A 72089-nucleotide genomic window follows, 5' to 3' on the forward strand; every position below is an offset into this window, starting at 1 on the left:
CTTCTCTTGATAAGAAGATAGCAATCCTAATAACCAACACAAGGTGTTGGGGTTTTATTTTAGAATTACTGGTGACCCTCATCGAAGGCCGGGGGAGGAGCATCGTTGTTGTTGTAGTGAGCGACGACGAGCATGTCGAAGCACAACACCGTCATCTGAACTATGCTTTTTCATGAATACAGAGAAAACCCATAAATCTAAAATTGTATCTAAAGCTAAGAGAAAGAGAGAGACAGAGAGAGACAGAGAGACAGAGAGAGAGAGAGAGAGAGACAGAGAGAGACAGAGACAGAGAGAGGGGGAGAGAGAGAGAGAGCCTGAGCGTGGGTGGGGATGACCTTTTTGGTTGAAAGGGAGTAGAAGACGGCCACATGGGTGGGGATGACCTTTCTCTCCATCTCTATATATTGATCAGCTAGCTGGAGTTATGTGCTTGTCTTTTGGGAGGAGATGTAGCTTGAAGCTGAAAAGGGTTTGGTCCTCGGTGGGTTGTAAGTTAGACAGAAAAGGAATTCATGGAGAAAACTAAATAGAGTTTGGTATTTGTTATAGAGCCTTAGCCTGTCAAGAGGTGGTCTCTTTTCCTTGGAAGGGTATTTGGCATGTTAAGGCTCCGAAGAGGGTGGTGTTTTTTGTGTGGACAGCGGCTTTAGGAAAGATTTTGACACATGACAACTTGTGTAGGCATGATATAGTGGTGGTAGAATGGTGTTGTATGTGTAAGAAGAATGGGGAATCCATTTATCACCTCCTACTTCATTGTGACGTGGTACGGGTTGTTTGGAGCTATTTCTATAGTTTGTTCGGGGTGGAGTGGGTCATGCCAAGAAGCGTGCTAGATTTGTTAAGTGGTTGAAGCACTTTGCTGGGGCGTGGTCATGTTACGCGACGTTAGAAGCAAGTTCCTTTGTGTGTTATGTGGGGTCTTTGGCGCGAGAGGAATGCAAGGCTTTTTGAAGATGTGGAATTACCGGTTGTGGACTTGTGTCAAAATGTGTTTAATATGTTATATGTTTGGGTCTCGGTCCATAGCCTGAGTTGTATTATGTTCGCTGATTTTTTACATTTATGCTCTTTTGTTTCCTCTTATGAGGGACACTTTTGTATACTTCCTGTGTACTAGGGATGCGCCCCTCCGCACTTTTTATTGGATTTTATTACTTATAAGAAAAAAAGAGTTTGGTATTGGTTGGGACAGACTGCATGTGCATTTGTGTGAGTGAGAGTATGGAAAAACTTGGTGCACTAGGGGTGGTGTGTATGGTTTTGCTGGAAACATATAAAAGGGGCATACACAAATGTCATAAGGGATTAGGTGAGTGTTTGAAACTGCCCTAAATTTGTGCTTTCCTTTTCCCTTTTTCAGGCCATTTAATGAGATGTGAATTACTCATACGTTATAGTGATGGAGCAAAGATCCATCCAATCACTCCCTTGATTGGTCATCTATAACACATACAATGTGAAATGTCTGCTATGGTGGAACCCCACTCAATTGGTTTGTCACACTCAAACGTCGTACGAATCTTAGTCTAGTCACCATAAAGGTGTCCTAACTTGAGTTTCTTAGCACAGTCGCTTGTTGAGTGCCTGTCTAAGATCTCACATTCAACTTTATTTAGGCTTCATGAAGTTGTAAAAAACTTCATGTGCGCCGCCTATAATTCTCATCTTAACCAAGCTAAGACAACATTCTAAGAATTTCTCTTACATGATCCTAAAGTGTAACACCCCCATGAATTAACTAACATGTAGTTAACTCGGCGTGCCCCCAAGACATATTTACCACGTAAATAACTCAAGAAGGATCTATCTACCTGTTAACTCTGTATAAAATGAACAACATAAATAATTGAAACTTAATATATCTAAAATAATTCCATAAATTAATAAATATTCTGAGCAATACTAAGTGTCCCAAAAGTGAATAACTAAAAACCAAAGCGTTACAATTCTCAAAATAACCTCAAATCATTGATAAGTAAAGAAAACTCCAAACATAACAAACATCCCTAATTACATCAAGATCAAGATCTAGTCTTAAAAAGATAAATCAAATAGAGAATCTTGATCATCTCCCTACGCGTATGTCCATCGCTATCCCACATGCTCTGTAACCACTTTGAGTCTAGCTCCTCAAAGATGATACTGACTATATCATCCACAAGTACATACCGTCTCAAAGGACTCACCATCTAGCTACTGACTAACTATAAAACACAAGTGTGTTTTACATGTGGAAAGGAAATCAAGTGTAAGTCCACGACTTAGTGAGATAAAATCAAATGAAAGAATTTTGAACTCATAGTTTTTTAAGAAAAAGTTTTCTCACATTAAGATATATCATCGTATAAGGCAGTTGATATCAATAAGAAGAATGCACATGATAAATTCTTATCATAATATCATCGTTCAACTCGATATGTTTTATTTAGACCCTTACTATGGAAGCTCATAATTTGGGGAAGAGTTGAGAACAAGAAAGAGAGATACACAATTAAGGTGGTTCGGCCTATAGCTTACATCTACACGTCAAAGCCTTTTCTTAGCTACATCTTTCTTTGATGATTTGATTGTAGACAAGCTCTATTTATAGAGAAAGAGTCTAAACATTACACATCACTTCAACTTCAACATTAACAACAATAAATTTAATTTACACAAACCACCTTATAACTTTTGTCTATTGAGTTCTTGTAACTCTTGTCTCAAGCCCAATGATAAATCACGTACGTTGAGCTTGGTTCTTGAATAGGCTGAAAAAAAAATGGCTACTATGGCCTAAATGGGAACATCAGTTGTTATTACCGGAATTTAGACTTTGACGACTGTTTGGCCAGTATCGGCTACTATGGTTGGAACATCGACTTTGGCTAATTTTTGGCTGGCCTCGACTTGAAAAGAGCTTCATTAGCCTTTTTGGCCGACAGCCTAATATGTTGTCAAAGGCTCAACATGATGCAAAAGATTATCTTGAAACTGTAGAGTAGGTTGGAGAAATAGAGCTGTCAGAAAGAGATCATTCTGGGAAAGAAATTGAAGCTAATGAATCTGATGAAGAAAGTGATGGTGATGATGTGAATGGTTTGGAATATTCAGATCAATATGAAGTAATCTAGAAAGATGCAATGATAAAATGCAAGGGTAGTGGTTCTGAAGAAGAGAATGCCTATGTATTAAAGCAGCAATTTCCTTTTAAAGATCACTTGCAGGAACATGTTGAGTACTATGGTGGAAGATGACAGAGGTTGAGGTCTATTTGCGGCTATGATTCTGTGAGACTATGGATTTTGGTTGTGGTTGCAGATGCGGAAGGGATGAGAGAGCCCCAAAAAAAATTGGCACAGGATCGATACTCGCATGAGTTTTTAGAGCTTTGATACCATATAGAAGCTCATAATTTTGGGAAGAGTTGAGAACAAGAGAGAGAGAAACACAATTAAGGTGGTTCGACCTATGGCATACTTCTACACGTCAAAGCCTTTGCTTAACTACACGTCAAGCCTTTGCTTGACGATTTGATTGTATACAAGGCTACTCTATTTATAAAGAAAAGAGTCTGAACATTATACGTCACTTCAACTTATACGTTAACAACAATAAATTTAATTTACACATACCATCTTATACATCTTGTTTCTTGAGTTCTTGTAACTCTTGTCTCAATACTTACCCCTTCCTGATAGGTTTTGCGTGTTCTCGAAAGAACCTCTAGTGCAACACCGGTGCCCCGATATGCACAAACTGGCGACCGGGTCTGACCCCGGGTAGCCCACACTGGTAACAATGTCGTATGGTCGTGACCACTGTGTACATAGCTGCGCTGGTCAGCACAAATCTAAGAGGGGCTTTAGCCTAAATTGCTCCGCTTATGTGGGAAGTGGCTTGGTAACTTTGAGGCTAAAAGTGCCCGCATGAGTTGGGCTTTGGTATATTGAGACTTAAGTTTGAGCATTTCTCATCACCTCTAATATTGCATCCTTTATTAGTGTAATTTTTCCTCTCTTTTTTTTTTCCCTTGTGGAAGTAGATTTTTATCCTGAACTACGTAAATAATTTCTTTTGAGTGTGGTTAATTTATTTCTTTTCCCTCTTCTCTACTAGGTGGTAGTCCAAAATTTTATTTTGTTATAATAAACTAGTACCAAAACTTTTTGCTGTCACAATAGTTACTATTATTCTTGAGCAGGCACTCATCTACCACCTTACAATTTTGAACTTCAACAAAATTAAATTCACATAAAATGTGAGCAATTTCAAAACAATATTGAAGTGCAATCCTTCCATTTGATAATCCACTTTTTGGTTTTAAATAGCCTTGAAAAGTTCAATAAAATTATGTTGTTTTGTTGTGCTAAGATCTTATCTGTTATTCATGTCGATTTCATAGATGTTACCCCTCCTATTGCTTGGTCCAGTTATTTCTTTTTTGGACATAGTTGTTATGTGCTTGGTCTATATATCTTTTGCAACTTTGATAAATTAGGAAAAGGCATTTAAGGTTAAATTGTTGCTTCAATGGACCATTAGAGTGATTTAGCCAGGAGACTCCATATATAGAGAATGGAGTCTCCTGGCTAAAGGATATCTTTTTCAAATTTTTTTATCAAACATTTGTGTGTGTGTGTATACGCATGTTTCTGTGTTTGCTGGAGTTGAAAGTAAAATGGGAATATAAAGGGGAAGTTTCTTGTGTGTTTTATCTTTATAAATATCAAACCAAAATTCAAATTATTCAATCACTGTGCTGAAATTGAATAATGCAAAATGGAATTATAGGCATATAGGCATTATATTATCTTATTATTATTTCATTGGTAATTCTAGGCCACCTTCTGCTCTCTTAAATGGAATTTTCAACTCACGCATGGATAATGAGGGCGAAGTTGAATAATCTAAGTACACACATTCCAAATGACAACGATTCAACCGACGAAGATGGATCTGAATTTGGTTAGGCTTTTAACTTTTGTATTATTTATCTGAACTCTGTATTATTGATTTGATTTTTTTTTTGTATGTGATTTATAGTTGGATGATAAGGACAATGAGCCACAATACAAGATGATAGATGTGAATGGTAAAGTTGAAGAACCTAAGGAATTAATGATGTTTGATTTGTTGGAAGAAGTTGAAGGGTATTATAGGAGGTATGGTCAGCAAGTTGGTTTTGATGTGGTAAAAAGAACCGGAAAAAAGGGGACCATTGTCGTCCGAACGGTCACACGTCCGCTGCAAGTAATTTCCATATAAGGCTTTCACGCATCCGGACCATGGGGAATGAGCGTCCGGACGGCTAATCTTCAACACGCAATTTCCATATCTGCTATGCGCGCGTTTGGACCATGATAGGTAGTTGTCCAGACGGTTGAAGTCGAATTGGCAATTTCCTTAACTAATGAACGCGCGTCTGGACCAAGGCTGACTATCATCCGAATGGTGATATTTGAATTGCGATTCTTGCCTTATGTAGGAGCGTGTCCGGACGGGAATTCACGTCGTCCAGACGGTTGAAGCAATCTTCCCTTAAATTGAACTTGGAAAGAATCTGAAGCTGATCGATCACTGAGAGGCGTCCGGACGGGCTGCTGAAATGTTCGGACGGATGCAAGCTGGAACAGTTGCTTCTCGAAACAGTGAAGGTCCGAACGGGAAAGTACATCGTCCGGACAGATGATGCTTGATCTGTCGGGGTGTCCGGACGGTATGGCACGTCGTCCAGACAGATGGCAAGTCGTCCGGATGGCTGACAGGGAACCGAAAATTCTAACTTGTAAGTAGTGCAGAATCTTCTGACATCACTCTGAATAGTGGAATCCCTGATAAAAGCATCTATACATACAAGTGATTTTGTCAACCAGAATGTAGCCAATCAAAACCTAACAAACTCCCCCTTTGGCCATTCTGGGACAACAATCACTTGACTGATTAAAAATACAATCCCGGTCCAAATCATCAATTACTCCCCCTTTTTGTCACAAAGGGACAAAGGGTAAAACAGAGTAATAATATCCACAGACCAAAACTTTCTAAACTCCAAAATAAGAAAATAGAGACAAGTCTGCAAGTGGCCCAAAAGAGAGGAACATAAATCCTCCAAGTACCAAATCCTGCTGATCCACTGAAATCAAGTAACGGAGAGAAATCCGTAAAAGCTGGATTTGTACTACTTCGGCTTTTAGCTCCGGAAGCCGGGAATCATGGACTGAAAAATCTTCAATCTCTTGATTTTGCAAAGCCTGAAACTGGTTATCCGCAAATTGACATCCTCTAAGCAACTGGTCTGCACGATAACTGAGGAGATTCACCACTGAACCTCTGACTGATGCAGATCTGAGGGAATGCTACGGAAGGCTTTGCATGAGCTGGGGAAAAAGCTCATCTCAAATCCTGAGATCCTTGGAAATTTTGAACAAATAACTTGAACAACAATCTTGTTTTCCAAAAGATCCATCTGTCAGTTATTGTGCTGGGAGTTGCTGGACAACATATTCCTGAAAGGATTTAACAGAAATCTATCCAAAAATAACACCACATAGAAATATTAGATCTTGTTAGTCCAAAAAAAAAAGTGATATTATGACAGCTGTCAATTGGATGCCCAAAAATTATAAAAACAAATATCGCAATCCAAATGACCCAGATATACCAATATCAACCCAACACACAGACAAAATAGGATTTTCATGCACACTATCTCAAGAAAATATCCCAACAAATATTCCAATATTCTAAAAGCACAAAAACTTAAAATAATAACGGAAGACACAATGAAGATCATGGGATGAGAAGAGATGTGCAAAAAATGCCAAAATCTCGGGAGAAATCCACGAGAAAAACACACAACATGCCATGATAAATTAATAAAAAATGCAAATATGTGTGTATGGCAGAGAAAGGAACGCAAGTCTTAAACCTGTAGAGATCCTATCCGAACGTGTCACTAAACCATCCGGACGGCTACTGCTAGAACAATGTATGGCAAGACTGCGCTCGTCCGGACATAAGAATAGGTCTATCCGGACGCTTCACACTGAACATCTGAAACTGGAGAAAAATATGCAGAAAAGTATTTTTCCCTAAAGTTAGCTTCAGAACACGCATGTATAATCAACTTATAAAACAGTCAAATAGCATTGCAAAAATATGCAACGATATAAATGAGAGTTAAGTATTCAATAAGCTCAAATTTTCCTACAGATAGAAATTTTAAATAGATTACTCAACTCATGCAATGTGTGTGTGTGTGTGTGAAGACTTTTCCCAAAAGGTATGAATTTAACTGATATGACAAAAAGCAACTAGATTTTCTAGACAAGAGAGAAAATCAATGAAAGATCAGTCAAAAGTCAAACCTTATAACTTACTAGGGCCTAGCCACCCTCATCTAATACACTCCCCCTATGATGCAGCACATAATTGTTTTACTTGTACCATGAAGGACAAGGTAAATTTTACTTGCACATATAGGGCAAGGCATATTGCAAATTCAGCACATAAGTAGTGAATATACAATTAAAGAGCATAATTCATATGTTTTACTGCTTGATTCTTATGGTGCTGCGACCTAGAGAGAATGCCAGAGTTTTTAGGTTCTAGGTTCAACTAGCATTTGGTCAATTTGGCCATCTTATCAAAAACCTCTTCTCTTATCTAGAATTTCTAGAAGTAAAAAGTCAAAGAAGGAAAAGATGTACCTTAGGGGAGTCTTAGATAGTACACATTTTTCATCGCATGAGGAAAGTAACTATCTATCATTAAGATGCCACAGGAAACTTAGCAGATATCATGCATAAACTCTCAATCATATATAAGCATATTTAATTAATGCAAAATGAACTGAGATATCAGGCAAAAACACATACAATATCTGAAAAGCTATGAAAAGAAAAAATAAAATTCTGCATCTTCTCCCCAGTTTTTTTATTTTTTATTTTTTTTTTATTATTATAAAAAAAATGTGTTAGTATTTTGGCCTTATTCTGTGTTTGGACAAAATCACTTATGTGTAATGATGCGGTTAATAGGGATTCCACTTTCAGAGTGATGTCAGAAGATTCTGCCTGCAAGTCAGAAGAATTTCAAGTTCCCTGTCAGCCGTCCGGACGATGTGTTATCCCGTCCGGACGCCCATCTGTCTACTGTTCCATCCGTCCGGACGACGTGTCATTTCATCCAGACATCAGACAGACAAGCATCATCTGTTCGGACGACGTGTTTTCTCCGTCCGGACACCTACATCGTATCGAGAAGCTTCTGTGCAAACTTGCTCCGTCCGGACGTTTCAGCAGCACGTCCGGACGCCTATCAGTTCTCGAATGGTTCACTGATTCTTTCCAAGTTCAAGAAAGGGAAGATCAATCAACTGTCCGGACGATGTGGTATCCCATCCGGACAAGTATCTCCGTAAGGCAAGAATCGCAGTTCAAAATGAACCGTCCGGACATCTGACAGCTGTGGTTCGAACGCTGGTGCATCGTATATGGAAACTGCCAATTCGACTTCAACCGTCCAGACGTCTCCCTCTCATGGTCCGGACGCACGCACATCAGATATGAAAATTGCGTGTTGAAGTTTAGCTGTCCGAACGCTCCTGCCCCATGTTCCGAACGCGCGAAGCCTATTATGGAAATTACTTGTAGCAGACGTGCGTCCGTCCGGACGATGTTCTTATACAAGAAAGATTTCTCCGCGAAAATTTCAGAAAATCCTGTCGCACAGTTGTCCGTCCCGACGGCCATGGTCCACCATCCGGACGGCTCCCATTCTGACCCCTAACCTATAAATAAGGGTCCTTGGGCACTTAGAGCTGCAAGAATTCGGTGTGAATTCCATTAGAGCTCAGAGACATGATATCTCCTTTGAAGCCATTTTTCAAGTGTGATGTGCTGTAAACCAAAGTCTATCTTAGAGGTCAGCTCTAAGGTAAGGAGTTCCATTGAAGACCCCTTCAGGTAGGTGAACCTAGTTGGGAAGCGTTCGTGTTGGGTTACACGTCGTAAATCAAGGTACGACCACTGCATCAGTACATGTGAGTGTTATTGTCTTGTATCTAGCTTTGTCTTCTGAATAGTGGAATTCCTGGGTTTGGTTGCCCCGGAGTGGTTTTTCTCTTAACTGAGTTTCTACTTCGTCAACAAAAATCTCTGTGTCATTTACTCTCCGCTATGCTTTAATTTTTGTTGACACTTATGCACTCACTTTACTTTTAGAAGTCAATTCAATTTTTCAATTGGTATCAGAGCTTGGTACACTCTGAGAAGATTAATTTCTTGAGTGTTTTTATATTTGACTTCTATCTTTATTATGTCTCAAACTCTTAATTCTGTTCCTGCCTTTGATGGCTCGAACTATTGCTATTGGAAGGCACGTATGCGTTTCTTTTTGAAATCTATTGACTGTTGGGTATTGTCATTTGAAAGACGAGCGTCCCTCAAAAGAACGCTCGTCTTTCAAATGACAAAGCCCTCCATGCTCTATGCCAAGCACTTTCTCCATCTGAATTCGCCAAAATTTCAAATTGCGAATCAGGCAAAGCAGCATGGCAAATTTTGGAAACAACATATGAAGGCACAAAACTTGTAAAATCTGCCAAACTTCAGATGTTGATTTCAAAATTTGAAGAAATTAAGATGTTAGAGGAAAAGACATTTGGAGAGTTTTACTCCAAAATAAGTGACCTGAGGAACTCCATGGTGAGTCTTGGGAAACCTATCTCGGATGTAAAACTCATCCGAAAAATTCTCAGATCTTTGCCCGAGCGTTTCAGGATTAAGGTAACGACTATTGAGGAAAGCAAGGATCTTGAAGAAATGAAGAAATGAAGATTGAAGAGCTGGTTGGATCTCTTCAAACATACGAGCTGTCTCTACCCCCGGTCAAGAAATTAAAGACCATTGCTCTTAAGGTTTCCAAGAAGAAGGTAGAAGCCTCCTCTGAGGATGATCGGTTCAAGAAGAAGTTTTCTGAAAAAGCCAAGAAACCTCTCAGAGAACCTGAACCAGAGGATGAAGAGAAGAAAGATCCCAGAGGACCCCGATGTTTTGAATGCTCAGGCTATGGGCATATCCGGGCCGATTGCGGGAATCTCAAGAAGAGCAAGGGGAAGGCTTACAATGTGACTCTCAGTGATGAGTCCGAAAAAGATGCTCCAAAGTCTGACAAATTTCTGGCTTTTGTGGCCCTTTATATTGAAGAAGAAGACTCATATTATTCGGAGCATAGTGAGAATGAGGTAGAGCTCAAGGAAGCATACAAAACTCTCTACAAAGAGTTTGAGAAGCTGAGGGAAGGCTGAAAGCAGCAAGTTAATGATTTGAACAGTCTGCATACTAAGAAGAGCTCACTGCTGCTCAAGATACAGGAGCTCAAGTAAAAGTTACTTGAGACACAGCTCCAGCTAGAAAGAGTTACTGATGAGAAGTTGACTCGTATGCTGTCCATCCAGAAGAGCCCATATGACAAGACTGGTCTCGGGTATGTAGCTTCCTCTTCTGATATTCCTTCTTCCTCAAAGACTGTGTTTGTGCCTCCTACAGTCCCAGAGATCCCTCCAGTTATTGAAGATAAACAGAAGGAAAAGGTCAATGATGATGTTCCAGGCACTCAGCAGCCTCATTCCATCAGAAGACCTCCTATTTGCCATCACTGCGGTCTCAGTGGGCATATACGGCCTTAGTGCTCCTTCTTGAAAGCACAAAAGGCCAAAGCCAAGAAAGAAGTGCCTAGACAAGCTTAGTATGGGACTGTACCTGCAGCTCAGCATCAAACCCTTTGGCATCAGGCATCAGGCATCCTATCAAGCACCATGGGGACAAGCACCAAGACATCAGTTCCAAGCCCCTTGGTTTCATGCTCTTCAGTGTCAGCGGCCTCAACAGCGGTTTGTACCAGCCAATCAGAGTGGCACTTACAAGAGCAAACCTAGGCAATTGAGAAGGCCTCAAGAGCAATACTCCGGTGAGCCTCCTATTTGGATGCAAAACATGATGGAGTGGATGATGCAGTCTTGTCAGCAACCACCTACTGGAAGGTAGACTTGAGCTGAGAAGGACAGTTACCCCAAAAGGGGGAACCGGCGCACCTAGTAGGAGAAGGTGTTCATGCCTAGGATTTGGTTTCTAATCCTAAGGCATCAGGTTTGATTGCTTGCACTTTCAATTGTTATATTTGTGTGCCTACTATGCAATCTAGGAACCAGTTTGTTGTGCCCCCTATTCTCTTGAGAGAGCATTGCATGTACTGTTTGGGGAAGAAAGAAAAAGCAGGTCGAGCGACTGTTTTTTTCTGTATTGGCATCATCAGGTTTGATCTTGCCATGCATATGATGTTTTCTTTCCATATTGCATTTGTTTTTAATAAAAAAAATATTGGGGAGAATTTGCAGGATATATTTTTTGGCATATCAGATATTGCATGTATTTTCTCATGATATCTCAATTATTTGGGTATTAATTTACTTTGCTTAGATATATTTGAGAGTTTTTGACTATAAGTGTTTTCCTGTATATGCAAAAGTAGGATAGCTTCTTTTCTCATGCGATGAAAAATGTGCACTATCCATGAATCCCCTAAAGGTACATCTTTCCTTCTCTGACTTTGTGTTTCTAAGAATTTTTGGATAGGAGAAGATGTTTTTGATAAGATGACCAAATTGACCACATGCTAGTTGAACCTAGAACCTAAAAACTCTGGCATTCCCTCTAGATTGTAGCACCATAAGAATTAAGTAGTTATTCATATGAATTTTGTGCTTTAAATTGTCTATTCACTGCTTTTATGCTGAATTTGCTATATGCCTTGCCCTCTACGTGCAAGTAAAAATTTACTTTGTCCTTCATGGTACAAGTAAAACAATTCGGTGCTGCATCTCAGGGGGAGTGTATCATATGAGGGTGGCTAGGCCCTAGTAAGTTATAAGGTTTGACTTTTGGCTAATCTGTCACAGATTTTCTCTCTTGTCTAGAAAATCTGGTTGCTCTTTGTCATTTCTGTGATAGTCATACCTTGTGGGTTAAGTCTTCACACACACACGCATTGCATGAGTTCAGTTGTCTATTTGAATTTCCTGTGTCCAGGAAAATGTTTGTGCTGAATGAATTCTCAACTCTCTTTTATATCTCTGCTTAGTTTTGAGATGCTCCCTGATTGTGTTATCAGTGGATTATACATGCCTGTTCTTAAACTGACTTTGGAAAAATTATTTTTCTGCAAATTTTCCTCAAGTTTCAGATTTTCAGTGTGAAGTGTGTGGACGGACTTATTCTTACATCCAAAACGAGAGCAGTCTTGCCATATGCTGACCTAGCAATTGCTCATCCGGTCAGGATCTCTATAGGTTTAAGACTTGCTTCTCTTTCTCTGCCATACACACATCTTTGCATTTTTATTGATTTATCATGGCATCTTGTGTGTTTTTCTCATGGATTTCTCCCGAGATTTTGGTATTTGTTGCACATCTCTTCTCATCCCATGATCTTCTTTGTGTCTTCCGTTATTCTTTTAAGTCTTTGTGCTTTTAGAATATTGGAATATTTTTTGGGATATTTTCTTGAGATATTGTGCATGAAAATCCTTCTCTGTCTGTGTGTTGGGCTGATCATGATATATTTATGCCTTATGAGAAGCTGCATTGCTTATATTTCTCTTTGGCATCCGTTTGACAGCCGTCTCAAATACCACATTATGTTTGGAACTAACAGGATCTAATGGTATTTTTGGAGATATTTTTGATTGGTTTTTCAGGAATACGACATCCAGCGGCTCCCAGCACAGTGATTGACAGATGCATCCTTTGGAAAACTGACTGTTGTTGAAGTCAGATGTTTAATGTCCAAAGGTCTTGGGATTTGAGATGAGCTTTTTCCCCTAGCTCGTGCATAGCCTTCCGTAGCAGTCCCTCAAATCTCCATCAGTCAGAGGTTCAGTGGTGAATCTCCTCAGTTATCTTGTAGACCAGTTGCTTAGAGGATGTCAATCTACGGATAACCTGGTTCAGGCTTTGCAAAATCAAAGCGACTGAAGGCTTTTCAGTCCATGGCTCCCGGCTTCTGGAGCTAGAAGCCGAAGTTCTACAAATCCAGCTGTTACGGATTTCTCTCCGTTACTTGATTTCAGTGGATCAGCAGGATTTGGTACTTGGAGGATTTCTGTTCCTCTCTTTTGAGCCACTTGCAGACTTTTCTCTAATTTCCTATTGTATTAGATTTTAGAACGTTTTTGTCAGTGGATATTATTACTCTGTTTTCCCGAGTCCTTCTGAGACCATTAGGAGGAGTAATTTTTATTTCAGTTGGTTGTTTTATTACTCTATTTACCCTTTGTCCGTTTGTGACAAAAAAGGGGAGTAATTTTTATTTTGGACCGGGAATGTATTTCCAAACTGGTCAAGTGATTTTTGTCCTAGAATGGCCAAAGGGGGAGTTTGTTAGTATTTTGGCCTTATTCTGTGTTTGGACAAAATCACTTATGTGTAATTATGCGGTTAATAGGGATTCCACTTTCAGAGTGATTTCAGAAGATTCTGCCTGCAAGTCAGAAGAATTTCAAGTTCCCTTTCAGCCGTCCGGACGATGTGTCATCCCGTCCGGATGCCCATCTGTCTACTGTTCCATCCGTCCAGACAACGTGTCATTTCGTCCGGACATCAGACAGACAAGCATCATCTGTCCGGACGACGTGTTTTCTCCGTCCGGACACCTACATCGTATCGAGAAGCTTCTGTGCAAACTTGCTCTGTCCGGACGTTTCAGCAGCACGTCCGGACGCCTATCAGTTCTCGAACGGTTCACTGATTCTTTACAAGTTCAAGAAAGGGAAGATCAATCAACCGTCCGGACGATGTGGTATCCCGTCCGGACGAGTATCTCCGTAAGGCAAGAATCGCAGTTAAAAATGAACCGTCCGGACATCTGACAGCTGTGGTCCGGATGCTGGTCCATCGTATATGGAAACTGCCGATTCGACTTCAACCGTCCGGACGTCTCCCTCTCATGGTCCGGACGCACGCGCATCAGATATGGAAATTGCGTGTTGAAGTTTAGCTGTCCGGACGCGCGAAGCCTGTTATGGAAATTACTTACAGCGGACGTGCGTCCGTCCGGACGATCAAGCCATCCCGTCTGGACGATGTTCTTATACAGGAAAGATTTCTCCGCGAAAATTTCAGAAAATCCTGTTGCACAGTTGTCCGTCCGGACGGCCATGGTCCACCGTCCGGACGACTCCCAGGCAAATTTTGCCTAACGCCCATTCTGACCCCCAGCCTATAAATAGGGGTCCTTGGGCACTTAGAGTTGCAAGAATTCGGTGTGAATTCCATTAGAGCTCAGAGACGTGATATCTCCTTGAAGCTGTTTTTCAAGTGTGCTGTGCTGTAAACCGAAGGCTATCTTAAAGGTCGGCTCTAAGGTAAGGAGTTCCATTGAAGACCCCTTCAGGTAGGTGAACCTGGTTGGATAGCGTTCGTGTTGGGTTACACGTCAGAGATCAAGGTACGACCACTGCATCGGTACATGTGAGTGTTACTGTCTTGTATCTAGCTTTGTCTTCTGAATAGTAGAATTCCTAGGTTTGGCTGCCCCGGAGTGGTTTTTCTCTTAACTGAGTTTCCACTTCGTCAACAAAAATCTCTGTGTCATTTACTTTCTGCTGTGCTTTAATTTTTGTTGACACTTATGCACACACTTTACTTTTAAAAGTCAATTCAATTTTTCAAAATGCAATATGGAAATGACATCATATGCAAAGCACGATCAAACCTGTGAAAGCTCGATGATGCCAATACAGAAAAACAGTTGCTCGACCTGCTTTTTCTGTCTTCCCCAACAAGTACCTGCAATGCTCTCTCACAAGAAATAGGGGGCAAAACAAACTGGTTCCTAGATTGCACAGAAAGCACACAAATATAACAAGTAAAAGTGCAAGCAATCAAACCTGATGCCTTAGGATTAGAAACCAAATCCTAGGCATGAACACCTTCTCCTGCTAAGTGCGTTCATTCCCCCTCATGGGGTGAATGGTCTCATCCTTCCTGACTCATACCTGCTAGACCCGAGGCGGTGGCTTGCAGGTCTTATCCATGTTGTCCATTCTCCTTAGCATACCATCCATTAGGCTCAGCAATCCTTCATAGCCATGGTTGCCATTGGGCTTTTGCGGCTTTCTCTTGTAGCGCCTTGATTTGTTTTTCTTTGTTTTGCCACTCTGATTAGCAGGAACAAACTTCTGCTAATGCCGTGGAGCTTGAAGAGCCGTAGGAGCTAGAGTGCTCCCTGATGTAGCTCTTGTTGGCAGCTTCTTTGGCTTTTGAGCCTGGAGCTGTGGACACTTGAGTCGAATGTGACCGGTGATGCTGCAGTGATGACAGGTGGGCAAGCTTCTTTTGCTTGAATGCTTCTTGACATTCTCTGCAAAATTATAGTTAGCATTTTTACAAATAACATTGTCCTTACCTTTTATATGTCTCCTATGCGGAGGGACATATTTTGATGAGGAAGAATCACCAACTTCACTTTTCCTCATAGCATCTTGCTTAATCCAAGGCCTGTGGGATTTCAACAAATAACAATTTGGCCTAGTATGACCAATTTTCCCACAATTATGACAAGTAGGAACAAACTTACCTTGTGTTCCTGATTCCTTGGGCTTGGGCATCACACAATTATTCAAGCAAGAATTATCCAAACAAGCAGTGTCTACTATCACAGACTTAATAATAGTAGAATCTAATTCAAAATCAAAAGCAAGTGAAGTAGAAGCACTCAAATCATCAACAATTAAACCAGGCTTGTTAGGAACATCTGAATGAATACAAAGCATGCTCTTCAAATTATCACTAGAGAATTTTTTTCAAGAGATCTTCAGATTCTTTTAATTTTTTCTCAAGTTTATCAATAATGTCAAATAGCATGGTATTCTCAGATTTCAAAGAGTCAATCAACGCATGTGATTCAGACAACTGAACAATCAAAGACTTTTTTTCTTGCTTCACCTTTTTGAACTCTTTTGGAGAAATAATTTTATCGAATTTTGCAAAAACTTTAGAGAGCTCAATATCATAATTTTCTTCAGATGACTGAGAGAAATCCATGATAAAAGGTGTAATCAAAAAAAGAAGTCACAAGAGATGGGGATCACACTCAGGAAATAAATCCTAAACAGAGTGTACCTACTCTAATACCAATTGAAAAATAAAATTGACTTCTAAAAATAAATGGCAAGTGTGTGCTTACGTGTCAACAAAAATAACAATGCGGAAAATAAATGACACAAGGATTTTTGTTAACGAAGTGGAAACTCAGTTAAGAGAAAAACCATTCTGGGGCAGCCAAACCCAAAATATCCACTACTCAGAAGACAAAGTTAGATACAAGATAGTAACACTCACATATACCCGATGCAGTGGTCGTACCTTGCTCTATAACGTGTAACCCAACACGAATGTTTCACAACCAGGTCTCCTACTTGAAGGGGTCTTCAATGGAATCCTTTACCTTAGGGCCAACCCCTAAGATAGACTTCAGATGTAGCGCAGCAACAGCACACTTGCAATGGCTTCAGAGGAAACTTGATCTGCTCAACGATCTCTCAAAATAACTTCTTTGAGCACTTGTGGAATTCAATACCGAATTCTTGCAGTTCTCAATACCCAGGGGCCTCTATTTATAGGCTGAGGTACAGAATGGGAGACTGCAGTGATATATGCGGGTGCCGTCCGGACGGACAACTGTGTGACAGATTTTTTCAAAAATTTCACTGAGAAATCTTTCCTGTTTAAGAGCCGCGTCCGGACGGTGAGACAATGTCGTCTAGACGGTCGCACGTCCGTTGCAAGTAATTTCCATATAAGGCTTTCGCGCGTCCGGACCATGGGGGATGAGCGTCCGGACGGCTAATCTTTAACACGCAATTTCCATATCTGCTATGCGCGCATCCGGACCATGATAGGCAGTCATCTGGATGGTTGAAGTCAAATCGGCAATTTCCTTAACTAATGAACGCGCGTCCGGACCAAGGCTGACTGTCGTCCGGATTGTGATATTTGAATTGCGATTCTTGCCTTATGTATGAGCGCGTCCGGACGAGATTTCACGTCGTCCGAACGGTTGAAGCAATCTTCCCTTAAATTGAACTTGGAAAGAATCTGAAGCTGATTGATCACTAAGAGGTGTCCGGACGGGTTGCTGAAATGTCCGGACGGATGCAAGCTGGAACAGTTGCTTCTCGAAACAGTGAAGGTCCGGACGGGAAAGCACGTCGTCCGAACAGATGATGCTTGATCTGTCAGGGCATCAGGACAATATGGCACGTCGTCCGGACGGATGGAATAGTGGACAGATGGGCGTCCGAACGGGATGACAAGTCGTTCGGACGGCTGACAGGGAATCGAAATCTTCTAACTTGTAAGCACTGCAGAATCTTCTTACATCACTCTGAATAGTGGAATCCCTGATAAAAGCATCTATAGATACAAGTGATTTTGCCAACCAGAATGTAGCCAATCAAAACCTAACAAATTTAAATATAAATATAACCTCACCCTTATTTCATCCCATACAATAATTCCATAAAAAATATCAATGTATTAATTAACATAAAAATTATCAATGTATTAATTTCATATGAGCTGGGGATAGGCTGTTATCAATAGATTCATGTAAGTTGTTTCCCTTGACAGCTACTTTGCTAGTTCTGGAGTTAGTGGTGAGATTCCTTCCACATTTGCTAGCTTACAAAACCTCCAAACCATGTAAGAAATTCATGTCTTTTTTTCCCAATTGAAAACTTTCTAAAATGTACATGTGGTTAAATATAAAAACAAAAGCTGCAATTGAATTGTCTGAGGAAATACTTCTTTTGGTATCAGGTGGGCATCAGACACTGAACTCACAGGCAGGATACCTGACTTCATAGGGAATTGGTCAAAGCTTTCTGTCTTGTAAGACGATATTCTTAGCCTTATCATTTTTTGTCTTTGTTTAATCATCCTTGACAAGGCTCAAGCATTCATTACACCACAATGTCAATAAGAAACATTACTGTTATAAGACTTATGATTGAGCAAATTTTGATCTTTACTTGTTTATTCTACATAAAAGATGCATTATTCACAATTTATGATTAAGTACTCCCAAATTCTATTTTAGGAGGCTTCAAGGAAACTCTTTCCAAGGTCCAATACCCTCAACGCTTTCCAATTTGACTTCTCTGACTGAGTTGTGAGTGTCTACATCTTTTAGTGAACTTTTTATTTTTTATTGTATATATATATATATATATATATATATATTTTTCCATTTTGTAGATCTTAACAATCTCATGTCTTATATTACTGTAGGAGAATAAGTGAGTTGTCTAATGGGAGCTCTTCACTAGCATTCATAAAGGATATGAAGTCTCTAAGTATCTTGTAAGGCAACATCATAGAGGCTAAGATTCAGAAATTCCTAAAGATGAATATATATGTTTTCTTCCCTTCTTTGTTGCTCTTCCTGAATATGGTATAACACTTTACTTACATGCATTGCAGAGTGCTGAGGAACAATAACATTTCTGATTCAATTCCATCCAACATTGGAGAATACCAAAAATTGACACAGCTGTAAGTAATAGCCATTGGTTGGTAACCCTTTAGATACATGCAGGGCTTGTACCATGTTAGATTGAATTTTAATTGTATCCAAAGCTATGAAAGCAGGAACCTCTCTTTTATTTGTTAGATTAGACCAACTCAACCCGAAAAAAGAAATTTGTAATGATTGCTGCACTAAAGACTGTTCAAGTTTTGACATAATTATCAGGTTATTTCTCCCAGCTGAAAAAATCTGAACTTGCCCTGTTTGTAATCGACTTAGGACCACTGCATAGTATATCAAACTCATCCAATTTCTTTCCATCTTCATTTATCTTTTCTCCGTCCTCTTCTTGTTCCTTCTATATCGTTTAGATGATGCATAAGGCTTAAATTTTATCCATTCCAGTTGCATGAAGATCATAAGTGTTAATTACTTCTTGTAGATAACTGGTTTTATATATCTCACAACCATGTGATAGTTACTGTTGTATCAATCCATGTGACATTATTATATATCTTTCCAGGGATTTGAGCTTCAACAATATAATAGGGCAGATTCCGAACTCCCTTTTCAATTTGAGTTTGTTCTCTCACTTGTAATATCCCTCATTTGCTTAGCTGCATGGTATACATCCCACCATACTCCTTTTTGTATTGAAGCATGTATTATTTCCTTCATTATCAGGTTTCTTGGAAATAATAAGTTATATGGCACACTGCCTGCAAACAAAAGTGCGAATCTTCTCAACATGTAAGTGCATAAGACATTACGTGCATTCACAAGATTATAGTGAGATATACCAATCATATTGGAGAAGGTGCTTTTACATTGGGAGATCATAAATCTAGGTGCTGCACTCAAGTTAATACAAGTTTTGATTTCCATGCAATAAATTACTGTTTACTCTAAATGATAAGTGTTTCCTTTTTCTCTTTTGGATTTTTAGTTTTTCTGAAAGAAATTATTGAGTAAATTCTGATCACAACTACATTGATTTGTATTGGCTTAATTTTAGTATTTCAAACTTTTATTATAGGAGAGAATGCAGAGTCATTTCAACTAAAAACTTGAAACTATTAATAGGATTTTCCCTATTTGGAACTCTTGTGTTTACCTATTTGAACTATCACAACTTTATCTAGATATATGGATTTAGCTAATAGCATAAACAAGTGTGGCATTATGAGGAAAAATTGAAAAATAGTGGTTTTGAATTTAAAATTGAGGGGTCAAAGTTTATTCCAATGCATTAATGTCACTTGGCTAATGCCTAATTACTACTGTTCATGGCATTGTTTACTGATTGGATGGAGCATGTACCTAACATCCTTGTAATGTTATGCTTGCAGTGATTTGTCGTACAATAATTTAGTGGGAAGCTTTCCTTCTTGGATCAGCGAACAAAATTTACAACTGTTTGTTTTTGTTTACTTGATATTGTGTCTTTTATATTATTATCTATTATCTATTTATTTTTCCAATATTTATAACCTCCTACTCTCGAATAACATTTTTTTATTAACAATCGTACAAAATCTTGAATTTTTCATATGGGCTTGCATACTCTGCTTTCACTAATGATGAAACTAACATTTAGATCATATATGCAGCAATGTAGTTTCCAACAACTTCACAATAGAAAGTTCAAACAGTGGGTAAATCTTTCCATATTATATTTTCTACTTTTAGTGGTTGAATTTTTTGCCAAGATGAATCATATTGTTGTTTCCAATCCAGGTATAAATTATATTGTTCTCATTGTAATATTGCTCTTGTAAACTACTTAAGTTGTCAATTATGGCCATGAGGGTGTTCGAAACTAATAAATCATGAGCCTCTCAACATGCTGATTTGTTGTCGCGTACATTTTCGAACAAATTTTTCATATTTTAATTTTTTCTGTGGGTCACATATCATCATGAGCTCTGTTATTCTGATTATTATGATGTTTTACTAGCATTAAATTATAAATAGAAACTAATTAGCTATTGTCTGGCATGTAAATTACTTAACATGTCCATTAAAAGGAGTGAACCACTGGGGGTTGTTATGGGAGTGGGAGCGTGACTTGGCAAGGTAAGGAAGTAACCGATGGAGAATAAGCCAAACTGGTCTATTAAGCATAGTTAAGCTTACAGATAAATAAATCACATCATCCCTAATCTTCCCCATGCCTCTCATGCTTAAGATTGTTATGCGTTTTTTTTTTCCCTTTACTTTTGTGGTATTCTTGTGTCATGGTGTAATATTATTATGTGATAGCCAAATCAATGCGCTATTAAATATGGGATAACTGAAAGGCCAGAAGAAAAAATATGTGATACCTAAATATTTGTACCTATTTCTACACATTGTTTCAAACTTAGATCTGTTGAGGGAGATTCCGTCACAAATTCCAACAGCTAACTAGTCATCAGGTACCAAAATATGCAAATTGAAGAATTCATTTTATAAATTAGAAGGGATCAAGCCAGGTTATGTCATCTTAATGAGATTTATACGGTCAAATGTCTGTCCTGCCTGAGCATCTAATCTATGTTCTTCTAATACAGGACATTGGGAACTAATCTAGAGCATTTAGGCAATTTGATACCTAGCAAGGGGGACTATCAAATCCCAATTGAGTACATGGAAAATATAGGAAATTTTACTCTGTGACATCATTTTTATCTAAAAAAAAAAACGAAAAAAAAAAGAAGAAAGAAGAAAGAAAAAAGAAAAGATAAGGTTAGATTTAACAACAAATATAAAATCAATTCTTCCTAAATATTAACATTTCTCTTCATGGAAATTTGCTGTCCTATCGAGAATCGATTTCAATATCTTAGTTACTTGTAGTGATTGCAATTACTATCTAGTCTATCTTGCATTAGACAACCAAACACAAATCCCATCAAAGAACCCTCTTTCGTCATGGGGATATCATGAGTTAGTATTATTAGGAGAGTGCTTATTTGCATATTGCCAAGGGAGCATTTCTCTTATCAGGAGTTAAACTTAATTCTAATAAGAATGTTTTGTATGAATCAGATATAGCTGCTAATAATTTGCATTTCATGTGCAACATTATATACAATATTCTTTGTCTAAGTTCATTTCCTTCTGCTTTAGTGGTTTGCCTTCAGAATTGAACTGCCTACAACGAAGCTTTCCTTGCGATCGAGGCCTTGGAAGATGTAAGTACAGTTAAAAGCATACTCTTGATTACTAGATTGGAAAGGATTAGTAGGTACTGAGGTAAACAAGGAGAAGATTCTACTCTAGGATGGTGTTTCTAAGGAGAATACAAGTGATCCATCTTCAAATTTTCACCAAACATTGATATAGATACAGTACAATCAAGAAGCATTCCTAATCTTTAAATAGTTACAAAAAATGGACTGGACATATCTTTCTAAAGGGCTAACATTGGGAATTATGCATCACAATTAATTTACCAACAAACAAAATTGAACTTAAAAGATGAGCTGAACAATTTTACACCTAACATTTTAGTTTCTTAGTAAAGGACTAGTAGACTTGAATTAGGCTTCTAACTTCAACCATATCCAGTGTTGAAATGCATACCATGGTTATGAACACATCAGGATATACATGATCCAACCTTGTACATTTAATCACCTGTTCTAAGCTTACACATTGATTAAGTGCATCTTTTGTATTGGATTTCAGATTATAACTTTAGCATTAAGTGTGGTGGTCCTCAGATTACGTCTTCTAATGGGATTGTCTATGAGAGGGATAACGAGACACTTGGTCCAGCCACGTATTATGTGACCAACACAAACAGGTGGGCTGTTAGCAATGTTGGATATTTCACTGGGAGCAATAATCCTCAGTACACAAGTACCTTGTTATCTCAATTCACAAGTATAGATTCAGAGCTGTTCCAGACAGCTCGACTCTCTGCTTCATCGTTAAGGTACTATGGCTTGGGGCTTGAGAACGGGAACTACACTGTAAGTCTCCAGTTTGTAGAAACAGCTTTTCCAGACACTTTGACTTGGCAAAGTCTTGGGAGGCGTGTCTTCGATATTTATATCCAGGTCTAGATCATATTATTGAATTGTTTTAGAATCAAAACTGTTGTCTTTTGAAATCATTTTTCATTACCTTCTAAGTTCTTTGAACCCAATAGATATTATTTTTCTTTCGATAAGCATTAATTTTTTATTTTTTATGATAAGTGATAAATACTGATATAACAAAATTGTCATCAATAGTTCAGAAAATCTATTAGTAGAATTAGGGTTGGCAATTTTTGACACGACCCGCGAACCCGACACGAATACGACACGGAAAAATAGGGTTAGGGTTTACTGTAATCGGGTTCGGGTCATAATCGGGTCAACCCGATTATGACACGATTGTGACCCGGTAAGGTTTAAAAAAAAAAAAAAAAAAAAAAAAACCTAATCTAAAAGACTAAAACACTAAGTGTCTAACTCTAACACTCTAACACTCTAACCCGACTAAACCCGAAACCAAAAGGAGAAACTGAGAAACTGAGTCTACTGAGAAGTGAGAAAGGGCCGAAACGGTGGAACCCTTGCCTAGTAGCCTGCCGCCCGCCGGCCCGCACTCCGCCTGCCCTCCCGTCGCCCGCCCGCCCACCGCACTCCGCACGCCTGACGCCAACCATCCGGCCTTTTCCCCCTCTTTGGCTCTTTCTACACCAAACTTTTCAGTTCCTCCTCAAGGTATGGGTGATTGGGTGTTGCCGTGTTGGTTTGGTTTCCTTTTGAGATTTAGGTTTGATTGGTTGGTTGAAGAAGCTCTAATCGAATGGTGTTTAAAGGAAAATATTGTGGGTAATGGGTTGTGTATTAATTTGATTTTTCTTCCCCTGTTTCGGTTGGAGAGGACCAAATTGAATTAAGGTTTTTGATTTGGGGATTTTTGGGTGTTGATTTCGGTGGTAAGGGTCGGTTATGGCTTGATCGATTGGTGTTTTGTTTTTTGAGATTTTGGTTTCTTGGTTGGTTCTGTAGCTGAAGTAGATGCTGGAACATTGTAAGTATTTGATATCTAATTAACAGTATATTATACAGTCTGCGTGTACTTCAGGGGAAATACCAGTTCTCAGTGAATTTTCAATTTTTCATGCATCTTTTGGTGTGGTGTGTGTGTGAATTAATGTCTGTTCCCTGCGCTAACCTCAAAATGCCACCTTGGTTAGTTGGGTAACCGCCCTTTGATGGCATATATATATTCAGTGTTGATATAATAATTTGGAAACAAATATGAAATCGCAATTTGTAGCTAGAGAGATTGTATTTGCATTCCAAAGCAAAATATCTTCATAATTATTGCAGTGCACATACACTAGAAAAGCAGTACTGCAGTAGTGTTGTATATTCACAATATATGAACCTTTGTGTTTGTGGTAAACAAACTGATAAACTCAAATCAGACAGTTTTTTAGTCGGGTCGTGCCGGGTAAACGGGTGACACGTTTTTTAGTCGTGTTTGTCGGGTTGTGTTCGGGTTACCAGATTATTAATCGGGTCGGGTTCGGGTTGACACGTTTATATAATCGGGCCAGTCGGGTTGACCCGACCCCGACCCGTGAACCCGAATTGCCAACCCTAAGTAGAATGCCAATTATAAGAGATCATGATGGATATTTCTCAACCAAAACAGGAAAAAAAAAAGGGAAAACTTCAATTTACCCCCATAAAGTTGTCACCGATTTGCAATTCAACCACCAATGTTTCAATTTTGTTAATTGCACCCCATTAACTTTTAAAAATTTTCAATCCACCCCATTCTGTCCAATTGAGCTGTCTAAAGAAACGAAAGTGGACCCACGTGAGTGGCACATGCGATTTTTTGTCCAAAGTTGACAAAAATACCCTTACTGAAATGATAGCGTTTTGCCAAAACACTACCGTTTTATTAAGGGCATTTTCGGTAAGTCAGGACAATTTCGTTAATTCAGACGGATCAATTGGACGGATTGGCCGAATTGAAAATTTTTGAAACTTAATGGGGTGCAATTGACGAAATTGAAACATTGGTGCTTGAATTGCAAATCGGTGACAACTTCATGGGGGTAAATTGAAGTTTTCCCAAAAAAAAATAAAAAAAATAAAGAGTCTTAACAAATTTAGTGACCGTCTTATACATCAATCAATAAATTACCTCGATTATGATGGATATTGACATCATTTGTGTTTTGTTTAAAGGTTTGACTTTGTTAATTCCAGGGGAATCGTGTTTCAAAGGATTTTGACATACGAAGGTAGGCTGGTGGAGTCTCTACGCAACCCGTTCCAAAGGTATTTCAGGTCCAGGTATTAGAAAACTACCTTGAAGTCCATCTCTTTTGGGCTGGGAATGGAACTTGCTGCATACCTCTTCAAGGTACTTATGGACCTTCTATTTTAGCCATCAGTGCTACCCCAGGTAATATAGTGCAAAAATTGTAGTTGCAATTCAGAGGATTAAGAGCTGCTTTCCTCACACACTAGTACCATTGTTATTGATGGCCTTGCTTTTGTATAGATTTTATACCCACGGTTAATAACAAACCTGCAAGCAACAAGAAGAATAGGACTGGTCTGATCGTAGGTGTCGTTGTTGGTGCTGGAGTTTTAAGCTTTCTATCTATTTTTTTGGTTTTCTATATTGCTCGAAGAAGAAAACAGCTTCCAACCAATGATGATACGGGTAAGTCAAAAATCATATTGTACGTCTTTGCTAGTTGTCGAACTTCATTCATTTTTAGTCTACATATTAGAAATATGGAACTTTTGCCTATGTGTGAGTTTATATTATATATTTATTAGTGAGGTGGCCTCTGCGTGCTGCATAGTGTTAAGTACAAAATGCAGTGTTTCATATCATGTTTATGACAACAGTTACGTCAAGGAAATTTTACCAAAACCTCTTCTAGATGTCTGCTAAATAATACAGACACACATACATATCAGCAAAGAGTAGGGAAAAATGCAAGTTACTTCGTGTTACCTACCAGATATACGAGCAAAGGATCATGAACAAGAGTCTCACTTATTATTTAGTTATTTTCTATATTTGTTATTTAGTTGTTATCTATCTATTAGAGTCTATGTTTAAGAAGCGAATAAGGGATATGGTTTATCCTAAGTGTTGGAATAGTATTAGAAGTATGTAGGAGATTAGGAGATGCCATACTTATCTCTAAGAGTTGTCTTGCAATTATGTTTCTATTTGGTCTTGCAAGTCTATATAACTAGTTGCTTGATTAATGAAAGTATGAAAAGAATTATATTAGCAAACTCACGTTTGTTCTTGAGAGGTCCAGGGTACCTCGAATCACCCTAAAATCTATCAAAACTATCCTTTTTTATTGGTTCGTCATCCCAACTTCACCGATAAAGCCCCATTCTATAGACAACTTTCTATATATGTTCTTGCTACTGAGTCTCCCATCTTCAGTCCAACAACATTTTGGACTGTTTTGGACTAAAACACATTGATGATTATTGCTTAACAAGAGGAGACATCCTTGATTTAACATGTAAAAACTATGTTGCATTTTCACTCACAAACCACTGAAGCAAATTGATAAGTAGATCAACCTGTGTTTATGTTGAAATTGCAGAGCTCTTGGGAATAGATGTTAGAACATTCACTTTCAGCTACGCTGAACTAAAGACATCTACAGAAGAATTTAGTCCTGCTAATAAGCTTGGAGAGGGAGGATTTGGACCTGTCTTTAAGGTAAGTGGTTGAACCCATGTCAGTGGACAAAAATTTAGTTGGATTTCTGATATAACTCTAGAGCTGTTATATATCTATTGCAATTTCCAAGAACCAATGAAGCACAGCTTGCAACATCACATTTTCACCATTTCTTTTCTTTTATTTATTCTTCCTTATATTTCCTGCCTTTCTTTTTTGTGAAATTGCATACACTCCTTATAATGGTATCTTGTGCTTGTGATTGGCAAGATGCTGGAAATTGCAATTGTTGTAGAAGTAAAGTGATATGAAAGTATTTAAAGATTCATAATACGATATCGGGATCCGGATTCCCTGTTATTCCTGCAATGACAGGGAGATTGTGAGAGGGGCTCCCTTGCCCAAAGAGGATAAGAGGAGGGATCCCCAATTGCAGGGGTTCCCTGTCCTATGATATCCATAAGCCCTTTTCTATTTCTTCTACTAGTTCTACTACACATGGATTTTCTATTATGGTTATCTTTTTGAAGTTGAAAGATATTCAAAGTTCTTAATAAAATGAAGAAACATATATTGTAGTTATTTTTCTGATTCACGCCATTTTCCCAAATTCAAACTTGTATAAGTTGTCATATTATAAAATCTTTACACTTTTTTTTTTTAGCTTTCCTTGGTCTGGTTTCACATTCTCAAATTTACGGTTTTTATTCCTTTTTTAGGGCTACCTTGGAATTAGGACTCTTCAATGCAACTTGTTCTTACTCAGTATACTAAAAGAAGAAAGCATTCTATGCTCAAACAAGTTACTTTACATGCCATTATAATTCAATTGGCTTGAATTTTGTATTAAAAAATTAGTGATTAACAAAAAAAGTTTATAGAGAGTGAAGGATTGCAAAAAGTTTATAAAAAGTTTTCATGCATGGTGTAAAGTTTGGGAACTTCTTTCTCGATTGTTGAAATGGAATGTTTAAGAAAAATCATATCTAGCCGATGTTTGTTAGATTTGATAATAGTGGGAATCACTAGACGAGTAATTACATTTGATGGGGGGCATAGAACTTTGAGGAATCACTGTTAACAATTAGGGGATAAATTTTCTTCATATTATTTCCATTGAATCAATACAATTAAATAGAATTACATTCATCCTATTTTTGGTCTATACACATATTATGCCTAATATCAAGCTGTAATCGCTGCATGCTCACCTCCTTCCATACTAGTAGATTTTCCCTCCTTGAATATTTACTTTCCATCTTTGCTTATTTACAGCTCACGCCAACACTCCCCCTCAAGTTGATGCATATAGATCTCTCATGCACAACTTGTCAAGTGAGCTGTAAAACTCTTTACTTGATACCGCCTTAGTGAGTATATCTGCTAGTTGGTCTTCAGACTTCACGAATGGGAAGCGGATTATTTTGTCTTCCAAATTTTCCTTGATGAAGTGTCGATCCACTTCCACATGCTTTGTACGGTCATGTTGGACTAGGTCGTGAGATATTGCAATGGCAGATTTATTGTCGTAGAAGAGCTCCAATTCTGAAGTAGGAGTAAATCCAAGTTTAGTAAGAAGTCTCCTGATCCACAGTAGTTCACACAGTCCCTTCGCCATTCCACGAAATTCAGCTTCAGCACTGGAAAGTGCTACTACCTTTTGTTTCTTGCTTCTCTAAGTGACTAGGTTTCTGCCTACAAACATAAAATAACCTAAGGTAGATCTTCTGTCTGGAATACTTCCAGCCCAATCTGCATCTGTATAGCCATTAATTTTCAAATGACTATTCTTTGAGAACATTAGTCCCTTTCCAGGTGATGCCTTCAAGTATCTTAGTATCCGGATTACAGCATCCATGTGATCTTCACTAGGATTATGCATAAATTGACTACACTCACGGCATAAGCAATGTCTGGACGAGTATGTGAGAGATATATTAGTTTCGCAACTAACCTTTGGTATCTTCCTTTGTCTGTTGGAGCTTGATTTGGGTATTCTTCAAGTCTGTGATTTTGAACAATTGGAGTATCTGCTGGCTTGCACTCTAACATCCCTACCTCTGTTAATACATCCAGTACATATTTCCTTTGGGAAAGGAATATTCCTTCCCTAGACCGGGCAACTTCAATTCCCAGAAAATACTTTAGTCCTCCCAAATTCCTAGCTTGTTGTCTCTCCGTCGTTCTCTCTTTCAGTGTTGTTGGTGGTTCTCGGGTGGTGGGTTTATTTTTTCTCATTCTGTTGGAAGGGATGTATTCCTTGTAGGGGTGTCAGTCTCGGCTTGATGGAGAGCCGGTTTTTTGTGGAGGCGAAGTCCTTCCGATTCTTGGTGGAAGCAGGATCTGCAGAGCTTCGGGTGGAGGAAAAGAGGAAAGGTTTTTCAGGTTCTGCTGTGTTCGGGTTGAGCTGCTTTGCCTGGTTGCTGTCGAGGGTGGAAGAAGTATTGGGTAATCCTGGGATTGAGGAATTTGTCAAATCTTTTAGGGAGGGGTCTAAGGTGACAATCGCTCGGAGAGGTGAAAACAAATCTGGGCGGTTCTTGGAGGTAGCTGTGTTCGACGGAGGTCGGAGAGGGCGTATTCTCTTTCCTGAAGGTCGGGACGGAAGAGGGTGGAGCCGTGTGTCCGGGGAGCTGAGCAAAATTCTGGATTTTCTGGGAACCACGGTTGGGTCGTCGTCTTCTGGCGGTCTTCCTTCCTCTGGTGGTGTTCCGTCGGGCGTTAAGCTGGGGAATGGAACAGGGCGTCTGTCGTTTGCGGAGGTGGTGAGGTCTGCAGCTTCCGTCTCAGGAACTAGGGTTGCGGTAAAGATTGATGGGGATTGGCCTTTGCCGGTTAGGTGCGACGTGGAGAAGACGAAGCTGCGGGGAATGGAGATGGGGGCGGTTCGTCAGGGGAGAGATTGCTCCGTCCCGGAGGAGCAAGCGGGTGGTCCCTCGGGGTTGGTCCATCGTGCAGATGATCTGCTCAGGTCTCGAGGTTGTGTCTGCAGATCGGCTGGCGTGTCCAGGGATCCAGATGTTGAGGGTGACGGTTCTCTGCAAAGGGATGGCGTGTTTGGAGTATTCGAGAAGGTTTTTGAAATTTTGGGGCGCTTCTCCAAGGCGTTGGTTTGGGCCTGTGGATCTTCGAATCAGTTGGGCTTTAAGTCTTTGCTTGGGTTTAAACGTAGGGTGGGTTTTGTGGCGGGCCGGGTGCTGAAGAGGGTCAAGTTAGTTGTTAAGATATTTCGGGATGGGGCTATTGTGGTTAAGCGCTATGCCAATCTGGACGCTGGTTCGGGCCTTAAGGGTCATTCAGTTTCTGGTGGGATTTCTGGGCGGAGATCGGGTCTGAGGTGTCCTCTGTGTTCGTCGGAGGTCCTTAGGAGCGCTTTTCGGCCGGTCATGTCGTCGGCGGCAAATTCTGGGGTGGATCTGGGTCTGTCTCCTTCCGAGGCTAGTCCCAGTGATCGGAAGATCGTTCCGGTGGTCGAGTCCTTCGAATCCGTCAATCCGGTTACCATACTTCCCTCTCTTCCGGCGCCGTTTTTGATTCCTCCGGTGATTCTTAGTGATCTTCTTTCTGGGGTGCGGTCTTCTTTGGCTTCGAGTTCTTCTGGTTCAGGGCCTTTCCTTCGGCAGGCAGCGGTTCTTCAGTCGGCTGGCTCTGTCTTGGTGAGGTCGGGTGTTGAGGATTTTCAGTCTGGTGAGCTTGGTGCCTCGTCTGGCAGTGCTGGGTTTGTTTTCGTCGGAGTTGATTTTGGTGTTGCTTCAGGAGCTCTCATTCGGCAGGCAGTGGTGCACTCGGTTGCCCCTGCCTTGGTTAGGAGTTTTGGTGGGGATCTTCCTTTTGGGAAGGTTGGAGGTCCTCCCGGGGTTTCGGCTTTCTTTCCCCCTCTTCAGTGGGTTTTGTTTCCTCCGTGGCCAAGACCGTTACGCTCTGTGGTTGGGTGCTCCCAGTTAAATGGGGTGTCGTCTGGGATCGTTGAGGTAGGAGAATCTTCAAAGGGGGTTGATCAGAAGGAGAGTGTTGTTGTGTACCCCAGGGTAGTGGAAGAAAGTAGGTCGTGCTTTCGCACGATGGGGGTTACGTTCGTGGGATCTGATCAGAAGGGTTTCCTTGATTTTTTGTCCTTGCTTGAAGATGAGCGCTTCAACTCTGATTCCCCTCCTAGGAAGGTTAAGGAGGCATTAAGGAAAAAGGGGAATAGAGAGGTCAAGAATCTAGAATGTTCTATTAATTTCGATGCTAAGGGAGTGGGTTCTAGCCGACTTAGGAGTAAGAAGTTGGGGGTTTGATGTAGTATTTCTTTTTGGGTTGTTCGGGTTTTTTTTTTTTTTTTTTGGTGTCCTTTTTGTATACTCCCTATATGCTTTACGCTTTTCTAATATATTCTGCCTATTACCTATCAAAAAAAAAAAATTCTTCATTTCAAAATCGATGGCCAGTTCCTCCTGTAGTCTTGATATCTCTTCCTCATCGTCACCTGTAATAATCATGTCATCCACATAGACTATTAACACAGTTACCTTCTTTCCGTTTTGCTTTATGAACGGTGTATGATCTGAGATGCTTTGCTTGAACTCATATTTTCGCATTGCCATGCTGAATCGCCCAAACCACAATCGTGGTGATTGTTTCAGACCATATAGGGCCCGTTGTAGTTTGCACACAACTTTGGCATCCGTGGAGGCCGCGTATCCCGGGGGAAGGTCCATGTAAACTTTTTCTTCAAGTTCGCCATGTAAGAAGGCATTTTTTACATCAAACTGATGTTGTGGCCAATTAAGGTTAGCTGTAAGAGATAACAAAATTCTTACAGTGCTGAGTTTTGCTACTGGTGAGAAAGTCTACTGATAGTCGACCCCATATGTTTGTGCATAGCCTTTTGTCACCAATCTTGCTTTGTATCTCTCTACTGATCCATCTGCCTTGTGTTTGATGGAGAATACCCATTTGCATACTACTGGATTCTTCCCTTCAGGTAGTGGAACTAGGGTCCATGTGTCATTCTTTAGTAATGCCTCCATTTCTTCCTTTATTGCTTGTGTCCACTTTGGATCAGACAGGGCCTCCTGAATTCCAGCTAGGACTTGAATTGAGGAAAGTATGTGCACAAATCCTCTGAGGGGTTCAGATAATCTTTTGGTTGACATATAGTTGGCAATTGGATACCTTGATCTTCGCTCTTCTTCATCAGGGGAGTATCTTTTCGGTGGCTTGCCACGGTTTGTCCTGAAAGGTAGTACATATCCAGTAGAGGAATTCAAGTTACTGTTATCTAAATGTGTGTCAAGTGTGCTTACCTCAGGAATATTCTCAGGAGAAGAGCCTGTGGGTACTATGGAAGGGGAGGGACTCGCAGTGCCATGTTCTAATGTAATTGGTTCTACCTGTTCAACTGGCCCTGAGTGTGGTTTTTCTTCTTCACCATGTGGTTCTTCACTCATCACTATATTACTGTTCGGCCAGTCAAAGTGCACCCAATTCTGTTCTTCATCATGTGTCTCCCCCTGAAGGGCAGGATTGGGGCTAGAGAAGAAAGGTTCAGATTCCAAGAAGGTGACATCCATAGTCACATAGAGACGACTGGTAGAGGCATCATAGCACCGGTAACCCTTCTGATGCATGGCGTAACCCAAGAAGAGACACCGTAGAGCACAAGGGTCCAGTTTAGTTCGTTGGTTCTTGTGGAGGTGTACATAAGCCACACACCCAAATACTCGGGGAGGGAGCATGAGGGTCGTGGGTAGGGAGACATGGGACGCCAGGACCTGGAGTGGGGTCTGAAATTGCAGGACTTTGGAAGGAAGTCTGTTAAGTAGGTGGACAGCGGTGGATACTGCATCGGGCCAATATCGAGTTGGCACATGATTTCCATGGAGTAGAGCTCGGGCAGTCTCCAGAATATGACGGTTCTTCCGCTCAGCTACACCATTTTGTTGTGGTGTCTGAGGACACGACGTCTCATGAATAAGTCCATGGTGATCAAAATAGGCGCGGAAACGCTGATTAACAAATTCGCCCCCATTGTCAGAGCGAATAACTCGGAGTTTGGCAGAGAACTGAGTTTGGATCATTGCATGGAATGATTGAAAGATTGAGAACACCTCGTGTTTATTTTTCATCAAGTAAAGCCATGTCATGCGGGTACAATCATCAACAAAGAGAATGAACCAACGAACTCCTGAGACAATAGAAACCGTGGAAGGACCCCATACATCAGAGTGAACAAGTGTAAACGGGACAATGCTTTTATTCAAACTTGGCAAATAAGAAGTACGATGACTTTTGGCTACAATGCAGGTAGAGCATTTTAATTCAGATACCGCTACATTATTAAAAATTCAGGGAGTACATGTTTCAGATAGCCAAAATTTGGATGCCCCAGTCATTGATGCCATAACTGGATTTGCCGTTCCTGTCCATCACTGCATACGTGACAAACATGACCCATGCTGACGTCATCCACATAATAGAGGCCCCCCCTTTTAGTACCACGCCCAATTATCTCCTTGGTGAGAATATCCTGAAGAAGACAAAAATGAGAGTAAATTAAGACCACAATTTAGTTCTTCAGTGACTTGGCCAACAGACAATAACTTATGTGAGAGTGATGGAATAAGTGGTGTATGAGATAGTAGGAGAGAAGGGGACAGGGACACGGTGCTAGCCCCTGTAACTGGGGAGACCAACCCATTAGCATTTTTAACACAAGTGCGTTGCGGGGTAGATCTCGTAGTAAAATCTGTATCATCAAAGGTCATATGATCGATGGCTGTTGAGTCAAGGAGCCAAGCATTACGGTTGCCATCACTGGAGGAGGTGGCAAAACCAAAGCCAATTTTACCTATATCTGAGACTGGGTCCACATCCAGGGGCTTGACTTGAGGAACTAGAGACAGATGAGGTTCAGCTGACATGACAGCCACAGTGCCGGTATTTGTTTCTGCACCCCCAGAATTCTTTTTTTTCTTTGCGTGCAAATCATACCACCAGTCAGGATACCCATTTTTTTTAAAAAAAAAAAAACAAGTAGCAATAGTATGATTCGGCTTTCCACAGTGGGAGCATTTAGCCCCATCAGGGGCACTTTCAGAATTGCTTGACCTAGAGGTCACGATAGATTTGCCCGAGTGTGGGCTGGAAGCCGCACCAGGACTGGAACCCACACAGTGGGTCGGCTGCAATCGCAACCCCTTGGTGGCCAGAACCGCACCAGAGGCGGTGTGGGGTTCGTCGGCACTCATGACCGCTTGCTGGAGAGCCTCCCGACAGACCAAGGCGTAGGCTTGCTCGATAGAGGGGAAGGGCTGCATCTGGAGCACATCACTTCGGATGTGGTCAAGCCGATCGTCAGTCCCGTCGAGGAAGGTGTAAACCCGGTCCTCTTGGAGCAGGGAGTTGTAATGGTGGATGTCGGCAGGGCACTCCATCGGATTCGGCCGCTGGAAGTCAATCTCGCGCTAGAGACCTTGCAGATCGGTGTAGAACTTCTCAAGGGAGCCGCCGGCTTGTTTTAGGCGAGCAACACGTCGCCAGAGTTCGTAGACCTAAGAGGTATCACTTCCATCAAAAAAAGTTGTAGCAATAGCATCCCAAACTGCTTTAGCAATGGGAAATCGGATGAAATTTCTGATGAGTGTCGGGCCCATAGAGTTGATCAACCATCCTGTGACGATGGCGTTATCGGTTCGCCATTTTTGAAAGGATGGGTCTGTCGTCAGCGGTGGCGGATAGTCACCGTTGATAAATCCCAGCTTGTCTTTGCCGAAGACATACATTTCGACAACTTGGGACCAAAGGCCATAGTTGGAACTGTCCAACTTGATACCAATCGGGGTCGTAGCACTTTCGGTGGAATAGGTTGGGGTCTGAACTTTAGATAGGACTTCTGACTTCTGTCATTTGGTTGGTGAGATTGGTAAGAATGGAGGTTGTTGGTGATGGGTTATCACCGAAACCGGTGACAGAGTCGGTCATGGCTGAATGAACAGGATTAGGCAAGAACGGCTAGGGGATAACATGGCTTTGATACCATGTTAACAATTAGGGGATAAATTTTCTTCATATTATTTCCATTGAATCAATACAATTAAATAGAATTGCATTCATCCTATTTTTGGTCTATACACATATTATGCCTAATATCAAGCTGTAATCGCTGCACGCTCACCTCTTCCATACTAGTAGATTTTCCCTCATTGAATATTTACTTTCCATCTTTGCTTATTTACAGCTCACGCCAACAATCACATCTGGTGAGAATATAATATTTTCAAAAATGTTCTGGTATTAGAAGGTTCTGACTGAATAATTTAGTATAATTAATACAAGACGATTTTTGCACTAAGTTTTGCTAGGAGCATCAGATACTGGGTTCATTCTTGTTTTCTTCTTTTCTGGACATTTTGTATGGCTTTTTACCTGATCTATGCATTGGGATCTATAGATTGATTGTACCTGGGCCATCAATCAGATTAGTGGTCTAAATTAAATGTATTTAAGCCATCGACCCTACTCAGCCAGACTATCATTTTCTATTTACATTGATAGACCAAAATCATCCTACTAATGGTTTTTTTTTTAAAAATATTTTCTGTTACATTTTTTTTTCTGAAACTTTGTACTAAATAGGGAACACTTAATGATGGGAGAGTAATTGCTGTGAAGCAACTATCTGTAGCATCACATCAAGGAAAGAACCAGTTCATAACTGAGATTGCTACTATATCTGCTGTGCAACACCGCAACCTTGTGAAATTGTACGGATGTTGCATAGAGGGAGATCAACGACTACTTGTTTATGAGTTTCTAGAGAATGGAAGTCTTGATCAAGCGTTATTTGGTATGTGAATGCGTCTTTGCTCTTGCTCTCTCTCTCTCTCTCTCTCTATATATATATATATATATATATATGCGTGTGTGTGTGTGTATTTGTGTGTATGTGTTATTTATTAAGCAGATTAAGTTTTATAGGAACAAGAAATTTGAATCTCGACTGGTCAACACGTTTTGATATATGCTTGGGTGTAGCAAGAGGTTTAGCATATCTTCATGAGGAATCACGATTTCGAATTGTACACAGAGATGTGAAGGCCAGTAATATCCTGCTTGACTCTGATCTCATCCCCAAAATATCAGACTTTGGCTTGGCCAAGCTTTATGATGATAAAAAACCGACATAAGCACCCGCGTTGCAGGAACTATGTAAGATCATGAAGGCTTAGTTAGGCACCTTGTCTTTCTGAACCATATAATCCTTTATTTTGTCTTTTTTTATAAGTTATCTTGTACTTAATTTTGCATATGATTGTTACTGATGTAGTGGGTATCTTGCACCGGAGTACGCCATGCGTGGGCACCTTACGGAGAAGGCTTATGTGTTTGCCTTTGGTGTCGTGGCTCTAGAGATTGTTAGCGGGAGGCCAAATTCTGGCTCAAGCTTGGAGGAAGACAAAGTTTATCTTCTTGAATGGGTATGAACAATATTTTTGTGCTCCATGTTTACGTTGTTTTCTGTCTTCTAATGAGATGGATTTTTCAGTCCACTTCAAAAAGTTCCAGTAGCATTTATCGTTCTGTAGCAGGTTAATGATAGTCATGACCATCCACACCTATACATATCGAAACAAGAATAAAACTTGGATCCTGATTCATGAAGTTTACACTAACTTTCATTGATAGCAAAATGTCAATCTAGATGTGTCGGTTATCCATATGCAACAGCACATTTTACATAAGAGTGCTTAAAACAGAGTGATTTCTTATAATCACAAAAGAGCCTGTGGAAGAGTTTCGAAAATGGACTGGATTTATCTAGATATGGTGCAAATATAGTTGCTTCATTGAAACAATTAGAATACTCACTTCCAACAGGTTTGTACTATATTCTGAACCGTTAAGACTCGTTGAAACAATTGGACTGGACTACTCACATCCACTACCTTTTTAGTATATTCCTTAGAAAGTTGACTCATTGTAACAATTTGTGATACTAATATATTCTGAAGCCTGATGACACATATCCTTCTCAGGCTTGGCACTTGCATGAAAACAACAGTGAAGTTGATCTTATGGACTCCACATTATCAGAGTTCAATGAGGAAGAAGTAAAACACGTGATAAGAGTATCTCTTTTGTGCACACAAGCATCCCCAACGTTACGGCCATCAATGTCGCGTGTGGTGGCAATGCTTTCAGGAGATATTGAAGTGAGCTCTGTAACTACAAGGCCTGGATATTTGACTGACTGGAAATTTGATGATGTAACCACCTTAATGAGTGATGTTGCAAAGAAAGGAACCCATGCAAGCTATTACAACCCATCAGCAAGTACAAGCATAGTGGGTGATGCAGAGAATTCACCAGCAAATGCTTCTAAACCCATGCTCCATGAGATTATCAAAGAGGGTAGGTGAGAATTGGTCTTTCTTTCTTTTCTTTTTCAAACTTTGTATATTCTTCAATTACAGGCATAATAATAATATTAGAGCTACTTGGATTGTAAAATGAATTTTTCATTTTTATTTTTTCTTTGAGGTATTGGCACCCTCCTTGCATGTTAGTATAGAGTGCAGACATTAAGGCACTATTCAAGAAAGCCTTCACACTGGGGTTGAAAGTACAAGTTTGTGTTCTAATAAGCCCATCTGCTGTCTGGAAATTCATTAACAAATTGTTTGGATGGAACAGAGTGGGACTGCATTTTTGTCCTCTGTTTAATTAGTGTGAGATTTCGTTTTGATTCATCAACAAGTATAAGCACAAACATAAGAGAAAGAAAAAGCCTCCAAGAAAGAAAAACCCTAGTTTTTCCCCCTTTCAGCTCTTCCAACATGTACGGCCTTCCAGCCTCTTTGTGAGGCTAAGTGTGTTTGGTTTGAATAAAATGTAGAATAATATTATATTTTTAAAAAAATAAATCGTATTTTATTTAACTTTTTTAAATTTTTTCAAATTTTATCTCATAAAATCAAACTAGAATAATATTCTCAACATCCAATCGGACCATTACCCACCTCTTAGTGAGGCTTATCTACCTCCTAGTGAGGTTTTTCTATTGGGTTTTTTCCCCAACTCCCCTGCTTTCCTCTGGTATTTTCGGGTTTTAGTTGAGAGTTACAGAGCTTTAGTGATTCTTTCTGAGTGCGAATCAGTTGGTGTCTCTGTTTACAGAGCTTCCGTGTGTGCTTGATGTTGTGATTTACAGATCTTCGAGGTTTCCCTCAGAGCACGAATCATTTGGTGTCTCTGGGTTTGTGGTTGGCAAGTCATCGTCTTTGCGTTTTGTTTTTCGGTGAAGGGGGCGTTTGCCCGTGGAGGCTATTTTGCCCCCACATCTCAATGAAGGTTATGGCTTGGAATTGCCAGGGCTTGGCTTGTGCCCGTCAATTCATATTTTACGAGCTCTCATTAGGTTTAATCGGCCTGATGTCCTGTTCATTTTAGAAAATTTGGTGATTTCTTTGCGTTACTGGAATTCTCTTCTCAGTTTAGGTTTCTCTTCTTGGTCGTAATTTCCTCCTGTTGGTCATAAAGGAGTTCTCTTTGTGACTTGGAAGCTGGGTTTCTCTTTGGAACCTATTTGTATTGATCAAAATCATATCTCCTACCTGGTGATTTCTGATTCTCCGCTCAGTTCTTGGTTGATTTCTTGTGTTTATGCTCCTCACTCTTTGCATAACAAATGTTTTTTGGTCCTCTCTTTCTGAATTGGGTAACTCTTTAGGTGGCCCCTTGGGGGATTTCAATGGGGTTCTGTCCTCTGCAGATAAAGTTGGAGGTCAAAATTTTGGTTTGCCTACTCATTTTGATTTTCATGATTTTGTTCACCCAAATGCTCTCATTGATTTGGGATTTGTTGGGAATAAGTTTACTTGGAGCAATCATCGCGCTGGTTGTGACAGCATTAGAGCTGGTTGTGACAGCATTAGAGAAAGATTGGACCGTAGTTTAGCTAATTAAGGTTGGGTGCATCTCTACCCCAATTCTTTGATCAATCATCTGCGGGCTTCAAATTCGAATCACTGTCCAATTTCACTCTCAACTTCTGGTTCTTATCAGAATATCCCAAAGCCTTTTCGTTTTGAGGCTTTTTGGACTAGGGATCATGCCAGTCATTCAGAGTTGCAAAAGCTTGGTTATCTGATGTTGCTGGTTCTCTAGCTTTCTCTTTAAGCAGTAAATGGAAGAATACCAAGAATGCTCTTAAATTATGGAATTCTCATCATTTTGGGATTGAGTCTCGGATTAAGTCATTGATGTTTGAAATCAGTGAAATCCAAGCCTGTCCTTCCTCGTTTATCAACTTTACTAAGGAAATTTCTCTAAAGTCGGACTTCCGAGAACAACTCTTGCGTGAAGAAATCTTGTGGAAACAAAAGTCTAGGGAGCTCTGGCTCACTTGTATGAATCTAAACACAAATTTTTTCATGCTTCCACGGCTTGTAAAAAAAGTATAATTCCATCTCTTGCTTACTCTTGGTAGATGGTTCTCATATTCTGGGAAGAGATAATATTGGTTCTCATTTGGTTGACCATTTTACTTCTCTTTTCTCTTCTAAGAATTCCTCTCTTGATTTTGGTATGTTTGATTTGTTGGATTGCGTTATCTCTGATATAGAAAATGATACCTTATGCACTATTCCTGATGATAGTGAGATATTTTCAGCAATTACTGATTTAGGCCTTAATAAAGCTCTTGGTCCTGCTGGTATGACAGGGCTTTTTTATAAAACTTGTTGGCCTATTGTTAAGAGCAATGTTATTACTTTGTGATGTGGTTGTTTTGTGTACAAAAATATCAATAATAAAATTATCACTCGCAATAGTACGAATCATTGTAGGATAGGGCTATATTGAGGGTGTCGAACCTCAAAGACTGCGTAGAAATTGCTATCAAGTTTTTCAAAATTAAATATAACTTAATTAAAAGAAGTTTGATTTGGTTTTGTTTATAACTAAGTTAAATGCATAAACTTAAAGACATAAAATAAAGATTAGAGTGATGAGAGAAAGAATAGGGGATCGATTTCACCACTCACAGCATAATAATGCTCAATCATAAATTAACAAGGAAAATTCATACTATGCATGATATAGGGCTCGTTTCACTCAAGTTGTCGAGAAATTACCTCTAAAGAATAAGTATAATCCATCTTCGGTTGGCACGGACCTCCACCTAACCACTAAGCTGTGGTACGACCTCTCTTTCCTAGGTATGGATTAGCTACGTCTTTAATAGGATACACACAATCAATGAAATAGTATAACCCATCTTCGGTTGGTACAAACTATCTACCTAAATTACACTAAACTAGGGTGTAGTACAATCCATCTTCCTTAGGCATGACCTATCTAACCCACTTGATCATATATCAATTAAAACCGTTGTATAACAATCATTCACATAATCACAGAAATATAAAAGATTGAATTCAATCAATATAAAAGACTTTCTAAGACAAGATAAGAAATTCATAATGATTGAATATAAATATTAAGACATAGTTATACAACCATCATGCATATAGAAAATCCCAAAATAAAACACAATTAAACCATTGTTACTTGGAAAGGGCTACATCAACACCATAGTACGAATTTAGCCGCTCATCGTGGTGCTGGGATGGCCTCCTGTCATGTTTTTCTCCTCTTCAACTTGTCAAGCCTCCAAGAAGAGTTTTCTCTCTAATGCTAAGCACCCTTCTCTTGAAGCTTAAGGTCTATTTATAGGGAGTAAACAGGTCCTAGAAGCCATTGGAATTCCAGAAAAATCGTACTTATTCTCTTAATCCAAGTAGGAGATTGAAAATTCAATCCTAATAGGAAAAGGATTCCAAATTCGTCTAGATCTGCGATCTTTTATTGCGGAGCGGTTTTGGTATAGTAAATGTCCGAATTAAGAAAAAACTATTTCTGACATATTTGTTTTATTTTTTATTATCTTTCTAACGCTTCCAATTCACTGCAATCTGAGATCTTAGTAGAAAGTTATGATCAAAACACTGAGACATGTGCAGAATCCAAATTTGAATCCAATCCGATTTTGACTCTTATTGGAGAAATTCCGATTTAATCATTTCCTTTATTTGAGGAAACTTAACAACATTATATAGGTCTTCTCAAAGTGTGCTTTAAGCCCAAAATCAATAGAATTAATTGTATGTTTATTTAAAACCTAAAAACAATAAAATCAAACAATACAAAATCAAACAAATAACAATGCTAAAAAATTAACATATATCTGTTAAGGGGCTTTTGAATGTACAACATTCGACGCTTATCACTTCGGTTCAATCCATTTTTAGGGGAGGTTTTATGCTTAAGGAATTCAATCACACCAATATTGCTCTTATTCCTAAGATAGATAATCCTTATTCAGTTCATCACTTTAGGCCTATTAGTCTTATTAATTTCAACTGCAAGATTATCTCCAAAATCTTGTCTAACAGATTTAAGCTCCTCCTTCAATAGATTATCTCTCCTACTCAATCTGCTTTTCTGAAAGGTAGATCTATTCATAATAATACTATTCTAGCGCATGAGGTTTGTCATACCATGAAAAAAAAAAAGAAAAAAAAAAAGAAAGAAAAGGGAATGGTAGTCTTATGGCTTTGAAGCTTGATATGGAAAAAGCTTTTGATTCTATGTAATTGAATTTTCTCCTTAAGATTCTAAAATTGCTAGGTTTCCATCCTATTTGGATTAATTGGATTAGTCAATGTCTATCTACATCCTCTTTTTCCATTCTCTTGGATGGTGCTCCATATGGAAAGTTTTTTCCTACACGTGGTCTTAGACAAGGAGATCCCCTCTCTCCTTTTCCTTTTCATTCTTGGTTTTTGAAATTTTATCAAGACTTCTTCTGAAGGAAGAATCCATCGGTATTCTTCATGGTAATAAAATTGCTAGATCCAGTTCCCCTATTTCTCACTTACTATTTGCAGATGATGTCTTGATATTCTCCAAGGCGAATACTGTGGAACCTTCTGCTATCTTCCATTGTCTCTCTACTGATTCTCTTTCGTCTAGCCAATGTATTAATATCTCAAAATTTGCAGTATTCTTCAGTTGTAACTGCAGGGCTTCAATCAAGACCTCAATCAATGATTTTCTCATATTACCTCTTATCCCTCCTCGAGCAAAATACTTGGCTCTTTCTCTTTTTCTTAATAGAAAGAAGGCTGATTGTTTCATCAAGCTCAAAGAGCGGATTTTTGCTAAAGTTACTAGATGGAAAGCTAGTCTTCTCTCACAATTAGCAAGAACCACTTTGATCAAATCAGTGGCTTATGTTATTCCATCTTACCTAATGTCTCTATTTCTTCTTCCGAATTTTTTTTGTTATGACATCAACTCGATGCTTAGGAAATACTGGTCGGGTTTTCCTCAAGACAAGAAGCACAACCTTTCCTTACTATCTTGGGATAGCATTTGTAAACCCAAAGCTTTGGGCGGATTAGGTATTTGTTCTATGGAATTTCTCAGCAGCTCTCTTCTTACAAGACTAGGATGGAAACTAATTTCCAAGGAACCGCTCTTGTGGGTTGAAGCTCTTACGCTCCGTTTGTTTCGGCATAAAATGGTTTCTGAAAAAAGATTTCGGCATCATTCGGTGTTTGGTGGGGGCGAAAATCATAGTCAACCGTAAAATGATTTCTCTTTGACAAAAAATACTTAGTAAATTTTGAAAAATGATTTACACTTTTTAAAAGCATAAATAATGATTTTCCCCAGACAGCAGACGTAGTCGACCTTCACGCTGCAACAGCCGACCATCGCTCGAAACCGGCAACCATTGCCGAATTCCAACAAGCCAAATTCCAACACTAATCGGAATCCGGCCATTGCCGGAATTTGAAAATTTCTACTGGAATCCGGCGACGTCCGGCCACTGTCGCTGGATTCCGACGATACTATGCTAGATTCCAGCCAAACTGTTTGGCTGAATCTGGCCAGAATGGTCCAGAATCCGACCAGAACGGCCAGATCCCGGCCAGCTGGCCAGATTCTGTAGGCTTCTGGCCAAATGGCCGGATTCCGGGAAGCACAAATGATTGGCTTTAAAAATAATTTTTTAAAATAATCACAATTTTAAAAAATATGATTATTATTAGTCAATGTGTATATCTTAACTAAACATAATTTTTTTCAATTTTTTTTAGTATTATTTTACATTAATATTTTTATGTTGTGAATAAAAATTGATTTTTATAATTTAATATAATTGAATGAAAATATAAAAAATATTTGTAATTTTTCGTACGCACCAAACACCAAAAAATATTTTCGACGGAAAATATTTTCCTGAAAAATGACTTCCTAGAAAATATTTTACGACGAAAATCATTTTACGCCAAAACAAACAAAACATTAGTGGAAAATATCTTCCCAATGGTATTTCTTTTCTCATTGTTGATGTAATCATCAATCTTCTTGGATTTGGAAAGGTTTATTGAAGAATAGGTGCTTATTGGTCCGTTTCTAAGTGGGATTTTATTGATATTTGGAAATCTCCTTAGATCCCTTCCATGCCTTTTTTCAAACCTAGGCCAAATGTGAACTTGGTGGGTCTCCTTGGTTATTCTGTGGCTGATCTTATTCTCACTGGGGATAGGTTGTGTAATGTGAATCGTCTTAATGATCTTTTTTATCCTGTTTCTATCCAGAATATTCTTCAAATTCACCTTCCCCGCATCAGCATCGAGAACAAATGGTCTAGGATTCCTTCCCCTTCTGGAATTTTTTCTGTAAAATCTGCTAGGGAAGTTTCCATAACTCTTCCTACCAGATTTCATCCCTTTACACTGATTGTCTGACAGGCTCTTTGGGGTCTTAAGCTTCAAGCCAGATTAAAGCACTTACTCTGGAAAATTGGTTGGGACATTCTTCCTTCTAGAGCTAATATTGGTAGATTTATTATTTTAGAAGATGCAAGTGCTTGGGTTTGCCCTTTATGTAATGGTCCTCTTGAAACTCTAAGCCATATTTTTCTAGATTGTGCTTTAACTAAGGTTCTTTATAGATTTGCACTGTGGCCTCTCAACATCTCCCATTTTTCTTCAAGACCAATATCTGAATGGATTCTGGCTGTTATCTATCCCTCGAATAGTTTGGATATTCCTACTGCTGACTCTTGTAAGTTTCAACTTTTTGCTACCCTTGTTATGGACCTCATCTAGCAGTCTAGGAATCAATTGATACATGATGGTATTTTACCTAACCTAGCCCTAGCCATTCAACAGCTTAAGGCCACCTTACAATCTCATTACTTGGTATGGCAGTCTATTGCTCTTACCTCTCTTTGGCTTCCTCCTATCTCTGGGTGCCTTAAAGGTATTTTGATATAGCCATCCGTGACAACTTTGTAGTGGCAGCTACGGTTATTAGTAATTGTTCAGGGGAAATCATTCTTGCAGTGACTCAAAAACTCACTATCTCTGATGTCCTAATAGGTGAAGCTTCTGCTGCTCTTCTTGCTACTCGGCTCGCTGCTTCTATAGGTATTTGAGATTTTATGCTTGAAGGGGATGCTCTTCTAGTGATTTTAACTATGAATTAGCCTCATCTTTTTTTTTTTTCTTGGCATTTTGCTCCCTTTATTTTGGATATTAGACAAGATCTCTCTTTCCTTTCTTGGCTAAAATGTTATGAAAGTCTTTAGAAGTGCCAATTTACGAGCACATCTCTTCCTTTCTATTCTTTCTTCCATCAGGATCAAGAACAAAAAATATTCATCGTTATAACCTTTTCCTTGTTTAATTATATATATATATATATAAAAAAAAAAAAAAAAAAAAAAGCAAAGACAACGAAAAATTACAATCAATTTGTTTCTTTAAGGCAAAAAGAAAATAAGGGTTGGTGAAAGAAGTTTAGATCTTCAAGTTTAAAAAACAATTCTTGTACACTAGTAATGTGAATAGGACTCATCAAAGATATATTTATATATATATTTGAAAAGGCATAAGTCATTACCCTATATTTTCTCAATTTTGAACTAGTCCGATTCGTTTCTAATTTTTTCAATAAGAGTCGTGATTTTCAAAAAAAGTTCAATTAAATCTTTCCGTAAGATTTTCTAACAAAAGGTATGTAAAATTTTTATTGTATTCCTAAACATTATTAAAAAAAATGAAAAAATATTAAAAAGAAAAAAAGAAAACAAAACAAAAGGACTACTGTCCATATTTTACCTCATCATTAAAATTAAATCCCACGGTCCAGATTAAATCAACTTGTTCTCTTTCTTATTCACCAACTCACTAACTGACCCACCCATCCTCCTCTCCTCACCCAACCCTTGAACTAGGGGTGTAAATGAATAGAGCTACTCGCGAACATACTCCGACTTGGCTTGGCTAAACTTGACTCGATTATTAAATGGGTCATTCATGAACATGAAATTAAACTCCTATATTAAACAATACATACTCTTAAAAGCTCAACACAACTCAGTTAATATTCAGAAACAAGCTCGTATAAAGCGCGACTCGGTTGTTAGGGCTCGACTCTTATATATTTATTATATATGTATGTATGTATGTATATATTAATAAAAATAGGTTATATAATATATTATTTATTAAGTAACAATAGCATATATATATTACAAAATATATAAGCATAAATTAAGTAACAAATAAAAATATTCAATATCTATTAAGTAGAAATAATTAAATTATTATATGTATATTGAAAAGTAAAAGTGAATAATATCAATACTTAATCATATAATCTATAAACAATTCAAATATTTTATCATATTATTCATATAATATCGTATGACCATATGATCATATAATAATATAACACTATGCCAAATGATCATTTACTCATTATATCATATTAATATGATCATATGATCTAAGTATTATCATTAGATACTTATGAATCATTATATCACATTATCCAATATCTAAGTTCATATGATAATAGTTAAATCATATGATCTATGTATTTTCATTAGATACTTAGGAATTAAGGCAATTATGATTCATAATGATCATACTTATCATAATAATCTCACAAATCATATGATATGATATGATTCATAATATATATATATATAGAAAAAATAAAAATAAAAATTAAGCACATATATAAATTATAGCCACATAATGTCATATAACTATAAAAATTCTTACTAATACAATGATTAAGTATGATTTAAGATTCTTAGTATCTAAAAATTCTTAATCAAACTTAGATACAAGGATTAGGTATATAGATTACACACGTAAGTATAAATTCACATTAATCATATGATATAATGATAATTTTGAAACTTAATCATATTATTCATATACAATGATAATGTGACTCATATAATCTCAAATTAAGTGATTAAGATTGGAATCACCAATTTGTTAATTATAATAACAAATAAAGTACTATCATTAGAATTTAAATATACAATAATATAATCTAATATTGTGTCATATAATCATTAGATCATATTATCTAAGTATTCTCATTAGACTAAAAAAAATTAATATCATTAGATAGGACCACATGAATATATAATAATTACTTTTGGTGAAAATTATACTTTACCCCCTTGAAGTTGACATCAATTTGCAATTTTGCCTCCAAAATGAAAATTTCGTCAATTGCAACCAATAAAGTTGATTTTTTTTTTTTCCAATTTAGCCATTCCGTTAATAATTTTCGTCCCAACTCACGGAAGTTGAACCACATGCATGGCACATGCGATTTTTGGTCCCAACTTGATGAAAATGCCCTTATTTATATTTAAAACGCCGCGTTTAACTAAAACGCTTTGTCCACGTCGTTTCCATCTTCCTGGTTCTTCTTCATCATCTCCAGGGCCGACTCAATAAATTGTGAGGTCTATGGCGATAATTTTAAATGGGGCCTTTTTTATATTTAAGTATTAAATGATTTTTAATTTATATATATATATATATATATATTTTTTGCTTTTAAGATTTAACATTATATGCTAGTAATAAATTTGCCTTGATATTTTTGTAGATTTAATTAAATTTTTTTATTCTTCTATTTTTAAAATTTTTCATATCCTTTGCATCTTTCTAACACATATATAATTAAAAAAATTACATAAAAGAATAATTGAACCTAATTTTTCAAAGTCACTTCACTTTCAAATAAAATCATTTAACACTCTTAACTTGCATAAATAAAGACAATTTTTCTTTATAATTGGTAATCAATGCTAATTAATGGACTAGCTAGTATGTTTCAAAGTCTGATATACTTAATATTAATTTATTAATTTACGTTTTTGTTGAAAAAAAATATATAATACTATTTTATTAAAAAAAGAAAACATAAAGTTAAGTCTGAAGACTCAAGTCACCTCCTCCTTTTCCTTATTGTTTAGGAAAAAAAAAAAAAAAAAAAAGAGTTAATGAATTCACGTTGCAATGAGACAAAAAAAAAAAAAAAAAAACCAAAGAAAAAAGACCTTGAAATGACTGTAGAAAAGTCCACAGCCACATTTTTTCAGCATAGATGTTGACTCTGAATATCAGGTACATATTATGGGATATGTACCGTATGTTGGCTTTGCGACATATCGTCGTGCCACTGTGATGATCCATTTATGTTTGTGTATATATATATAAAGGTTGTCACAATAGACCCATAATCGTTTTTGTAGGCAGTTAGAAAAAATAACTAACAGCTTAAAGTGTGACGGTTGGCATTTTTAACCACCTACCTTTATATATATAATATACAAAATGACATCATTTTAGTGTGTTTGATATAGAATTTTCGTTTTGAGTTTAATGAAATTGATTTTTATTCATAATAATAATATTCTTGAACTTTGTTACATTTTAAAGCCTTCTAATTCTTTATAAAGGGTCAAAATCATCTAAAATAGGCCCTAAAAAGAGGCTCTAGGAAGGCCAAAAATAACAAAATAAATGCAAAATGCCAATTTCTAAAAAGCGGTTACGCGGTGCAGTTATGAGTTTCAATACACTAACATGCGGTTATTTTAAAACCGCCTAAGGCAGAGTGGTTGCGGTTATAAAAAATTTGATAACCGCCTAAGGCGGTTGCGGTTGGTCGTTACAGGCAAAAATCGCTAACCGCAACCGCTTGTACACCCCTACAGTTCTAAGGTGGGGTCAAAGGTCCGAATTCAATCCAAATTTAGTTTAATTGACTTTTGTTCATTTTATTGTTAACTACATTTATTCCCTCTAACTAGCATTATTTTTACAATGTCCCACAATTTACCATTGGGATTGCAATGTTCTTCTGGCAATTCAAAATGACAAAAATACTCTTTATAAGACAAAAAATTACTTATGAAAAGTCTTTTTATCTTTTTGGATTGCGAAAAAAGGATATTGAAACCCAATGATAGATTGAGAGGGACATTGCAAAAATTGAAACATTCGAAGGACATTGCAAAAAAAAAAAAAAAAAATGGTAGTTAGAGAGAATAAATGTAGTTAACCCTAATTTTTAAAATACTCTCTCATATCCTAGCTGTGAACAACGTGGGTTGGATCGGTAGTTCAATGGGCTTAAGTTTGTTTAACCCTTCCAGTAATTACATTTTCTATTTGAACCCAACAAATTCGCAAGTGTACATTTTATGCTTCTTTGAGTAAAATTAATATGTTTATTAATGTTAGTACATTTTCCGGTTTGAGGACGTGTCTTTACTGAAGGTGCTCTCTCCGCAAACTGCAAGACAGAAAATTAAACAAAGGAGCTTGCCAAGTGTGTCGATGAGGTCTCATTCCAATGCCTAAGTCAGATCCTTATAGACAAAAATATGGAGAGTATAAGAAGCATGAATTCAGGATCCTTTTAATACCTGGGGTGTGGGTCTATTTATAGACATTAATTTTACTTAACTTTGATTATTCTTGTTTAATTCGAACTATGACTCTAATCCCACACAATGTGGAACTAGAGCTTATCTCAGGGGGAATCCTATTCCATCAGAACTGTTCCTTGGCTGATTTCAAACTGATTTCTTATCCCATATCTTGTGGGAAAAGAGACAATCCCGGAGGGTCTGGGATTGTGACCTTGCAACACCTTTTTTGGAGTTACGGGATAGATTCTCCCCATAACTTCCTCCTATAATATCTGGACAAGAATCCCGCATGTCCTTTCTTCCAATCACTTCGTGGTAATACCAAGGAATTAGTTATGGGATTATTTGGGTATGGGCATTCCATATGAATTATTTTTGTGGTCTCTGGATGGCGACGTCCCGAGAGGTGTTTGCCTCTAGGAATCCTTAGTTGAATATTGTTTGATGACGCTTTCCCATTGCGATGCTCCCAAGATGTTATCTACCCGAGGCCCATAAAGACCACCTTAAATGTATTCATGATTGACTTTATCTTCATGGGCTTTCGATGGAGTATGATTTTTTTTGTCGGCTTTAGTGGGTTGAACAGTGCGCGTTATAATGTGTATTTTATATGCCTAATTCATACTTTGTTAAGATTATTTTATATTTTATTTAGTCTTATTATTTTGATTTCTATGTTTTGTAGGTATACAAGGAGTTTGGCAAATAAAGAAGGAAAATTGGTGAAATGAGATTAAGAAAACAAAGGTGCAAAAGGGTTTTGCACGTTACTAAAGTTTAATAACCTTACTTTAGTAACGTGTTGCATAGGTTACTAAACCCTCGGTTAATAAAATAACCTTAGTAACGTAGAAATTGATACCACGTCACTAAATAGTGACCTAGAAAAATTTGCACGTTACTAAAATTTTAGTAACGCGCAAAAATATTGCACGTTACTAATTTTTGTAACGTGCAAAAGTATTGCACGTCACTAAAATTATTGACAGTCAAAATTAACACGTTACTAATTTTAGTAACGTTCAACACTTTTACATGTTACTAAAATTATTTTTTTAAAAATAAAAAATAAAAAATAATATTATTTTTAGTAATGTGTTCACACGTTGCTAAAATTATGTAAAAAATTAAAAAATAATAATAATATAAAAAAAAAAAAAAAAAAAAAAGGTTTGAGATACTCTGGAGGTAACCGGTGGGAGACCATCCGCTCAGCGATACTCTAGAGGTCGATCTCGCTGATAGGACTAGATCTTCCTCGCTCAGATGGTCGTCTTTTGAGGTTGTCAAGCTCTGCAAATTTTAACAACAATACAACCAAGAATCCCTCTAAAAAAAAAATACAACCAAGAATCATCAGCAACTCAACACATCTGATCAGCTAAACACCCAAACAACATAACATACCCATAACTGACCAAAATACAACATCGCCCCATAATATCCACAAACAGAGGACACGGCTAACAAATAACCACACACGGTCCAACAAAAATCAATCAACAGAACCACTAATCAAATATCATCAATAATAATCTAACATCAATTAGCAATCTTAATCCAAAGTAAATTGAAGAAACTATTTAAAATTACCCATCAAAAGTTCCTTAGAAATCTCTGGAAAATATCACGATCGGCAACCCATTGCCCAGTCGCCGGAAATCGCTTCTAATCACCAAAAATCGATCGTCGGCGTGCACCAGCCGTTCTTTGGCTTTCGGGTCTCATGGATCTCGGGTCATCTCTGGTCCACAGGCTCACCAGAGTTCGCACCACAACTTTGCCGGTGACGAACACCGGAGACCCATTGAGGATTGGGCCTCCATTCGGCCTCTGCATCTCTTTCCTCCAATGAATCTCTCCCTCTCGACCTCTCTGATTTCATCTCTGATCCTTCTCTCAAAATCTCGATTCCCTCAACCGATCTCCCTTTCCTTCCCTCACTCTCTTTGTCACTGTTCAAAGAGCCAAGAAAGAAGAAGAAGGGATGAAATAAGAATGAAAGAGAAGGAATCGTATCAAAAAAAAAAAAATGAAAGAGAAGGAAGAATCTGAAAGAAGGCATAGAAGAAGAGGGAAAAAAAATTGAAAGAGTGAGTGTGTCAGTGTGTGAGGGTGACGGAGGGCGAGAGATTTTCATGCATTAATTGCACGAATTTGTGTCCCGCGCGGATGGATGCAAAAATTTTGAGGAGTGGCGCACGCGGGACACAAAATTTTTGTGTCCCACGTGCACGCCCCCGCACCCCCCGTCCCCCAATACACTTTGATCGATAAGTTATTCTATTGATCCTATGATCCCGCTATGATCAATTGGACTAGTACTTATTAGGATCAATCGCACGTTAGATCGAACATTCACTATATTAAGTATGATTGATCGAACTCTATCATGATCTATCAGACTAATTAATGCACTATGATCGATTGGATAGTCTATCGTTCTTATTGTTCTATAATGATCGATCAAACTACTGCACTAGGATCAATCAGACGTTCGATCGAACCTTCACTGTGTCAATCCGATCAATTGAACTCTATCACGATCCATCGGACTAATTCAATAGAGTCGATCGAATGTTTGATCGATTGGAGTAATACATTTTGATCGATAAGATATTCTATCAATCCTATGATCACGCCATGATTGATCGGACTAGTACTTATTAGGATCAATCGCACGTTAGATCGTTGTGAATGCTCTTAGATCGAACATTCACTGTGTCAAGTATGATTGATCGAACTCTATCACGATCGATCGGACTAATTAATGCACTATGACCGATCAGATGGTCTATTGATCATATTGTTCTATCATGATCGATCAAATTACTACACTATGATCGATCGGACGTTTGATCGAACCTTCACTGTGTTAACTCTGATCAATCGAACTTTATCACTATCGATCGGATAATTAATGCACTATGATTGATCGGATGGTCTATCGATCATATTGTTCTATCATGATTGATCGAACTACGACACTTGGATCGATCGGACGTTCAATCGAACATTTACTGTGTTAAGTCTAGTCAATTAAACTCTGTCACGACCGATCGGACTAATTAATGCACTATGATTGATCGAATGGCCTATCGATCAAATTATTCTATCATGATCGATCAGACTACTACACTAGGATCGATCGGATGTTCAATTGAACCCTCACTATGTCAAGTCTGGTCGATCGAACTCTATCACAATCGATCGGACTAATTAATGCATTATGATCAATCGGATGGCCTATCGATTATGTTGTTCTATCTTGATCAATTAGACTACTACACTAGAATCGATCAGATGTTCGATCGAACCTTCACTGTGTTAAGTGTTGTCGATCGAACTCTATCATGTTTGATCGGACTAATGCAATAGGTTCGATCGGATGTTTGATCGATTGGAGTAATACACTTTGATTGATAAGATATTGTATCGATCCTATGATCCCGCCATGATTGATTAGACTAATACTTATTAGGATCAATCGCACTTTAAATCGAATATTCACTGTGTCAAGTACGATTGATCGAACTCTATCACGATCGATCGAACTAATTAATGCATTATGATCGATCGGATGGTCTATCGATCATATTGTTCTATCATGATCGATCAGACTACTACAGTAGGATCAATCGAACCTTCATTGTGTCAACTTTAATTGATCGAACTCTATCACGATCGATTAGACTAATTAATGCACTATGATCGATTGGATGGTCTATCGATCGATTGGACTACTACACTAGGATCGATTGGATGTTCGATCGAACCTTCACTGTGTCAAGTCTAGTCAATCGAACTCTATCACGATCGACCAGACTAATTAATGCACTATGATTGATCGGATGGTCTATCGATCATATTGTTCTATCTTGATCAATTAGACTACTACATTAGGATCGATCGGACGTTCGATCAAACCTTCATTGTGTGAAGTCTTGTCGATTGAACTCTACCACGATCGATCCGACTAATGGAATAGGTTAGATCGGATGTTTGATCGATTGGAGTAATACACTTTGATCGATAAGATATTGTATCGATCCTTTGATCCCGCTATGATCGATTGGACTAGTACTTATTAGAATCAATCGCATGTTAGATCGAATATTCACTGTGTCAAGTATGATTGATCGAACTCCATCGCGATCTATCAAACTAATTAATACACTATGATCATATTATTATATCATGATCAATCAGACTACTATACTAGGATCAATCAAACGTTCGATTGAACCTTTATTGTGTCAACTTTGATCAATCGAACTCTATCACGATCGATCGGACTAATGCAATAGGTTCGATCAGATATTTGATCGATTGGAGTAATACACTTTGATCGATAAGATATTCTATCAATCCTATGATCCCGCCATGATTGGTCAGACTAGTACTTATTAGGATCAATCGCACGTTAGATCATTGTAAATGCTCTTAGATCGAACATTCACTGTGTCAAGTATGATTGATCGAACTCTATCACGATCGATCAGACTAATTAATACACTATGATCGATCAAATGGTTTATCGATCATATTGTTATATCATAATCGATCAGATTACTACACTAGGATTGATCGAACCTTCACTGTGTCAACTCTGATCAATCGAACTCTATCACGATTGATCGGATAATTAATGCACTATGATCGATCGGATGGTCTATCGATCATATTGTTCTATCATGATCGATTAGACTACTACACTAGGATTGATCAGACGTTAGATAGAACCTTCACTACGTCAACTTTGATCGATCGAACTCTATCACAATCGATCGGACTAATTAATGCATTATGATCAATCAGATGGTCTATCTATCATATTATTCTATCATGATCGATTGGACTACTACACTAGGATAGATCAGATGTTCAATCAAACCTTCATTGTGTCAAGTCTGGTCGATCGAACTCTATCACGATCAATCGGACTAATGCAATAGGTTCGATTGGATTTTTGATCGAAATGAGACTTTTTATTTTTTAATTAGTTTTTTGAAAACAAAATTATATATATATTGGTTTTTTTTTTTGTCTTAATTTACAGTTTTTTTTTCTTTCTTTTTTTAAAGTTTTAGTTTTTTTTTCTTCTTTTTTTTTTTTTCAAAAAATTTGGTTTTTTTAAAGTTTTTTAATTTTAATTTTCAGTTAGTTTTTGGTTTTTTATTCTTCTGGTAATCTGATATCAAAATATTTTTTTCAAACAAAACACAATTTTTTTTTTAAAAAAAAAAATTACATGGATGATTGATGTGGCATACAATTGACCGTTGATTTATAAAGAAGGGCCAAATGAAAAGAATACAACAAAAAAAATAGGGGTAATTACATTTTCCCCCCATGAACTACCAAAAAATGCGCGATGCCCCCATAAACTACCAAGTCGACCAAAATAGAGCATTCAACTACCAAAGATAACAATTTTCTCCCCTTCCGTCAGTCACACGCCGTTTTACCCTCATTTTCTTCCTCTTTTCCCCCTATGAACTACCACCATCTTCCTCTTTTCCCCCCATGAACTACCATCATCTTCCAACATGCCCCCATATAAAACGGCACATGACCCGTTGACCGTTTGTTTTAACCCCTTTGACTGACGGAAGGGGGGAAAATGGTTGTCTTTGGTAGTTGAATGCTCTATTTTGGTCGAGTTGGTAGTTCATGGGGGCATTGCCCATTTTTTGGTAGTTCATGGGGGAAAAAAGGTAATTACCCCAAAAAATATTTATTTTGAGTAAGTGAGTTGTACAACTTGATAACTTAGTAGCGTGCTATTAGACTAGTCAAGGAGGCTATCAACTTGATTTATTGATGTGGCATGTGCAAAGGAGGACCGGTGATGCATCGATAGCTCTGCAAAGTTTAGTGACTTGCGAAATTTTGCACGTTACTAATTTGGTAATGCAAAATTTAGCACGTTACTAATTTTAGTAGCGTGTGAAATTTAGCACATCACTAATTATTTAAAATTATATTATTTTTTAAATAAATTATATTAACGTAATATTTAATAACATGCAAAAGTAAATAGTGACGTGCTGAATTTTACACGTTACTAATTTGGTGAAGTATGAAGTTTTGCACGTTACTAATTTAGTAGCATGCAAAATTTAACACAAATGATTTAAAATTATATTATTTTAAAAAAAAATTATATTGACTTAATATTTAGTGACGTGCTAAATTTAGCACATTACTAAATTAGTAATGTGTAGCTTTCGCACATTACTAAATAGTGACATGCTAAATTTAGCACGTTATTAAATACTTTAGTAACGTGCGAATAGCACATTACTAGTTTTAATAACGCATGAAAATCTACACGTTACTAAATGCTTAGCTTTTTGTAATGTCTACAATGAACCTTGTGTAATGTTCTGACCATAACTCTTAGCTTAAAATTCGGATAGATGTGTTGGAAAGATAACTCATATAGAAACAATTTATTATTTCACGTTGACGACCCAATTCGGATATATTGAGGGCCAAACCTAAGTGTGAAGTTGAGCTAAGAAAAAAATTTGGGATATGATAATAAAATGGGCTCAAGGACCACTGTGTACATTTGCCACATGGGAACAAAGCCTACTAATAATAGCTTAAAAGAGTTAGTGTAATTTACAGTAATGACCCAAAAATTGCAGCAAATTGATGGAGGAAAAGGAAAAGAGGGTCCCATGGCCAAATCAAAGAAGAAGCCTATCCCATGTCCAAGAAGTAGTCGTGAAAGCTAGAGAAAACATATATATATATATATAAAGGGATGAAAAGTGGGTATCGCGAATGGGGAGTAAAGTCGAACAAGAAGTGAAAAAACTTTTAGGGTTTGAACTTTCACTTAGTATATAACCTTCAAAGATCTATTAGTGTGATAGTAGACTTTATGTCTTTAAACTATCATACTTAGTGACAAACCCGAAAAATTAACACATACCAACATTTTTAAAAAATTCTATTGCTATTTTCAGCCGTGCATTAATGGCCATACGCGTTATCCCGACAAAAGCGGCCTAACTTTTGACTCACATAGGTAGAGTTCTTCTAGGTGTTCCTGTAGATTAAAACACATTTTAATCCACACTCATCAATTCATAGCAAAATATATTTATGGTCATCAATTTCTCTAAAACTTTCTTCATAATAATCTTGATTTTTTTCATGTTGTTATGGATAATGTTCTCATTAAGGCTCTATAAGAATCTCGTGCATGTTCTTCTTCACTTAACAGATTAAAATAAAATATCCAATGTATTCATTTATAAAACAAATCACAAAGGATATCCAATTATAATATTTTGAAATGAAAATCCAAACAATTAATTAATGGAGATTATCCCAAATCATGAAAAATATGATTGAACTCATATCCAAGACTCATCTCATTAATTAAAATGAAGAAGAACATTTAAATATTAGAGCTATTTTATTCTAAAAAAAAATCAAATCACATAAACATTTATTTACTACTTATTAATGAGGTTTCATCATCGACTTTAGTTGGGGATTTACCCTCTCATGGAAAGGAAAATAATCGCAATCATCATTGAATCCATTGAGTTTGAGAAGCTTACGAAAATATTACACCAAAAGAAATAATAGAAACAGTATTGCACTATAGCTGCTGCCTTCATCTTGTTTTTCTTTTGGCTCTACGACTCTTAGAATTTTCAGAACTTTTATTTCTCCCCTTGGCTTTGCGGCATGCGATGCTAAAGAAATTCCACTCTCTGTCTCTCGTTGTGCTTTGGCGAAATAGCATGTTTTATAGAGTTAAGCAGTTTAACAAATGGATTACCAATTCATGTAGAATAGTAATCTGTTACTAACTTACTAAAAACTCGACTAAAATCCGATTGTTGTGAATAACGTATCAAAGCTAACTCTTCAGCTTCATCAGGATTATTAGTCTCATTAGTCTCTTTTTTAATATTATTCTCTTTTTAATTTTTATTACTATAACGATCGGTATTCAGCGTAATATCAGTAAAAATCACCACACGTTTGGCTTTTCTTGAACGAATTTCATGACTCGCTGCCTCATTTTCGTCAGTTTTTACTTCCTGTTGTTCTAACTCGTCGATTTCATTTATGTATCAATATTTTAGTGTAACAGTAGATTCTGTTTTTTATTTTTTAAGATTTTATTTTTCTTGAAATAAGTGGAAGATTGTTGAAAATTATTTCATGAAAATTTAAGTTTATCTCCAATTTGAATATATGAAAATTTAAGTTTATCTTAAATTTGAATATTTAAACTCCCCTCTCTTTCTTTTATTACTCTTTGTTCCACATTGAAAAGCTATGAGTATTTTGTGTGTTTTATAAGCATTTATCATGCTCTTATACTAGTTACGATTTTGAATATACATGTGCTAGTTATGCTAGTTGCGTCACCTAGTGCAAAGCATTGGTCATCGCACGCACTCACGCGTGTCGCTTAGTTCCTTTAGACACACTTAGCACTTTGCACTTTCGCATCGTCGCACACAAGATTATTAATTACGTGTGTATTTTTTTTTTTTTTTTTGTGTACAACTGCTTTTCTAACAATAATATTTTTGAATACTTAACTGTTTTTATAAACTATCAGAAACTTTATTTTCTAACTGCTATTTTATCAGTCAGAAACTGTGTTTTCAACAATTAGAAACTGAATTAAAACTATTGTAAACTGTCTAAGAGACAGATTCACATTCGCCTTATTGTCCAGTGTTCTTTCTATACAATTTTTATTTTTTTATTTATTTATGTTTCTGCTTTCTTCAATTTCCTATAGTTCCACATATTTATTTTCCAACATTTCTTTCCAACTTGAAGAAACCCAAATTAAGTTCCTCTTATTTCCCTTTTGGCCATGGCTTTAAAATCTGCAAAGGTCTCTATTTCCGCTTCACTTTAGAAGGAGAAAGAGGTTATTGACAACACCAAATTAAAGGCTGCCCTAATGTGATTGGTTGCTTTGAAGATGAGATTATGACCAAAGAGAATGGTGAGATGGTTTACAAATTGTTGATGAACCCTTTTGCCGATTCAATTGAGAAATTTGATCGTTGTGGGTTGCCCGAAATAGTGATTGAGAGGGTACATGAGCCTCTCTCTGGTATTTAGGCTTTGGTATGTGTTGTGTAAGATGCTTACTAGGTTTTTTCCCATGTTGTTAACGACAAAGTGGAAGTCTTTTGTTAGACCATAATGCTAATGGTGCGGAAAACGTTAAGTTAAGAAGAGAATGTGTTTTGATAGTAGAATATCAAACGTTGGATTTCTTTTTTAGCATGTGTCATGCATCTTAAGAAAAAAAAAAAAGGCGAGGGGGGGGGGGGGGGGGCAAATTAACATGAGTATTTTTAATGGGATGGGAGTTGCTCCCACTTTCATTATATTTAATGAGAAATAATTATCAAAATGGGTTCTCTTTTTAAGAGTAAGAGATGAATAAATAGATATATATAAGTTAGCTGCTTATCTTAACGTAAAAAAGAAGTATTTGTCTAATGGTCATTATAATGGACTTCTTGAATTTTGATTATATTGAATCTAAATTGTAATTTTTATAGTGTGTTTTTGGATATTGTATTGTAATGGAATGGATTGATGACGAATTAAATATAGGAGGAATGAGTGAATGTCTATAGTAAAAGGTAGGTTGATTGTTTCGAGAGAGTCACTAATAAGCATTGAATGTTCCACATTCAAGTCGCTTAACTCACATATATTAGGCCCTTACTTTCATTGTAAATAATTTTTTTTGTTGTTTTTAGTGTTTTAAGCATTCTCAGGTATCTAAGGAAAAATTCAAGCAAATCCATCACTTTTAATCTTCAAAAGTAAATTTAACATTCTGCAGGGCAAATGGGCTCGAGCGCATTTGTGTTCGAGGGCATTTGAAAAGGGTTCGAGCACATTCATGCGGCAGAATTGACAACAAGGCAAAACTAGAAAATGAAAGAAGTTTTCCTTCTTCTGCTTGGACTAGAAGTTCTAAAAGAGCACGGATTGGACGAGGATTTCTGTGTACTCTATAAATACACCATATATTTGTGCATTAGAGGCATGCCACATTACATTATAGAAATCAATAAGATTAGTGGCTCGGTTTTGTGAGAAAAGTGTAGAAATTCCAATAGCCTCTTGGGATTGATTTCTCCTCAACAAAGGCGATTTTCAACATTTATGAGGTATGACATGCAAAAACTGATTGTGTCTGTTTTCAATGTTTTGAAATGAAGTGTGTGACTTGTTGGATAAATGACCTTGGCATGAGACTGATAAAAGTAAATAAAAAAATAAAAAATAAAAAATTTTCCACTGAGTAACTAGACCTCTTGCCTCATTAAGCATTGAGTGTTCACATCAATAGGTGTGAAATTCGGATTGATTGATGAGATAGATAAGCTTAGCTTCGTAGCCTTTTTTACTCAAGTTAGTAAGCCTCCATGGGTGTTTTACACCTAGTGCCTTAAAGCCTTCTGGTTTGGGAGTCATTGACCTAACACTCGATACATGGGTCAAATAGAAACCTTAAGGGAGCTAAGCATTGCACAGCCTAATAAAAAGAGAAAAAATAATAGTAACATCATTATGCCTTGGTTATTTCATCTAATAGGGAACGTAGTGAATTTTGAGGTATTGATTCTTGCACATCGGAATTAATTTGAAGGCTCATAATTGTGTGTTCACTTTACACCAGGTTCAACTTGTGATGCCTCGACCAGCCATTGGTAAATGTTTAGATTTTGGAATTCTTTATAGTTTTGAAGATGGAGTTTATCCTTTTAAGATTGCTAATGAATGAGAATCATAATTTTTGGTAATACTTCATTCTTTTGGATAACATGATTTGCATAATGTTTGTGGGTATCATTCTTAACAAACCATCATGAAACTTCACTCGTCCACCAGGGAGCCCTAGGGGTTTAAAAGGAATATTCCACATGCTAAATGTAATCGTGTTTCCCATGACAGAAGAGGTAGAGTAGTTATTGTTTTAGTAACGCCCCAAACTTAAGCCAGCAAATTTGTAAGCAAAAACCCCTGGCTTCCACAGGACATTACTGCATCAGAGATAGAACTCTCGTGGTGGAATATATTTTTTTTTCTAAAGCCTTAGTAATTGATAGCATAATACAACAGCTAACTGAATTACCTCAATACATTAATTAGAAGTTACTTGAGTTTTTCATTACATGTCACCTGCAATACTAGGTGCATCAAAATTAGTGCCACAGCCGGCACATAAGCATGCAACATAAAGCACACTAAATAAAGGCATCATTCTAAATATTTTACATGCCATAAAGAAAATAAAACAGAAATGGATACAACTAGTTATTAAAAGCTAGCACATAATAATTTGATAATTGTTCTAAAAACCATCTGTTGCATCATCATCACAAGCTGTGCCTCATTCCTTTGACATTGAAGTTGCGTTTACTCAGCTTATGTCTTCTATGGGAGCTCTCCAGCAGGAAGTTAATCTTATCGAAGAGCATGTTGAACAGTGTCAGATTGACATTAGGGAGTGTCTGCAGTATCATCACCCCAAGCCTAATGATGAGGATTGACATTTTTATTATTATTATTGTGTTTTGAGAACAATTTTAATTTGTTATGAGACTTTGTGTATTTCTTAAATACTTATGGTTTTTCTTAATACTATGTTTACCCTTTGTCCTTTTGTGACAAAAAAGTGGAGTATTTTTTTTTTTGTTTTGGACCTGGAATGTATTTCCAAAACGGTCATGTGTTTTTTTGTCGCAGAATGGCCAAAGGGGGGAGTTTGTTAGTATTTTATGTTGGCTACATTTTGGATGACAAAAACACTTTATGTAATAGTTACATATTAATAGGATGATCGGTTCTAATTCAGAGTCTTCATGTATATGGACAGTGTTCATTTCAAAACATGTGATTGATCACAAGTTTCTAGAAGATGTCCATGAAGATTCCTTGCAAATTCCAAGACAAAACAGCCGATTCCTGTGCAACCGCCCGATGAGCCTTTGAAAGTGTTCAGACACCCCGTAGTGTCTAGAACCTTTAGCGTTGAAGACGTCCAGACGTCATAGCAACACCATCCGGACGCTAGGTCAAGCTTCTCCAATTTCTACACGGAGTTGGATTTCAACAGTCGACACTGTTTGGAAAGTTTCTGCAAGACGTCCGGACGACATGGCAACACGTCCGATCTTTGTCCAGCATTTCAAAATATTTCAGGCTTCCTTTTCGAAGGTGGAAAGGAGTTATAACAAAGACCGTCTGGACGTAGACCTGTTATGGGAAGAATTGCGCTATTCTAGAAGGCGGTCGCAGAAGACCATCTGGACGCTCGACAGCCAGAGTTCGAATTTGAGCAGATTTAGGTTTTCTGTAAGCCTATAAATAGAGGGCTCTAGGCTTGTAAATTGAATGAATTCTGTAACAAATTCCATAGTGCTTCGAGAGGGTGTTTAGGGAGAATTGAAAATCAGCTAGCTCTCAAGCCATTGCCGGTGTGTGCTCCTTGTTCGTGTGAAGTCTATCTTAGGGGTCGACCCTTAGGTAAAGGAATCCATCAAAGACCCCTTCAAGTAGGAAACTTGGTTGGGAAGAGTTCACAATGGGCTTCGTGTTATAGTTAAAGGTATGACTATTGCAATAGGTTTTGTGAGTACAAGTGCTTAGTAACTTGCTTTGTCCTTGGATAGTGGAGTTCCTGGGTTTGGTTGCCCTGGAGTGGTTTTTCTCTTCATAGAGTTTCCACTTCGTCAACAAATATCTTGTCTTTTTATTTTTCCTCATTTAAAGATATTTTTGTTGCTCACAAACACACACACTTGGTTGTTAGAAGTCAATATTTATTTTCAGGAACAATAAAAATTTGCATCCTTTTTCCCCTTCTTTTTTTTTTATTGAAAAATAAAAGACAAAAACAACAAAGACATGCTTAAAAGGAAAAGAACATATGTCTAGACAAAGCATGTAGGTAAGAGCAGACCTGACCTCAGGGAGAGAGCTTTGACTATACCAAGACAGAAAAGTAGTGACATGCTTTCTCTGTCATCCCTAGAATGTACCTGCAGAAAATTCTCAAAGCAGCAAAGTGAAAATCTAGGGATAGAAAAGGTAGTTCCTCAACCAGAATGCAAGGAAAAAATAGGAAATATAAGATATGACAATCAATGCAATGCAAACATACCTGGTATGCACTAGGATTTAGGAACCAAAATCCTAGGCATGGTGAGACTGCACCTATACTAGGTGAGTTCACTCCCCCTCAAGGGGTGAATGGTCTCATCCTTTCTGACCCAATTCTGGTGTACCCGTGGTAGATGTGATCGGGTATTGCTCATACTGTCTATTCTCCTCAGCATCCCTTGTAACAAGCTCAGCAACCTTTCATAGGCATGGTTGTTATCGGGCTTTTGCTTTTTCTTGTAGTTCCTTGATGTATTCTTCGGAATAGACTGTTGTTGTTGCCGCTGATGCCATGGAACCTGATGTCCCGCCGAAGGTAGAGTACCTGATGTGGTCTTAGTAGACAACTTCTTCTCAGCCTTCTTCTTCTGAGCTTGGAGTTGTGGACATTTGGGTCGGATGTAACCGGTGATGCCGCAATGATGACAGGTAGGCAGGCTTCTTTTTTTGGAATGCTGACTTTCTCTGCAGAAATATGGTTAGCATTCTTACAAACAATATTGCCCTTACCTTTTATATGTCCCCTATGCGGAGGGACATATTTTGACGAGGAAGAATCTTCAACTTCACTTTTTCCTCAGAGCATCTTACTTAATTCAAGGCCTGTGGGATTTCAACAAATAACAATTTGGCCTAATATGACCAATCTTCCCACAATTATGACACTTAGAAATAAACTTACCTTGTTTTCCTAATTCCTTGGATTTAGGCATCACATGATTAGTTAAGTAAGAATTATCTAAACAAGCTGTATCTTCTATCACAGGCTTAATATCAATAGAATCTAATTCAGAATCAGAAGCATGTGAAGTAAAAGTACTTAAATCATCAACAGTTAAATCAGGCTTGTTAGAAACATCTGAGTGAATACAAAGCATGCTTTTCAAATTATTACTTGTGAATTTTTTCAATTTATTCTCAAGTTCAATAATAGTATTAAGCAACATGGTATTCTCAGATTTCAAAGAGTCAGTCAAAACATGTAATTCAAACAATTGTAAAATCAAAGACTTTTTTTCTTGCTTAATCTTCTTGAGTTCTCTATTGGATTTCTTAAAGAGTTTACCTATCAAAAGGGTATCTTCAGAAAAATCATAAAAATCATCTTCAGAGAACTCATGAAGATTTATGTTAGAAAAAGTCATGGATCACACTTAGGAAATAAATCCAAACACAAGTGTATTCGCTCTGATACCAATTGAAAATAAATAATGACTTCTAACAACCAAATGTGTGTTTGTGTGCAGCAAAATATCTTAAATGCGGAAAATAAAAGAGACAAGATATTTTTTGACGAAGTGGAAACTCTGTGAAGAGAAAAACCACTCTTGGGTAGCCAAACCCATGAAATCCACTATCCAATGACAAAGCAAGTTACAAAGCACTCGTACTCACAAAACCCATTGCAGTAGTCATACCTTTAACTATAACACGAAGCCCATCGTGAACGCTTCCCGACCAAGTCTTCTATTTGAAGGAGTCTTTGATAGATTCATTTACCTTAGGGCCAACCCCTAAGATAGACTTCACACGAACTGTTGAGCACACACCGGCAACGGCTTGAAAGCTAGCGAATCTTCGATTCTCTCTAAACACCCTCTCTAAGCACTATGAAATTCGATATAGAATTCATACAAATTATAAGCCTAAAGCCCTCTATTTATAGGCTTATAGAAAACCTAAATCTACTCAAATTCAAACTCTGACTATCGAGCGTCCGGACGTAAGTTAGCCTCGTCCGGACGGTCTTCTGCAACCGCCTTCTAGAATAGCGCAATTCTTTCCATAACAGGTTCACGTCTGGACAGCTTGGCCGAGCGTCTAGACGGTCTTCGACATAACTCCTTTCTACATTCAAAAAGGAAGCCCAGAATATTCTGAAATGCTGGACAGTGTCTGGACGTGTTGCCACGTCGTCCGGACATCTTGCAGAAACTTCCCAAACAGTGTCGACTGCTAAAATCCAACTCCGTGTAGAAATTGGAGAAGCTTGACCGAGCGTCCGGACAGTGTTGCTCTGACATCCGAACGTATTCAACAGTGAAGCTTCTAGACACTGCAAGGCTTTCAGAGGCCTTCAAATGCCCGTACAAACGGTTGCATAGGAACTATCTGTTTTGACTTGGAAACAACATGGAATCTTCATGGATATCTTCTAGAAACTTGATATCAGTCACATGACTTGAAATGAACATTGTCCATATTACATGAAGACTCTGAATAGAAACCGATCATCCTGTTTAATTGCAACCATTACATAAAGTGTTTTTGTCATCCAGAATGTAGCCAATATAAAATATTGTTAGTATTTTATGACGAAAACACTTTATGTAATGGTTGCATTTTAACAGGATGGTCGGTTTTCAATTCAGAATCTTCATGTATTCAGACAATGATCAAATCAAAGAAAATAACTGATCACAAGCTTCTAGAAGATGTCTATGAAGAGTCCTTGCAAAATCCAAGACAAAACAGCCGGTTCCTATGCAACCGTCCAGACGAGCCTTTGAAGGGGTCTGGACGCCCCGCAGTGTCTTACAGATAACGATGAAGATGTCTGGACATCAGAGCAACACCGTTCGGACGCTAGGTCAATCATTGTTCAACACAGAATTGGATTTCAGAAGTCAACACTGTTTGGGATGTCTCTGCTAGCCGTCCAGGCGACGTGGGAACACATCCGGATGATGTTTAGTATTTCAGAATACCCCAGAGTTCCGTTCAAACGCGGAATGGATTTTAGCGAAGACCCTCCGGACGCTCGGTCAAGCTGTCTGGGAACCTGATAAAGATAGAATTACGCTGTTTCTGAAAGGATATTGCAGAAAATCGTCCGGACGTGGGTAACTTCTGTCCGGACGCTCGACAGCCAGAGCCCGAATCACAGTAGTTTTAGGTTTCTTGTAAGCATATAAATAGAGGGCCCTAGGCTTGTATTTTGTACAGAATTCAACAGTGAATTCCATAGTGCTTTGAGAGGGTGTTTAGGGAGAATCGAAGATCTGCTAGCTCTCAAGCCATTGCCGGTGTGTACTTAACTGTTCGTGTGAAGTCTATCTTAGGGGTCTGCCCTAAGGTAAAGGAATCCATAAAAAAAACCCCTTCAGGTGGAACATCTGGTTGGGAAGCGTTCACGATGGGCTTCGTGTCAGAGTTAAAGATGTGACTACTGCATAAGGGTATGTGAGTATGAGTGTCTTGTAACTAGCTTTGTTTTTGGATAGTGGATTTCCTGGGTTTGGCTGCCCCGGAGTGGTTTTTGTCTTCATAGAGTTTCTACTTCCTAACAAATATCTTGTCTTATTTAAATTCTGCACCTAAGATATTTTGTTGCACACAAACGCACACACTTGGTTTAAATTAGAAGTCAATATTTTATTTTCAATTGGTATCAGAGCTTGGTACACTCTGTTTTAGATTTATTTCTTGAATGTATCCTTTTGACTTTTGTTTCTGATTATTATGTCTCAAAATCTTAATTCAGTTCCACCCTTTGATGGGACAAACTATGGCTATTAGAAAGCCCGAATGCGTTTCTTTCTAAAATCTATTGACATCTGGAAAATTGTTGAAACTGGTTGGATTAAACCAGAAGAAGCAGGCAAAATTATTGTTACTCAAACAAGCGCACGACTTTCCAATGATAAAGCCCTCCATGCACTATGTCAAGCACTTTCACCATCTAAATTCCCAAGAATTTCAAATTGTGAAATTGCTAAAGATGCATGGAAAATTCTAGAAACAACATATGAAGGCACAAAACAGGTAAAATCTGTCAAACTTCAAATGTTGATTTCTAAATTTGAGGAGATTAAGATGTTAGAAGAAGAGACATTCGGAGAGTTCTACACTAAGGTTAGTGACCTAAGAAACTCGATGGTGAGTCTTGGGAAGCAAGGAGAAACTCTTGAGGAAGAAAAATTCTTGGCCTTTGTGGCCCCACATGAAGATAAGGAGGATTCTCAGTCCTACTACTCTGAGAATAATGAAGAAAAAGATATGCAATCAGCTTATCAACTTCAATATGTTGAATTCCTAAAGCTGAGGGAGAAATACAAACAACAGGTACTAGAGCTTAACAGCCTTAGGATTGATAAGACCTCTATGCTCATAAAGATCAATGATTTAGAAGAAAGGCTACTGGAGACACAGTTGCAACTAGAGAGAGTCCCAGACGAAAAGCTCACTCACATGCTCTCCATTCAGAATTGCCCAACTGACAAGACTGGACTCGGGTATGTTCCCTCTTCTATTTCTGATACTCCTTCTACCTCAAAGACTATTTTTGTGAAGCCGATTATTCCCGAGTCTCCACCCTCAATCGTGGATAAGGGAAAAACTACTATGAATGGGGAAGTACCTGTCATCCCCCAGCCTCCGGCCAAGCTACCTATCAAAAGAAAGCCTCTCAATGCCATCACTGTGGCGAGCCAGGGCACATCAGTCCTAACTGCCCACATCGGCAAGTTCAGAGGAAGAAAATGTGGCAGGCTCCTGAAACTCCCATGTGTCACCAATGTGGAGTTAACAGTCATATGAGACCTAAGTGTCCTCCACCTAAGCTACCTAGGCAGCATAGATCTTCGCCCAGAAATTATGCTTCAATGCATCAGCAGTTGCATAAGCCTATTCAAGCAAAAAAGACTTGGGTTCCCAAAAAGCTGTATTTGGAAAAACAGAAGACTGCAGAAAGCAAAATTTGTTATGAAGGAAATTCTCCTACCAGTTCTTTCATGCAAGATCTGGTCAAATTTCTAACACTACAGCTAAAGAAGGAAGGACAGGACAAAGATGAGGACACCTACTTCCGAAGGGGAGCATACATACCTAGTAGGTAAGGTCACACATGCCTAGGATTTTGGTTCCTAAATCCTAGAGCATGATAGGTACACTTGCATATCTTTTTATGATCTTATAAAAACTTTGCATGTTGTTAAGGAACTAGGGGTGTAATCGAACCGATCTTGAGCGAGTATCCCTCGTTCGAGCTCGGCTCGTTTTTATTTTTGTCTGGCTCGAGCTCGAGCTCGAACTCGAGCATTTTGGCCGAGCTCGAACTCGAGTACTCGACTCGAGCTCAGCTCAAGTCGGATTATTTAATTTAATGGTCGAAGTTCAAAAAAAAAAATAAACAAAATTTTATTACTGATAATTTTACCAAATTTAATACAAATATAATCAACAAAACTTACAATCCAAATTTAAACAAATACAAATCAAATTAATACAAATACAATCGAAAGACCAAGGCAAAAATGGGACCACGATCAAGTATCTTGAGTCGCTTGTGAGTTGTGACTAGTGTATAAACTTACAGCGGCGCCCAATAAAAAAAGCTTCTAGAGGCAAAATATACACCTTCAAAAAATAAGCAGCATGAGAGAGAGATGAAGGGAGCATTTGCCATACAAATGGTGACTGTTTTAGTGGTTCGATCTGGTCGTATTTGGTCTGATATGGTGGGGGTGTAGGTGGAAGGTGGAAGAATGAGGTAGAAGAAAGAGAAGAAAATAAGAAATATCAAGTATGCATTGAATTCATGAGTGAGAAGTGATAAATGAGATATGAAAGTTTTTTTTTTTCATTTTCTGTTTTCTCTTTTTCTTTTTTAATTTCTGAAGGATTTTGGAAGAAGAGATTTAGAATTTATCCCCTCCACACGTGTGTAGATTAAATCCGCCACATATGTCATCCTGACCTTTGAATACAATTACTTATTTAAAGATTTAATTTAATTCGTTAGATCATATCAGTGGGAATGGGCTTATAACTACGCGAAACACCATAAGAAATTCATTGTAAAACATGCATTACAGCTGTAAAACACTTTCCAAAATTAACGGTTAAGATTTCATACAAATAATCGGACGGCCAAAATGCTCCTGAAAAATTGCGCTTTTAATGCGTTGGCTGCAAGGTTTTGGTAGGTGTGCCTTGACAAATCGCGTGAAAATAGGGATTCAAATATTTTTCCAATATGCGCGTAAGTAGATGAAATCAGCCCTATGTACAATCCTAACTGTTGATCATACTTTTAGAAAATCAAGCTTTAATCTAACTCGTTCGATTAGATCATTGGAAGTGAGCTCATGGAGTTATATAACATCATATCACTCTCATGTATAAATATGTATTACAGTTGTAAACCATGTTCCTTATGCAATGGCTAAAAATTAATCAAGGAAAATCGGACGGTTGATACTTAATAAAATTTGGCTTAATTTTTTGAAAAAAAAAAAAAAGAGTTTTCATCGCATCGTTTCGCGTGTGTTGAAAGTTGTATAATTTAATTTTGGGAAAGTATCCCTTTTATGAGCGTCTAGTAGTTTACTGTAAAATCTGCTTATAAAAACATATCCTGACCGTTGATTCAAATTTTCCTTTTAATGATTCAATATAAATCTTTGGATCTGACCAATCATAGTGAACTCAATGAATATGCGGAACACTGTATACCTATCAAGTAAAAATCAAAGGTCATATTAATACATTAAATATGTATTTATGGTGATTAATGCGATTTTCAGGGATTGTGTTAATGTAATTCAAGAATATAATTTTTTGTTTTGGTTTTTAATTAATGTGATTTTTTAAAGAAATTAAATAATTTTTCAAAATTTTAATGCTGTGTGACTTTTGGAAAGACAATTTTTGCAAAACCAAGGGCTAACTAATTAAGTATTTATAGAAAAATTTGCAATAATTTTGAGTGTTAATTCAAAGTTTTAATTTTGAAAATTAAAATTAAATTGTTTTATTAAAGAAAATTTATTTCCCCTTTTGGTTTTGTCTTTAGATTCAAAAAAAATCAAGAATCAAATAAATCATGTAAATAAGAGAAACGAATTTTCACAAAAAAAAAAAAAAAAGAAAAAAAAGAAAAAAAAAATCTCTTAAGGATATAGTTAAGGAAAGTTTGATCGTAAAATCTCTAATTAAAAATTTGATTTTTTTTTTTAAAGAATAAAATTTTAGTTTATTAGATTGATTTGGTCAATCTCATTCCCATATTTGCATTAGTCAAATTCCTTTATAATTCTAAAATTTCAATTTAATATCAAATAATATTTGAACTCAATAATACATTAAATTTTATTTATTATTTTCGTTAAAGCGATTTTAGGGGAATGTGTTTAATGCAATTAAATAATAAAGTTTTAGGTTTAGCCCGTTAATTAATGTGATTTTTGAAATAAATTATTAATATTTTTTGGGAATTTTAATAATAATTATTATTATATTTTCATATGGTCCTATATTATATCTAGTGATATATATATATATAAGTCTAATGATAATACTTAGATCATATGATTCATATCTAATGGTTATGTAGCACAAATGCAAAATCTTAGATCATATAATCTAAATTCTAATGATAATACCCAAATTGTAGTTATAATTAACACATTGGTAATTTCAATCGGACCAACCGACCAATCTTAATAACAAATTACATTGTCATTATATATGAATAAAGTGATTAAGTTTCAAAAGTGTCATTATGTCATATGATTAACGTGAATTCATACTTATATATGTAATCTATATACCTAATCATTGTATCTAAGAGTTTAAGTATTATTAATAATTATTAGATACTTAAAATTTTACATCATGCTTAATCAGTATATCTAAGTATCTAAATACTTAATCATTGTATTTGTATACTTATATGAAATTATGTGCTATAATTTATACTCACTTAAAGATATGATATATTTACAACTTCTGTACAATTCCAACAACTTTTTTTAAAATCAACCATTTGATATGTAGGACCCACATGTAAGAAAACCATTTGATTGTGTTACATGCACATCACTTGTATATCTTTTGTACACCACTTTTTTAAATCAACTATTGAATCTGTAGGATCCACATGTGAATCATTGTGAGTCCTACGAATCCAATGGTTGATTTAGAAAATTGATGTACAAAAGATGTATAAGTAATGTGGAAAAATCGTTTTTCTAAGAAAACATATCCAATAGTTAGATTGATTTTTTTTTTTTTAGAGTTGTACAACAATCATTTATCTTATACTTAAAGCTTTAATTGATAATTAAATGAGTAGTGATACATTACCACCACAAGATACAACTTATAATCATCTTTGCCAACGTAACAACTTTTATTTTTATTTTTATTTTTATTTATTTTTATTTTTAAAAACCTTAAAGTTAGTTAGGAGACCACATTGCCACATGAGCAAGATGGTCAAGAGTTGTGTTTTGGGGTGGCAAAAGATCATATCTCTCTTTATATATATATATATATATATTATGATTGTGAATTATGAATCATATCATATCATATCACTTTACTTATGAGATTATAATTTATATATGATAACATTGACAAGTATAATCATTATAAGTCATAATTATCATAATTCATAACTATCTTCTAATAATACTAATATCATATGAACCATATAATATAAGTATTATCGTATGATCATGTGATTCATACGATCTAACAATTCATATAATCTTTGATCTTGGATCATGTGATGACAGTGATATAATGATTCATAAGTATCTAATAATAATACTTAAAAGTTATGACATTGGATATAGTGAATCAGTAATTACATATTATATGCCACAATGTTACATTATTATATAATTATATAGTCATATTATATTACATGAATAATATAATATGAATCATATGATTAAGTATCTGAATTGTTATTATATCATATGATTAAGTGATTAACAATTAAGTATTGATATTATTCACTTTTATTATTTTATATACATATTGATATAACCAAATAATTATAACCAATTAATATTTATTGATCATTTTTATATGTTACTTAATTTATGCTTACATATATTATATTGTTTATTAATATACTATATTATAAAAATAAGTTATATATTAACAAATTAATATATATATATATACACACACACACACACACACACGAGTCGAGCCTTAATAAACGAGTCGATCTTTATACGAGCGGGTTCACGAGCTTTAATCGAGTCGAGCCGAGTTTATACGAGTTTGCATCGTTTAATAATCGAGTTTGATTTCGTATTCATTAGTAGCTCATTTAATAATCGATTCGAGCACGAGTCAAGTTTATTCGAGCCGATCTTGAGTAAGCTCACGAGTAGCTCAGCTCGTTTACACCCCTATATGGAACCATCTTTTCTATCCCTATATTCCTTCTTGTTTGTCTTGAGAAAATTCTCCATGTGTCAAATAGGGATGATAGTAAAAGCACATCAAGCGGTTGCTTTTCTATCTTGTTACTTTCAAACCTCTCTCCCTGAGGTCGGGTTTGTTTCTACCTTACATGCTTGGTCAATACTATCCTCTTTATTGTGAAGCATGTTTGTTTTTTTTTTTTAATAAAAAATAAAAATAAAAAGGGAGGGGGGTTAAAGGATGCAGAGTTTTATTGTTTTATTATGTAGCTTCCAAATATCTTTTGTATGTTTAACTGATGTCTCAGTTTTTGATACATTTATTCTTTTGCCTTTATATAACTGAGAGTTTCTCTTGATATCTACAAAGTTTCCGAGTAGCATCCATAATAGATAGTTGATTTTCTCATGCAATGAAAAATGTGCACTTTTTAAAGGCTCCCCTAAGGTATTTTTTTCTCTCCTCTGACTTTTAGCGTCTGGAATTTTTAAATGAGAGAGATTTTTTTTTGCTAAGATGGTCAAATTGACCAACTCGCTAGTTGAACCTAGAACCCATAAATTCTGGCATTCTTTCTAGGTTGTAGCACCAAGTGATAAAAAGCATTCAAAACTGAATAAATATGGATAAATAAAAAAAAATAAAAAAAAAAAAGAAAAAAGAAAAAAAAGGGATCCACTGCTTATATGCTATAAATTTGTTCTTGATATTGTCCCTATAGAAACAGTCAGTGACCAAATCATTGCGAAAATAGACGGTCACTAAAGGACGATGTAAAAGAAAATGTGCTGCAGCTTAGGAGGAGTGTATCAGATGATGGTGGCTAGGCTATAGTAAAATAAGGTTTGACTTTTGACTAATTTAACATTGATATTCTCTCTTGTTTAGAAAATCCGGTTTTTTTTTTTAAGTCATATCAGTGAACTCCATACCTTATTGAGAATGCCTTCACGCACACACACATTGCTTGAGTTAAGGTTTCTATTGAAAAATGTCTTTCTGCAGGGAAAGTTTTGTGCTTATTGAATTTTAACTCTCAATTATATCTTGGTATATTTTTGAAATGCTAATTGAACTGGGATATCAGCTTTATATACATGCGTGTTCTGGAAATTATTTGGGAAATATTTTTCTACTCTTTTTCCTTTCTTTTTCAGATTTTTTTTTTGTGTGAAACGTCCGGTCGATATTATGGGTTGTCCGGACGATTATTCTGGTTGTCCGAAAGATAAGGTTGATTCGTTTGGACGTCCATTTTTCTTGTCCGGACGGACGTGTTTTTGCGATCTCTTACGTGGCACTACGTCCGAACGTCACTTAAGTTTCGTCTGGACGGTGAACCCTGTAGAGTTAAATCACATTCTCCCCGCGCCGCAGCCTTCTCATTCGCCTTTTTTGGTCCTTTTTGTCATCTTGTGCTTTTTTTATGCTTTTTATGCATATATCTCACGTGCACGTATCACCTTTGCAGTTTATCTCCACCCCATGTAAGTTTTTATACTCTTTTACTATTTTATTTTAAGTTTTCATGCTTAAAATAGTTTTTTTGGATCTTCATTTTATTTTATTTTTTGAGTTTAATATGTATTATTGCTCAAAAATTCTTTATTATTTGGGTTGAGATTTTGCATATTTGTTCTTGATATTGTTTGGGTTGTGTTTCTTGTTGT

At 37.2% G+C, this 72089-nt stretch overlaps 1 pseudogene; it reads left to right on the top strand.

Annotated features, from left to right (window-relative positions):
- Nucleotides 1-3786: 3786 nt before the first annotated feature.
- Nucleotides 3787-36871, top strand: LOC133876134 (probable LRR receptor-like serine/threonine-protein kinase At1g56140; annotated as a pseudogene).
- The last annotated feature ends 35218 nt before the right edge of the window (nt 36872-72089 follow it).

This window comes from Alnus glutinosa, chromosome 8, assembly GCF_958979055.1.
Source record: "Alnus glutinosa chromosome 8, dhAlnGlut1.1, whole genome shotgun sequence".
NCBI lineage: Eukaryota > Viridiplantae > Streptophyta > Magnoliopsida > Fagales > Betulaceae > Alnus > Alnus glutinosa.